The sequence below is a fragment of the Triticum aestivum genome, chromosome 2D (genome assembly GCF_018294505.1).
Source record: "Triticum aestivum cultivar Chinese Spring chromosome 2D, IWGSC CS RefSeq v2.1, whole genome shotgun sequence".
Classification (NCBI taxonomy): Eukaryota; Viridiplantae; Streptophyta; class Magnoliopsida; order Poales; family Poaceae; genus Triticum; species Triticum aestivum.
The window spans coordinates 227,478,147-227,550,235 of record NC_057799.1 but is presented as its reverse complement, the minus strand read 5'-3'; positions in this window follow the sequence as shown (position 1 = coordinate 227,550,235).

Here is a 72,089-nt window from a genome sequence, read left to right as displayed (position 1 = left end):
AGCCAAAAAGGACCAGAAGATATGATGGCAACCATGTAAACATAGCAAGTTTCGTTAACAGGTTTCAGACTTGGCAGAAAACAGAGCATGGCAGAAACAATAATATGAAGGCATCTTGGTGAGCTTGATGCACTCACCACAAAGAAATTCATGACAAAACAAGCATACCTACAGCAAGCTGGCATTTTTATGAAGCTATCCATGGCAAGAGCAAGTTCATAGCATGTATGGAACAACTACAACAAGCCTGGAAAAATTGAATATCATGTAAACAATCTGCCAGAAATATTTTATAGCAAAAGTAGAGCAAGATTGAGTCATGCTATGCCCTCCATAATTGCAAACAAGGGCATGAATGGATCAATTACAACAATATCTACAAAACATCCTTACTTAACATCTCCAAAAGGAGCATAGATCTCTCTGTAACCTCATGGATACATAGCAACAAAATAACAGCAGTCACAGAATAAAACTACCAAGTCCCTGAAATCAGAAACATCACGAAGCCTAGTTTGTATGCTTGTGCTAGTCACCACATAGATCACAAAAATACATGGCATACACCTCTGTAAATATGGCATGGCATACAACAAAACACCTAAAGATCTCATGCTCATTAGATGTACATATCAAGAGCAACAAAAATAACAAATCCTCAAGTTCTGATAAGTAACAGCAGATAACAGCAACTAGCACTCTTGCATAAGAGATTTGGGCATCAAGATGGTCTCAAATGAACATGGTGCAATCTAAAAAAATGAGGAGCATCACGAGACGAACATTCTGATATATTACACACACGAAACGGAGCTATATGTAGAGAGTTATGATGCGATGAACAGGGGCCTATCTTGTAAAAATCACAGGACTTGGAGATTTTTGGGGAGAAGGAGAAGTCAACCTCGGCGTTGACTGGATCGAGATCTGGAGCAGTGGAGTTCGCTGGAGACCGCGGGGAAGACGGCGGGAGGACGCGGCGCGGCTCCGGCGACGCGGGAGGAAGAAGAGGAGGCGACGGCGCCGACGAGGAGGACGGCGGGGCTCGCGGGTGACGGGCGGCGGGCTTTGGTGGGCGCGGCCCGCGGGAACGACGGCAAGGGGCGCCGGCGGCCGGGCGGCGGCGCGGCGAGGACGGCGAGGCGGCGGGGCCGGCCGGCGCGTGGTGGAGGCGCGGGAGCGGCGGAGGGAGGCGGCGGCGGGGCGCGCGGGCTCGGGGACAGGCTCGGGGGGCTGCGGCGGGCTTCCCGGGCTTCGGCGGCGGCCGGCGTATGGCACGCCACGTGGCATGCTGCGATTCACGTGGGGCGGCGGCGGGATCCGTCCGGCAGCGACCGGACGTGTCCGGCGGCGACGGGGGGAGTTTGTTTAGGGTTTGGACTGCGAATGTATTTCGGGAGGGATGCATATATATAGGTAGAGGGAGCTAGGAGGCTCCAAATTGAGCATGGTTTTCGCCCACACAATCGTGGTCGAACGACCTAGAGCATGGAGGTGAGTTTGCTGGGTTTTGGGCTGGTTTTGAGGGGGGTTTTGCTGCAACACACAAACGGACTTTGCGGTTATCCGGTTAACCGTTGGAGTACCAAACGACCTCCAAATGGAACGAAACTTGACCGGTGGTCTACCGGTGGTATACCAATGCCACATGACAAGCGTTGGTCCATTCCGAGAACGTTCAACACCTGCTCACGAAAAGAAACAAGAGGGGTGCGCCGGAGGAGATGGGAGTGCCGGATTGCAAAACGGACAACGGGGAAAATGCTCGGATGCATGAGACGAACACGTATGCAAATGCAATGCACATGATGACATGATAAGAGATGCATGACGAAAACAAAATGCAAAACTAAAGACAAAACCCGACCACGGAGGGAATATCATAATACATAGCCGAAAATGGCAAGAGTTGGAGTTACAAATTTGGAAAGTTACATCCGGGGTATTACACCTTCATCCCTTGGACCTATATATACTCCCCTTCCGCCTCCATTTAGACTTAGCTAAGAATAGACACAAATCATGCATAGAGCTTAGCTCATGTATCTCCCCTTGTGGGATTCCTCTTGAGAGAGAAGACTCCAATGGAGTACAAGACCTCCATTGGAGAAGATCCCTAGGGATTCAAGACCCCCTTGAGGGAAGGATCTACCTAGATCACCAAGGCCTCATCTCCTTCATAGGATTTGGGATGAACTCTACCATGTATCTTGTTTCACTTTAATTGTTCATGTACCTTGTGGATCTTGTGTGTTTGTTGGTTTATTGGATGTGTGATTGGACTTGTTCTTGTGTGTTCCTCTTGTGTTTTCCACTTTGTGTTCTTCTTGTTCTTGAGGGTTTCCCCTACAAATCGTAAAAGATCCATCTTAGGGTTCCACCCTACAACACTTACCCTCCCTTTTGGTCACTTACTGGCGGGCCCCATGCTTGCTAGGCCTCCCATGTCAGTTACTCAATGGGTTTGGCCACGTCAGGGGATCCTCATCCGTAGTATACTCCCTCTGGTTTTATTTACTCCGCATAAAATGGGGGGAGTGGTAGTATAACTGACGCGGACATGGGAGGGGAGGGACGTCGGTTTGCTCTCAACTGTGGTCCTACAAGCGAGCGAAAACGCAAGACGAAGCGCGTTCCATTCGGCGAGCGACGGGGAGGGTCCAGCGTGTCGGGGTGCAACACGAACGCGACAAGAGCGATGTACAGTCAAAACCGATTGACCGGTCATCACCAGAACCACTATTCACATCAGAACCTTCGCTGCTCGGCCTACGCCAGCCACTTGCCCAAAACCACACCTCCTCTCCAGCCCATTCCCCCACCTTCCAATCTCCTAGCCCACATCAAGCATCCCGTAGTTTGCCGGAAAGCCATGGTGCGTCGCAAGATCACGTACTACAAGATGCTGACGCCGGAGCGCCGCGCAGAAATCGCGGCGGCGGTCGGCACCACAAACCTCCGTTCCCAAGCTCGCTTTGCGGCAGGCCAATCCCCGAGTTATTTGGAGCCAAGCTACGAGGAGGAGGAAGCCGGTCCAATGTTCATGGTGGAGGTCGCGGTGCAGAAGGCCCCCGATGTGTATGAGACGATGGCCCTCGACTTCGTGCCGGCGTCCGGGTCCCCCATGGTGCAGGCAGACCAGCGGTCAACCAGGCGATACTAAAGGAGGAACGGGAGGTAGATGCTCAACTCGACATGGAGCGAGCGCATGCCGCTGCCATCGAGGCTCTCCTGCAGGCGGAATCGGATGTCGTGGATGTGAACCGGGCGGCGGAGGCTCAACTTGAGGCGCAGCACGCGGATGCCGCTGCCATAGAGGCCCTCCTATAGGCGAACCGGACGTCCTGGACTTGAACCGGGCGGCGGAGGCTCAACTCGACGCAGAGCGTGCAGATGCCACTGCCATGGAGGCCCTCCTGCATGCGGAACTGGATGTCCTGGACTTGAACCGGGCGGCAGAGGCTCAACTCGACGCGGAGCGCGTGGATGCCACTGCCATCGGGGCCCTCCTGCAGGCGGAGCCGGACGTCATGGACTTGAACCGGGCGGTGCTCTCGTCCGTGCAGAGCGCCTGCACGCTCCGCGTGAAAGAGTAGCTGGAGGCCGAGGACAACCATGATGCGGAGACAAACATCGGTAGCTACGGCTAGTTCGCACCGGCAGCCAAACACGACGAGGCCATCTCATTCCGCGAGTAGTGATATTTTTCTTTATGTTGTTGTTTTTAGGGATATTTTGCTGTGTAAAAACATATATTTATGAAAGTCGCCTGACTTTCATCATTTGGGTCAGTCGACCATTTTAGGCGGTTGGATGAATATCCTACATCTCCTAACCCTTCTTCCTCACCTCTTCTTCTTCCCCAACAGACCACGGCATGGGCCGTACGGACCTTCCCCAACATCACTACAAAAAAAGACACATCTGTGACATTTTGGGCCGAACGAAAAAAATTCTGTCATACTTATGCCACTTCTATGATGATAATTGTGACAAAACCCGGTATCATTATAGATGTGGTGGGCTCCTACTTCTATGACAAAAAATCATGACAGAAAATGGGCTTTTCATCTTGGGCGGGCCGGAGACGCAGCTGCATGACATTCTTTGGGTCATCCATGACAAAAAAAACCGTGGTAGAAGCGAGGGCGAGGAAAATATCAGGGTGTTCCCGGTTACGGTGGGTGGTCGGGGCCGAGCGATGCGCGTTTCTCTCGTACACGTACGCGCTTGTGTGCGAGGCGTTGGGCTCTAACTGAACCCGAGCGAGGCGTTCGCCTACTGAACCCGAGCGATTGCACTGCAGGCTATGCGTTACTGAACCCGAGCGATCGATCAATGGCTGTTAACTGAACCCGATCGAGCGATTCCTTCGCTACTGCTGCTAACTGAAGCCAATCGATGCTGCCTCTGGATGAACAGTGAGCATTGCTGGGGGGTTTGGATGAACAGTTCCCGGTGGGCATGGATGAACAGGACCCCGTGGTGTTGCCTCTGGATGAACAGGACCCCGATGGATCGAGCCGGTTAGGGCTGGATGAACAGGACCCCGTGGAGGGCTGGATGAATAGGACCACCCCGTTGTGGGATGGATGAACAGTAGACGGTGGAGGGTTGGATGAACAGTAGCCCGTCGAGGGGTGGTTGAACAGGAGCCCGTCGAGAGGGCTGGTACAGTAGCCGATGGAGTAGCGCGCGGTGGAGGCTGGATGAACAGGAGCATGTGGATGAACAGTCGCAGGTGGAGGCTGGAGGAGGTCGATGGTGGATGAACAGTAGCCCGTGGAGGCTGGAGGGGGTCGACGGTGGAGATAAACAATATCCCGTGGAGGCCCGTTTTGCGGTACGCCACACCCCTCCCGATGAACAGGACCCCTGTTTCGACCGTAGCGCTCCAACACAAGTCCGTTTCCTTCGTTTTGCGGTACGCCACACCCCTCCCGATCAACAGGACCCCGTTTCGACCATAGGAGGTCAAACACAAGTCCGTTTCCACCGTTTTGCGGTACGACATACCCCTCCTGATGAATAGGATCCCATTTCCAACGCGGCCAGTCGAACACAAGGTCGTTTCCTCCGTTCTACGGTACGCCAGGCCTCGTTTCCATCAACTGTTCTGTCCAAGCCGGTTGGCTCCCACGTGTTCTGTTGCCTCCTGATGAACACGACGCATTCCGTTGCCTCCCCATGAACACGACGACGACGCAGTTTCTCCGTTCTGACTCAGCCATGTACACGAGCCCTGGCCGTACGTATGCGTGTGTAGGCGTTCGAGACCCCGCCCGTATCCACATTTTCTTTCTTGCACACTGGCCGTTGTACGTTCGTGTACATGCTACGTGCGTGCCTCTAGTACGACACATGCGCGCCTCTACATCGACCAGTATGTACGTACACGTTTGCGACTAGAATGACAACGCTACATATGCTTCGACCAGGTGGGTCCCGACTCTCAGGCACTTCCTTCCGTGCGAAGATCTAGCTAGTGGGTCCCAGCAGTCTAGGGGCGAATCGTTTTTTTTGCCCGGACGCACTTCCTTGCGTGCGAAGATGTAGCTGGTGGGTCCCAGCAATCAGGGGGGAAACGTTTTTTCATGAAATACGGTGGCCCGTCCGGTGGGTCCCCGCTGTCAGGTGCAGGAATAATTATTTTGTGCGTAATAAGGAGGTGCTTCCTTGCGGCTGTCGTGGACCCAGCTGTCAGCCTATCCACGTACAGTACTCTTCCGATGGAAGTCGGTCGTTGACCACATTGACCACGCCGCGCCGAGCACGAAGGCGGTGGACGACGGTGAGGCCTAGGAAGGGGACGACGTGGAGCCAGGGAAGACGCGGCAGTGGATGCCCACGCGGAGATGAGTACGAGGGTTCACTGGTTCGGCTGCGGTGTGAGGCTGCTGTCGCCGCAGAATAACAAGGGGTGTGAGTGAGTAGAGGGATGGCCTGGCCAGCGGTGGGAGTCGTAGGGGCGGTGAGGCCTCCGCGTCATAACAGCAGGCCATGGGAGGCAGGAGCAAATGGCACGACTGGCGCTGCTTTGAGCGGCTGGAGCAAGAAGAGCTGAGGTTGAAGAAGCACTACGGCCGTTGGATGGACATCGTACGGTCACTGGAGCTAGAATCGTTCATATATTGACTAAGTTGACAAAGCCCTCCGTCCCCGTCAACTTAGTAGGCCCACAAGTCAGCCTCCCACTATGGTGGGTCCCAGCTGGCAGGGGGGTATTCATATTTTTGTGCGCAATAAGGAGGCACTTCCTTGCGTGCGAAGATATAGTTGGTGGGTCCGACCAGTCAGCGGAGGGAACGGTTTTTTTGAAATACAGAGGCCCTTTCGGCGGGTCCCAGATGTCAGGTGGAGGAATCATTATTTTGTGCGTAATAAGGAGGCATTTCCTTGTGTGCGGCCGTGGACCCAGCTGTCAGCCTCTCCACGTACAGTCCACTTCCGATGGATGTCGTTCATTGACCACGTTGACCACGCCGCGCCGAGAGCACCAGCGCGGTGGACGACGGTGAGGCCTACGAAGGGAACGACACAGAGCCGGGGAAGACACGGCAGTGGCTGCCCACGCGGTGGAGAGTATGAGAGTTGACTGGTTCGGCTGCTGTCACCGGAAAATAACAGGAGGTGTGGGTGAGTAGAGGGATAGACAAGCCATGGATGCGAGTATATGATGGGGCCGTGAGGCCTGCCCGGCAGCATAGCCGGCCACGGGAGTCGGGAGCAGGAGGTTCCGACGGCGCTAGTTTGGGCGGCTAGGGCAGGAAGATCAGAGACTGAAGAAGCACGATTGCCGTTAGATTGACATCTAACGGTCTGACGCTGGTGAGTTAGGATGCACTTGATCCCAGAAAGGTATCTATCCTTCAAACCAGAGGAGTGCTTCAAACTAACAATAGTACATAATATCCAACAAAAGAGGGTCGTGCTATAGCAGCAGAATACATGGCTCAGTCTAGATATTAGTACGAATCAAGTTGTGCATATTTTTTGTTGGCATGAACCACATCGCTGCATGTCGGGTTTGCAAAAGCCATCCATCGCATGGAAGCTTGATGCCTTTCACACACTGAAGATTATCTGGCAACAAGCTGTGTCGACAAATCTCTAGATATGGTGATTCATGAAACCCATGGTATGATGTGTAAACACAGTCCCCCTGGTGAATGGAAGTTGCCTAGCATGGTAATCATTGCCAGTGATATGATCGATGATTGGTTGGATGATCGAAAAATTGAGCCCGAGAAACATGGAGTGGTTACCGAGGCTATAAACTCGCCTCCAGTTGAATACGCCTGGCCCAACGGAGCTGGGATCTTTCTCGAACACGAAGCAACCATAGCCATCAATGTCACGAATGCCCCAGGCATTGTACTGCATGTGGTTTGATGTAATGGTTTCGTTAATTTGGTACGTGCGAATGAGCATCAAATGACCGTCGTCAGCTGAACGAACGATAAACCACCACCCATCGGCTGGTATGATTCCAGGTCCTGGAATCATGAAGGCCAGTGCGTTTGCGTCTGCTGCAACAATTCAAATTGGAGAACAAAAGTCAAAAATAAACCATCATGTTCAGAGTATGTGTGGAATTAAGATTATTATAACAGTGACACATATCATAGATAGAGAATTGCAATGCCGTGGTCATAATCATACCCCAAGTTAAAAAAATAAGTCAATGGCTTTCATATTCTAGCAATATGTCATGGTTCAAACATCATGTAACAATGAGAGGAAAACAGCTATGACAGAGCCTACTCATATTCTACCATAGCACTTACTACTACTGTTCTCATATCAACTCTAAGCAATAACATGCGTGGTTATAAAAATCTTGGAAATGAGAGTAACATAGAGCAATCATGATCTTATGCTCATAATATCTATTCTAAAAATCATTAGATTCCAATTATTCTCATATCAACTCTAACAATAACATGTGTGGTCATAAAAATCTAGGAATTGAGAGGAACATATAGCAATGATGTGGTTATAGACATACTATATATTCTAAATTTGTAACAATGAACAGGCAGTCGTATTCATAAGGTAAAAATGAGATGAGATAGAACAATTACACGACGATAGATTCCACCAGTATAGGCAGCCAATCTGTGCGTCGACCGCGTAAATGATGCCATCAAGCACTATAGCATCAGACAGAAATGTTGCCTCAACAGGATTGACGATGAGCCATAACCATGTATGGCGACCGGATTCCAGATAGACTAATCCCATGTTGAACAAGGCAATGAGCTTGTAATCCATGTAGTCTTCTGATGGTGTGGGCACTTCAAAGATTACAACTTTCAGCAAACAGAGGTCGAGCCAAAAGCTTGACGCGTCTCGTGCATAGTAGGTAGGAGTGTCCGGCAGGCCGCGAGGCTCGATAGTGGCAGTGTCCAACGTTGGAAGGGTGATCTATCGCTGGGTGTAGATATACATGAGACACCATGGACTACCGGATTGGTGGATGAGGACAATCCAGTTGGCCTTCATGCCCGCCCAGTAGTGGCCGCGCATGAAGGACAAGTGGACGGGTAGTGGTAGCATGTCGAGGGGCACCACGGCAACCTCCATAGGATCGTCAAGTCGGTGTCTGGGCCACCTGCGAGGATCAGGCATCAGCAAGCAGGGTGTCTTGAAAAGAGCCGGCCGGTTGCAGACGAGTAGACGGTAAAAGACACCAAGCATGCGGCCAGAGGGACGGTGCTGAGTAGGTCCATACGATTAAAGATCTGCTCAAAGAGAACATCGGGGAGGGAATTCCAATCGCGGCTCTGCGTGTCAGTCGGTTCTACCATTGGGGTTTTCGGTGCCTACGAGCCAGCGGGGAAGTGGATTCGGGTGGGCGAGCGAAGAAGCTTCTCCTCATGTGGCCGAACAGTGAGCGGGGGAATATGGTACGCGCGAGCTACCAAGGAAGATAGCACGGGCGGGCGAGCAGTGAGCGAGGGGAAATGGTGTGCGGCCGACGATGGGGAAGAGAGGCGGAAGAAGAGTGGAAGACGGGGAAGAAAGTGCATTAAATCTCAATTCTACTAGTACTAGTACCAGGATATACCGTCCTTCGGAGTGCAAATAGTTACACGGATGACATGTGGGTTTACTACAAGAGGGCCCATATGTCAGTTAATGGAGGACAGAAGCGTGCTCTACTGGCAAACATGATGGCAACACTGGGTAAGGCTGATTTAGTAACACCAACACGCTGGTTCAGCTTATTAATTAAGTGTCCCATCTGCTGCAGCATGTATTGTCACTTCACTGCGAAGACTAGTTGAATAGTTCTCTCTGGCCGAGATGGGGAATAATGGATCGCGAAGACTTCCTTTCTACATTATCCCTATGCCTCTACACTCACTTCACTCATTTTGCTCCGTACGTAGTCACTTGTTGAAATCTCTAGAAAGACAAATACTCCATATTAGGAACAAAGGGAGGATTTTACTTCGTATTTGGGAACAGAGGGAGTATCACCATATGGAGGGAACAGAGGAAGCTTGAAATATGAACATGTCAATGGGAGGGAGTAAGCCCCATGCATGCAACATGCAACACTCAGACGTACACGTGGACGCACGCAGCACTCACGCACCCATGCGGCACACAGCACACGACGCAACACACGTGCTCACGCTCAGGTGCTCAACCTACTCCCTACGTCCGCGAAAGACTTTACATTTAGAGATTTACACATTGACCAGGGCATAATTAACGCCCAAAAGTAGCAGACTTATGTGTGCATGCGACCATTGAGAGAAGAAGATTAATGAAGGTTGTTGCATGCTGTAATTAAGGATACACATGTAGCCTATACCTAGAGCACAAGTTGGTGCATTAGTCAATCAATATCGATTTAGATTAAAGGCTAAATGCATTGGAAGTGTAGATGTACTACACTCTTTGTTTTTTAGCTGCTTTCTTTGCTCTGCCAACAAACAGGTGGGACCGAGAAACCAGGTGACAATTTAACCAGTCAACAAAGTGCCACATCGACTATGTCGTCGGTCAGTAGGGTACAATACGGTGCTCTACGATGAGCTAGTGATCGTATAATCACCACAAAACTATATATAGTGACCGTAAAGAGCGTATTGTTCATACGTTGACCGCCAGTGTATTTTTCTCGTTTCAAATTAAGCCATATTAATCCGAAAGGACGCAGTATGGACTAGTACTAGTACTGCTTTGATGTGTCCCGTCAACTCACCGAACGAGGAGAAGCTTGCTTACTACGCCTCTCCCTCACCCATGCGCGCGGTGGTTCGCAGGAAGAGGAGAGGGTTTTGACTACAGCGCCCTCTCCCTCTCCCTCTCCCTCGCCCTCGCCCTCGCGGTGGACGTGTAGCAGTTCAATCGGTGTCAGATTGCCAGAATCATAATGTACTGTAGTATCATCATTGTTGGACCTTCCGAAAAGGCGAAGAGCCAACTGCAAGGTTCACACGAGTACGAACTGTTGAACCTCCCGAAGAGGCAAAGAGCCAAGCACAAGGTTTTATAGGAGTTGTCATCCTAGTATCAGTGTACTACAACTGTAGCGAATGATGCTACTGTATGATGCCGCCACGCACGTATATCCAAAGCTGTGCCACCTTTTTTTTCAAAGAGCATGTTGGAGCCCGTGCAACAACCACACAAGTTGCACGTACACATAACACAGTTACTAGTAATAAATTCTAAAGGACAAATGCCAGTATGCCACACAAGTTCATCTCCAATTCATGTGATAAATTTGTGCACGACTAGTCTACATATATTCACAGCGCTACCGTTCACAATTTACCGTACACCACTTACCCGTTATAGATGGGCTACATGTCCTCCTCCAGGTTCCAGTCCCAGGTGTTCTTCATGGATGGCACGATCCATAGCGGTGGGCAACAGGAATCATTGTTGCAGCTTTCTAGTCCGGTTCCACACGATGGAGACTCATCCAACTTGAAGCAGCATAAATCAGGGATAGCGTGTCCCAGCATGCCGTTCATCTGGTGGTGCGCACTGAAGACACAACCATGCTTCATGAACGGCAGGCCTTCCGTTTCGTGCACAGAAGGTGGCATCTGCTTCACAATGGGGTAGCTGTCCCCAATGAAAAGCGAGTACTCTCCAAGAGTGTTCCTCGGCACCCACGTAGCATCACGGGGGTCGAACTCGGCGCCGTTCATCTGCTACACGCGGCATCTCAGATCTGGACATATGGTGACGTACATAGTCAAGGTCCATGCATAATAATGTTGTGCTCAAATATGGCGGTCAGTAATACTGTGCAGCAAATAGTACTACTCCGATATAGAGGAAGTAAAATAATCGGCTTATTATATATAGCCACTCTTGGCTACATGGATGAGATAGTAAGACATGGAAGAACAAAAATGGTGGCAGCTAGTGAGTTCAAGTCTTCAAGGGCCTAGCTAGCTATACCAGTCCTCCAAGGTAAAAAGTACCCCTACTAGTACGTAAGTAGAGTACTAGTACAACAATGAAAGAGAAGGCGAGAGGGTTAAAAAATGGAATACCTAGGTAGATGGTGACGGTCCGATCGTGGTAGATTGTATGACCATGTTGCACATCAGTGGTACCATGGGTAACGACTACTAAGATAGTTGATCCCAATATGCCAAAGTCAGCTACAAGGTTCCAGGTTAGACCGAATCGCGGATGCAAATGCACATCCAGGATCGGCGATCTTATTTTGATCGCGGGATGACTGGTCCCTGCAAAATAATGGAGTACCATTAGGGATGCAAATGATGGTTTGTGCATTCCATTTGTAATCTCCCGTACCACAGGATGGCAACCAGATGAAACAAGTCCCCTGGCTTGTCACTGCGAAGATGCGGCCTAGATGGCGCACGGCGTCTTCGAACGTGTAGGGGTACAAATCTGCCGCCGCTAACATGCGCCCGCCTCTATCGTTACTGCCTCTTGCATTGATGGCAATCGTTATGTCGAACACCACGATGAGATAGTAATCGTCGTAGCCGCGTCGCTTTGTCGGTAGGTCCACAATTGCTATCTTCTTCAATCTCATGTAGGCATCATCATACGTATTCATGCCCAGCCAGTCCGGAAGGCCGATCCCAATGGTGGAGAAGGGGTCTACCAGAACGGCCGCACTGTTGTGGATGTTGTGCAAAATGATGGTGGTATCCGGCCGGAGGTATGCAAGCCAATCTTCGTTGGCACCGACCTAGACCTATATATAAGACGGTGGGCAGCAAAGAAATTACGGGATGGAAATGGAATAACTAAGTACTACATGATCAAACTCCATTACTGACCTGCTCATAGGACAAAATCCGACTACCTCTCAACGTCGGCAACTCTAGCGGAGTCAACGCGCAACCATGGCCAGGGAGCGGTGGACTGTTCGAAGGATTGTCCCATAGAAAAACCTTCTCCTCGAGGATGCATGGAAGACCAACAAGCATGGCCTTTTCCAAAGCCTAAGCACCGTCTTGAAAAAGTTGGTGCAGGAAGCACCGAGTCTTGCGGCGGTGAGGACGTCAGAGCGGCGTGCGATTTCTCCTAGAGGATCGTTGTCCAAGGTCTCCCAGCCCCGAGGAGGAGGAGAACCGCCTGGCAAATCCATGGGAGCAGCGACGAACTGCCTTCTCTTCGGGGGGACTGGCGAGGAGGAGATCAGAGTGTAGTAACCGCAGGGCCTCGTCCCTACCAACTGTAGATCGTTCCTTAGCGAAGGGGTGAGGCTATTATTTACTACTAGTACTAGCATTATGGGACGTTATGGGATTGCATTATACTATAAATAATAGCACTAGTAAGACATTTTTTGCACTAGCTAGTAGTTTTTGGCATGGATTAAGAAATTTTGGGTATGTTTTTGCTATTTTTTGTACACTCCAACTACTGTCAAAAAACGTCTTACATTATGTGATGGAGGAGTACGTACTCGTACTGTAGCAGTACTAGTATTACTTTCTCAAGTAGTAGTGCAATGTATTGTACTTCTAGTATAGTGCACCAGGTTTGAACGCTTGAATCTCAGGGCCAAGGAGCTACAGTTGGAAGTGGAGGGTACTACTGTTCTCTAGAACCATCGATGTACTATCAATGCAGGGAAAGTACACCTACGTAGTGGCCTAGTGGGTACTCTCGGTGCTCTATTCAGCTGCTCCTCTCACGTAGCTGGCCTACTCAGCCGCTCCTCTCACGCACACACTAGCAGTCCGTTTATCCGCGACGGTTACTGCGGGGGCAGAACATTTGAGTTATTTGATGCAGCGAGACTAGGCTTTTCTCTTCCATTTGTGGAGGTCTAATGGATCTCGTCAAACTTTGTTAGTAGTTTCTTCTTTATGAATGAGATGAAGCAAAGTTTTTGCTTCCATTTAAAAAAACACGTCAAGAGGAATTTCTTTTATAGTAGAGCCGATAATGGAGTGAATTCCATGCGTGCAATGCCACAAGCTACAGAGTAGTAGAGCACTTTACGTACAGAGCCGTAGTGCACAATTCCCAATGCCTCGCCAGGCTTTTCTGGCTCCACGGGCTTAATTGGGAGGCGCTAGTTTAAATATGCTACTAGCTGATGAGGAAGCTGCAAGCAAGGTGCGGCTAGGGCCAGCACGCGAGCCACGAGATGCTGGGAAGGAAAACCCATTCACGTGGCTAGGCTATCCAGTGCACCCAGATTGTGGTGCCGCATGTCCGTTTGACTTCAAAACTCAAACTGCCCGTGTAAAATATTGGCTCACAGCGAAGTTACTATTTAAGAAAAAGGCCGCCGTGCGTTCGGCCGGGATCGAACCCACAAAACGAGGTATACACTCCCGCGACCACTAGTAGTACTCGTTGGAGTACAATGCAACCTAGAATCGCCTTTTGTCGCTAGTAGTACATTGTTCCTTACAGAAACCCCTAATAATTCAAGAAACCACTAATAATGCCAAGAAACTACTACCACCTGCATACGTGGCAGACTTAAGATAAGACTACCTTATCAACCATTGTACATGCTCTTACCAACCAGCCCTACCAAGAAACGTTTACTCCACAAAGTGCCGTTATAGGAACGTTTCAACCCATGGCCCTGTTTGGATACATTTGTTGTCAATCTAACCCTGCCATCCAAACACCACTTTGGTTAGAGTTAGTTCAGGGTTAGAATCTAACTCTAACCTCTTACTTAGAGTATCCAAACAGGGCACATGTCTCCCATTAAGTCAACGCCTTCTATTCGACCGGGCATTATGACTTGTGGGACCTACATGCCAGTCTGCACAAAAATCCCGGAGTGACCTCCTACCTCCGGCCCGTCCAACTAGTCATCCTCGTTCATGGGACACAACTACCGCCACCGCCAGAAGGCGAGGTCAAAACCGCCGGTGGTGCGGAGCCCATCTTGCGGCAGCCCGGATGCCAGCTCCGTCCAGCGCTCGCGGCTGCTAGCTAGCCAAGATAGCTCTTTCAGCTGCTTGTCTACAAAGTTTGCTAGCTAGATTGGCACGGCGGCGCGGCGGCTTGCTTGCACGTGCCACGCTAAGGCCGGCCATCTGGCTCAAGCGAAGGCCAGCGCGGCGGCTTGCTCGCTGGTGAGTCACCCTCGGGCCAACCTGCCAACCCATGCGGAGGCCAGCGCGGCGTCCAGCACGTCCGGCGGAGCGGCGGCCAACTTGCTCATCACCGGCACCACCGACGAACACGCATTAGTACTGTTTGAAGTAATGTTCAGGAAAAATAATGATTTGAGGGGGAATAACAGGATACAAGGTCAGATGTGGGTCCCTCGTGTCAACGGTCAAACAAAATGTGTTGGTTTATGCTGCCTCGTCAGCACGGACGTGTGGGCCAACCCTGTCATAAATGGGTTTAAACTAACCTAATCGGTACTCCCTCTGTCCCATAATATAAGATGTTTTTGCAAGCTAAACTAGCTTGCAAAAACGTCTTACATTGTGGGACGGAGGGAGTACTAGGTAGTAGTTTTTGGCGTGGATTAAGAAATTTTGGGTATGTTTTTGCTATTTTTTGTACAATAGATTCTTCCTAGGGCTGGTTGAAAGTGGTAGTTTTTTTTAAATACTCTACATATTGTAAGTAGGAGTGAAAGTTAAGCTTTGGAACCCAATAAGCAAGGCTAGTTACATAGTGCATATGTGTACATGATTGAAAGTAAATATCTACCATGAGTGACTAATATCTTGATGGAAAACTCGAAACTATGGAATGCTAGGAAAAAAATGTACATGATTGAAAGTAAATATCTACCATGAGTGACTAATATCTTGATGGAAAACTCGAAACTATGGAATGCTAGGAAAAAAATGTACATGATTGAAAGTAAATATCTACCATGAGTGACTAATATCTTGATGGAAAACTCGAAACTATGGAATGCTAGGAAAAAAATTGCATAGTTGGAAATACTAGCAACGTTCATGTGTGTTGCAACGAATCATAATTAGAATAATACTTATTCACAAACTTGATACAAAACACTCTAATTTTGATGTACATATATCACTAGAGATATATTATGTTTCAATTAGAATATATTCCTTGGGCTGTTTTGGTTAGGTCAGGGAGGGATGTGGTTGGTTTGAAGATACTAATTATGGGTTTTTCTGCAAATTGGTAGACAAGTGGGATGTTGGTGAGAAAAGGCAACAACTTACCTCACAATCGTTAGATGTAGATCTAATGGTCACAAATGACGGATGGCAGACACACCATCATCACCAACTTAATCTTATGTAGGAGTACTAGCAAGATCCGTGCATTGCACAGAACATCACGATGCATTTTTTATAAAACACTTGTTGTGATTGACCCATGTGGGAGTAATCCCATGTGTAAAAACTAATGATATCTCGAGAAATAGGAGATAAGGTGAAGAGGAGTGGGTGTGGTGGTGATTGGTGGTCGGACTGAGTGGAGGCATGGGGATTGACGACGCCGGCAGCGGCCACCAGGCCAGTTTGTTCCAGAGGCTTCCTTTCTTAATTGCTCAACAATGAGGTTGTTGGAGATAAGGATGAACGAGGGAAGGCCTTGTCTGCAAATGTGGAGAGGGGTGCGGGTATATTTTAGTTTAATTTCCATCCGTCATATATAGATCGAACGGTCTATATTGCAAGATAGCATGTGTACCATCATCACCAACTCGGATTTTTATAAGAGAAGAAATATAAGTATGGAGATACAAACGTAATATCGATACTTGTTTCCGTAAACTATTATCTACATTCTATTCAACGCCTCAGCTGTGGCGCCTTAGCACAATGACTTCTTGACTGTGTAAAACAAAGGTTTTCCCGTCGCCGATAAGGAGGGGGTGACGGCGCGCGCTTCTCTAGTCCTAGTAGTCATACTAGGTGGTCTAAGCACGTGTAGATTTATTCTTTTTCACATCTTGTGTTCGCTGTACTGCCACGACTGTTGATGAATAGACGGTAAGTTATTCATGGGGAAACCCTTGTTGAGCGTGTTTGCGAGAGAGAGAGAGAGAGAGACAGTGTGCGTGTGTGATATGTCTAGAGACTGAGGCAATGATAATAGATTCTTTGTGTCTATGTGTGTGGAGGATAGAGAGAGATATGTACATCGGGCTTTGTGTTGTGTAACGTGGAGACACATATACATAATTAGAGAGTGAGTCTATGAGATACACATGGGAACATGGGGAGAGATGAGGATCCAGATTAATGGGTGTTTGTGCGTGTCTATGTGTGTTTGTGCACGCGTTTGTGTGTGAGAGGGAGTGTGTGTATGTGGAGTAGAGAGACGACTAATTATGTAAACCTAGTATAAGGGAAGGGGAATGGTGTGACATGTGTAGTAGCGGGATAGCATGGGTGCGGGCGGGGGGAGCAGACTATTTGGAAGAGACATCGAGTGTGTGTGGGAGAGGGGTGTGAGAGCGAGTGAGAGAGAGAGAGAGAGCTAGCGACGGAGAGATAGAGAGAGAGGAAGAGAGGGGGCGAGAGATGGGGCGTTTGTGTCCATAAATGGTGTATAGATAGGGAGACAATGTTGACGTTGTTTGAAATTGGCCTATGTACGGAGATGCAAGGGAAGCGAGTCATCGTGTGTGTGATAGGGACTTCATGAGAGATCTAGAATAGATGGTGTAGAGAACAATGTGCGAGATCGAGAACGATGATACATTAGGGAGCTATGGAAAGAGTCACGACATATATGTATACAGGGAAGGAGCTGGGGCGGGTCCGCATGTGGGAGAGATAGAAAGAGGAGAGTGGTGCACAAGGAGACAAAGTGTGCTTTCCTTGCAGTGGGGGTGGTGTGTGAGGTGAGTGTGCGAGAACCACATAACTAGGGAGATAGAGATTTGGGGGCGACGTTTTGTGTGTATGGGAAAGATACACTCTACATAGTGTGTGTGCTTGGGAAAGAGAGATGCCGGGATACCTAGCTAGAGAGTGGGGGGAAGAGATGTGTGCATGCCCAAGAGACAAAGTGATAGAGACCTATATTGGGGTCTGGACTTTAGAAGAGAGAGGGGTGTTAATGTGCTCGTGTGTTGGTGTTTCGGGGAGAGAATGACTTCTCTGTGTGTGGGGGGCGGGGGGGGGGGGTTGGCTTCAGATAAAGAGTGAGGTATCTCTATTTGAGGGACTTTAGCGTAATTGAGATATACATGGTCAATAGTGTGTGCACTCATGGTTGATCAATTTGTTTCACAGTTTGGACTATGAGATAACGATACTTTTGAACATGCGTGATATACCTTGACGTACCGGAATTACAAACCTAAGATTAGAATTTTAGAATTCGACTCCATCATTAGCTTTTGTAATTCATTTAAACGGAGGTACATTATTTAAGCCGGGATTTCGTGATTTCAAATTCATATATCAAACCTAGAGATATACACATACGGGCATGTTCAAACTTTATAATCATCACTTTATTCATACAGATACACATTTTTGCTTTTGTCATCATATTTAGGATAAACGCATTTGGAATTTCATTTGAATTGGACCGTATGATGGTATTTGCTTGTAGTAGCTCAATGATCCATATTTGAATTGAATGGACAATCTAAGTTTCGAGTTGGAGACATTGATTTTCAAAACTTGCACTCTTTTTGCATGCAAAACAAACAAATTCTCGGCCATGATATCATAGTCGGCCGTACAAGAGCAGAATATAATTTCAGGCGCCAAAAGCATTCAAACTTCCCGCTCACATTGAAATATCTCGCGCCCGAAAGTTTAGCCCTGCGATATTCCTGTTTTACCCTGCCACATGAACGGAAAAGGGCTGCTTCGGTAACTCCATTGTTTTCCCCTCTTTGCCCCCAACATTCTTCCCCAGAGCCCCTCCCCTTCCCCTCCCCGACCCCCAACCACAGCAAGCCGCCGAATCTAGTCCTCCGCCGCAGCGGTGGACCTCACACCCCGACGGATCTACCTTCCGCACCTTGGAACCCCCAACTGCCAACTCACCACTTCAACGGAGCCACTTCAGCGACTGGCTTGTCCAACGCTCTAGATCTCCTTGACCGCCATCATGGTCCACCGCGCCAGATCTGCTTAACCGACGCCCTCTTCCACCACAGTGTAGGCCCTTCACTGTCTCCCTCGTCCGCACCTTCAAGATTACGAGGCAGTAATACTGTGGACTCTAGCCGACGCACCTTCTCGTGTAAGCAATAGGCGTATTATACACCGACGGTGCTCCAGGATATTTTGTACTGCATCTCACAGGGTTGGTGATAATAAATTGTGTGGGATCTACTTGATTTTCCATCTTGATTTGATTTACATAAAGGGGTCACAGCAGCAATGGACGGTGTTTGAATTGCAAGACCTTTGGGGACGAAATGGGGATGCTTCTGTCCCATGCAAGAAATGGGGATGAATTTCGAACACCACGACACCTTTGGGGACGAAACGACATCCGTTGCCTCTTATTGCTTTCAAAAAATTTCAAGTGTCAGCATAGAACAACAGGAGTGGTGTCTTAAGTTTTGGATCTTTTTGGGGTTCGTTTGGACATTTTTATACATTAACTGGGTTTTCTAGGCATTTGATGTGCATAATTCAAATTTGAAATACATGCACATGCTCCAGTGCATATAAATTGGTTGAAAAATCAAATATGTGTCCTTGGGTGCATGCTTAGGTCCCATCCAAGAAATGGGAATGAATTTCAAACAACAGGGTACTGTTGATTGCCGGCAAAATGTTGAGATACCTAGTTTTTAAATTCTAGTAAATTCAAAACTCGTCCGGAATTCGTGAAACTTGGCATGGTATCATTGAGCGGCATCAACATGTCGTGGTAAAATATTTGTCCCATTTGGGGCAGATTTTGGTATAAGCTTCTCACAAACCAGAGCTTCTCACAACAAGCCTCGTGTTTTCGGTAGGGCACTGCAACCTTTGGGGACAACACGATATTTTTTGCCTCTTATTGCTTTCAAAAAATTTCTAGTGTCAACATTGAACAATAGGAGTGTTGTGTTAAGTTTTGGAATTTTTCGGGGTTCATTTGGACATTTTTATACATTAACTGGGTTTTCTAGGCATTTTATGTGCATAATTCAAATTTGAAATACATGCACATGCTCCAGTGTATATAAATTGGTTGAAAAATCAAATATGTGTCCTTGGGTGCATGCTTAGGTCCCATCCAAGAAATGGGAATGAATTTCAAACAACAGGGTACTATTGATTCCCGACAAAACGTTGAGATACCTAGTTTTTAAATTATAGTAAATTCAAAACGCGTCTGGAATTCATGAAACTTGGCATGGTATCATTGAGCCGCATCAACATGTCGTGGTAAAATATTTGTCCCATTTGGGGCAGATTTTGGTATAAGCTTCTCACAAACCAGAGCTTCTCACAACAAGCCTCGTGTTTTCGGTAGGGCACTGCAACCTTTGGGGACAACACGATATTTTTTGCCTCTTATTGCTTTCAAAAAATTTCTAGTGTCAACATTGAACAATAGGAGTGTTGTGTTAAGTTTTGGAATTTTTCGGGGTTCATTTGGACATTTTTATACATTAACTGGGTTTTCTAGGCATTTTATGTGCATAATTCAAATTTGAAATACATGCACATGCTCAAGTGTATATAAATTGGTTGAAAAATCAAATATGTGTCCTTGGGTGCATGCTTAGGTCCCATCCAAGAAATGGGAATGAATTTCAAACAACAGGGTACTATTGATTCCCGACAAAACGTTGAGATACCTAGTTTTTAAATTATAGTAAATTCAAAACGCGTCTGGAATTCATGAAACTTGGCATGGTATCATTGAGCCGCATCAACATGTCGTGGTAAAATATTTGTCCCATTTGGGGCAGATTTTGGTATAAGCTTCTCACAAACCAGAGCTTCTCACAACAAGCCTCGTGTTTTCGGTAGGGAACTGCAACCTTTGGGGACAACACGATATTTTTTGCCTCTTATTGCTTTCAAAAAATTTCTAGTGTCAACATTGAACAATAGGAGTGTTGTGTTAAGTTTTGGAATTTTTCGGGGTTCATTTGGACATTTTTATACATTAACTGGGTTTTCTAGGCATTTTATGTGCATAATTCAAATTTGAAATACATGCACATGCTCCAGTGTATATAAATTGGTTGAAAAATCAAATATGTGTCCTTGGGTGCATGCTTAGGTCCCATCCAAGAAATGGGAATGAATTTCAAACAACAGGGTACTATTGATTCCCGACAAAACGTTGAGATACCTAGTTTTTAAATTCTAGTAAATTCAAAACGCGTCTGGAATTCATGAAACTTGGCATGGTATCATTGAGCCCCATCAACATGTCGTGGTAAAATATTTGTCCCATTTGGGGCAGATTTTGGTATAAGCTTCTCACAAACCAGAGCTTCTCACAACAAGCCTCGTGTTTTCGGTAGGGAACTACAACCTTTAGGGACAACAAGATATTTGTTGCCTCTTATTGCTTTCAAAAAATTTCTAGTGTCAACATGAACAACAGGAGTGTTGTGTTAAGTTTTGGAATTTTTCGTGGTTCATATGGACATATTTATACATTAACTGGGTTTTCTAGGCATTTTATGTGCATCATTCAAATTTGAAATACATGCACATGCTCCAGTGCATATAAATAGGTTGAAAAATCAAATATGTGTCCTTGGGTGCATGCTGAGGTCCCATCCAAGAAATGGGACTGAATTTCAAACACCATGGCACTGTTGATTCCCGGCAAAACGTTGACATACCTGGTTTCTAAATTCCAGGAAATCCAAAACTCGTCTGAAATTCATGAAAGTTGGCATGGTATCATGGAGAAGCATCAACATGCCGTGGTAAATTTTTTGCCCCATTTGGGGCAGGTTTTGGTATAAGCTTCTCATCAACCAGAGCTTCTCACAACAAGCCTCATGGTTTCGGTAGGGAACGTTCCACCTTTGGGGATGACACGATATCTGTTGCCTCTTGTTGCTTTCAAAAAAATTCTAGTCTTAACATAGAACAACAGGAGTGTTGTGTTAAGTTTGGAATTTTTCGGGTTCGTTAGGATATTTTTATACATTAACCTGGTTTTCTAGGCATTTTATGTGCATCATTCAAATTTGAAATACATGCACGTTCTCCAGCATATAAATTTGTTGAAAAATCAAATATGTGTCCGTGGGTGCATGCTTAGGTCCCATCCAGGAAATGGGAAAGAATTTCAAACACTAGGGCACTGTTCGTTCCCGGCAAAACATTGAGATACCTGGTTTTTAAATTCTAGTAAATCCAAAACTCGTCTGAAATTCATGAAAGTTGGCATGGTATCACGGAGTGGCATCAACATGTCGTGGTAAAATTTTTGTCCCATTTGGGGCACGTTTGGTTATAAGCTTCTCACAAACAAGAGCTTCTCACAACGAGCCTCGTGGTTTCGGTAGGGAACATGTCACCTTGGGGATGAAACGATATATGTTGCCTCTTATTGCTTTCAAAAAATTTCTAGTGTTAACATAGAACAACAGGAGTGTTGTATTAAGTTTTGGAATTTTTCGGGGTTCATTTGGACATTTTTACAGATTAACTGGGTTTTCTAGGCATTTTATTTGCATAATTCAAATTTGAGAAACATGCACATGGTCCAGTGCATATAAATTGGTTGAAAAATCATATATGTGTCCTTGGGTGCATGCTTAGGTCCCATCCAAGAAATGGGAATGAATTTCAAAAAGCAGGGTACTGTTGATTGCCGGCAAAACATTGAGATGCCTGCTTTTTAAATTCTAGTAAATCCAAAACTCGTCTGGAATTCATGAAACTTGGCATGGTCTCATGGAGCGGCATCAACATGCCGCGGTAAAAATTTTGTCCCATTTGGGGCAAGTTTTGGTATAAGCTTCTCACAAACTAGAGCTTCTCACAACAAGCCTCATGGTTTCAGGAGGAAACATGCCACCTTTGGGGACGACACGATATCCGTTGCCTCTTATTGCTTTCAAAAAAATTCTAGTGTCAACATAGAACAACACGAGTGTTGTGTTAAGTTTTGGAATTTTTGGGGTTCGTTTGGACATTTTTAGACATTAACTGGGTTTTCTAGGCATTTCATGTGCATCATTCAAATTTAAAATACATGCACATGATCCAGTGCATATAAATTGGTTAAAAATCAAATATGTGTCTTTGGGTGCATGCTTAATTAGGTCCCATCCAAGAAATGGGAATGAATTTCAAACACCAGGGCACCGTTGAATCCCGGCAAAACATTGAGATACCTGGTTTTTAAATTCTAGTAAATCCGAAACTCGTCTGAAATTCATGAAACTTGGCATGGTATCATGGAGCGGCATCAACATGTCGTGGTCAAATTTTTGTCCCATTTGGGGCAGGTTTTGGTATAAGCTTCTCACAAACCAGAGCTTCTCCCTAAAAGCCTCGTGGTTTCGGTACGGAACGTGTCACCTTGGGGACGAAACGATATATGTCGCCTCTTATTGCTTTCAAAAAATTTCTAGTGTCAACGTAGAACAACAGGAGTGTTGTGTTACGTTTTGGAATTTTTCGGGGTTCATTTGGACATTTTTACAGATTAACTGGGTTTTCTAGGCATTTTATTTTCATAATTCAAATTTGAAATACATGCATATGCTCCAGTGCATATAAATTGGTTGACAAATCAAATATGTGTCCTTGGGTGCATGCTGAGGTCCCATACAAGAAATGGGAATGAATTTCAAAAAGCAGGGTACTGTTGATTGCCGGCAAAACATTGAGATACCTGGTTTTTAAATTGTAGTAAATTCAAAACTCGTCTGGAATTCATGAAACTTGGCATGGTCTCATGGAGCGGCATCAACATGCCGTGGTAAAAAATTTGTCCCATTTGGGGCAGGTTTTGGTGTAAGCTTCTCACAACAAGCCTCGTGGTTTCGGTAGGGAACATGCCACCTTTGGGGACGACACGATATTTGTTGCCTCTTATTGCTTTCAAAAAATTTCTATTGTCAACATAGAACAACAGGAGTGCTGTGTTAAGTTTTGGAATTTTTTCGGGGTTCGTTGGACATTTTTATACATTAACAAGGTTTTCTAGGCATTTTATGTGCAACATTCAAATTTCAAATACATGCACATGCTCCAGTGCATATAAATTAGTTGACAAAACAAATATGTGTCCTTGGGTGCATGCTTAGGAACCATCCCAGAAATGGGAATGTATTTCAAACAATAGGGCACTGTTGATTCCCGGCAAAACGTTGACATACCTGGTTTTTAAATTCTAGTAAATCCAAAACTCGTCTGAAATTCATGAAACTTGGCATTGTATCATGGAGCGGCATCAACATGCCGTGGTAAAAATGTTGTCCCATTTAGGTCATGTTTTGGTATAAGCTTCACACAAACCAGAGCTTCTCACAAGAAGCCTCGTGGTTTCGGTAGGGAACGTGCCACCTTTGGGGACCAAACGATATCCGTTGCCTCTTATTGCTTTCAAAAAATTTCTAGTGTCAACATAGAACAACAGGAGTGTTGTGTTAAGTTTTGGAATTTTTGGGGTTCGTTTGGACATTTTTATACATTAACTGGGTTTTCTAGGCATTTTATGTGCATCATTCAAATTTGAAATGCATGCACATGCTCTAGTGCATATAAATTGGTTGAAAAATCAAATATGTGTCCTTGGGTGCATGCTTAGGTCCGATCCAAGAAATGGGAATGAATTTCAAACACCAGGGCACTGTTGTTTCCCGGCAAAACATTGAGATACCTTGTTTTTAAATTCTAGTAAAACCGAAACTCGTCTGAAATTCATGAAACTTGGCATGGTATCCTGGAGCGGCATCAACATTCCGTCGTAAAAAAATTTGTCCCATTTGGGGCAGGTTTGGGTATAAGCTTCTCACAAACCAGAGCTTCTCACAACAAGCCTCGTGGCTTCGGTAGGCAACGTGCCACCTTTGGGGATGAAACGATATCCGTTGCCTCTTATTGCTTTCAAGAAATTTCTAGTGTCAACATAGAACAACAGGAGTGTTGTGTTAAGTTTTGGAGGTTTTCGGGGTTGGTTTGGACATTTTTATACATTAACTGGGTTTTCTAGGCATTTTATGTGCATAATTCAAATTTGAAATACATGCACATGCTCCAGTGCATATAAGTTGGTTGAAAAATCAAATATGTGTCCTTGGGTGCATGCATAGGTCCCATCCAAGAAATGGGAATTAATTTCAAACAACAGGGTACTGTTGATTGCCGGCAAAACGTTGAGATACCTGGTTTTTATATTCTAGTAAATTCAAAACTCATCTGGAATTCATGAAACTTGGCATGGTATCGTGGAGCGGCATCAACATGTCGTGGTAAAAAATTTGTCCCATTTGGGGCAGTTTTGGTATAAACTTCTCACAAACCAGAGCTTCTCATAGCAAACCTCGTGGTTTCGGTAGGGAACGTGCCACCTTTGGGGACGACACGATCTCTGTTGCCATTTATTGCTTTCAAAAAATTTCTAGTGTCAACATCGAATAACAATAGTGTTCTGTTAAATTTTGGAATTTTTGGGGTTCGTTTGGACATTTTTATACGTTAGCCGGGTTTTCTATGCATTTTATGTGCATCATTCAAATTTGAAATACATGCACATGCTCAACTGCATATAAATTGGTTGAGAAATAAAAATATGTGTCCTTGGGTGCATACTTAGGTCCCATCCAAGAAATGGGAATGAATTTCAAACACCAGGGCACTATTGATTCGCGGCAAAACATTGAGATACCTGGGTTTTAAATTCTAGTTAATCCAAAACTCGTCTGAAATTCATGAAACTTGGCACGGTATCATGGAGCGGCATCAACATGCCATGGTCAAATGTTTGTCCCATTTGGGGCAGGTTATTGTATAAGCTTCTCACAAACTAGAGCTTCTCACAACAAGCCTCGTGGTTTCGGTAGGGAACGTGCCACCTTTGGGGATGACTCGATATCTTTTGCCTCTTATTGCTTTCAAAAAATTTCTAGTGTCACCATCGAACAACAATAGTGTTGTGTTAAATTTTGGAATTTTTTGGGGTTCGTTTGGACATTTTTATACATTAGCTGGGTTTTCTAGGCATTTTATGTGCATCATTTAAATTTGAAATACATGCACATGGTCCAGTGCATATAAATTGGTTGAAAAATCAAATATGTGTCCTTGGGTGCATGCTTAGGTCCCATCCAAGAAATGGAAATGAATTTCAAACACCAGGGCACTATTGATTCGCGGCAAAACATTGAGATACCTGGGTTTTATATTCTAGTTAATCCAAAACTCGTGTGAAATTCATGAAACTTGGCATGGTATCATGGAGCCGCATCAACATGCCGTGGTCAAATTATTGTCCCATTTGGGGCAGGTTTTGGTATAAGCTTCTCACAAACCAGAGCTTCTCACAACAAGCCTCGTGGTTTCGGTAGGGAACGTGCCACCTTTGGGGACGCCACGATATCCGTTGCCTCTTATTGATTTCAAAAAATTTCTAGTGTCAACATAGAACAACCGGAGTGTTGTGTTAAGTTTTGAAAATTTTCGGGGTTCGTTCGGACATTTTTATAGACTAACTAGGTTTTATTGGCATTTTATGTGCATAATTCAAATTTGAAATACATGCACATGCTCCAGCGCATATAAATTGGTTGAAAAATCAAATATGTGTCCTTGGGTGCTGTCGGGGAAACGACACCTATGGGATCACTGGAATCCCTTCTATGGTTGGCGGGCGCGAGGTTATGAGAAGAGAAAGTCTGATAGGAAGCACACGGAGCGTTTACCCAGGTTCGGGCCGCGAAGATGCGTAATACCCTAGTCCTGCTTTGGTGGATGTATTGAGCGTTCTTGTGTTCTTGAGCTAGCTACTGGGTGTAACTTGCCCAAAAGAGCCGAATCCCTCTCTTGGTCGCCTCGGGCCTCGTTTTATAGGCGAAAGGGGTCGCCACAGTGGCACACAGGAGGTGGAAAGGTCTACAGTGCGCGAGCTTATCGCCCGGCGTTACAGGACAAAGCACATTAAATATGCTACTTAGGTGTCCATTAGCTTTATCTGGGGCGGGAACGAGGCCCGTCCGGTCCGTCGCCGCCCCGCCTCGCATCGACACGCGCCCGGGCCAGCGAATCGTGCGGTGCCATGTAGGCAGGCAGGCTGCTGAGGTGGCGCGGTGGGGGAGCCTTCACGAAGATCTGCATGCCACCACGTAGGTGCTTGCTGAGTCGGTGTAGAGGCCGCCCGTTGCCACGCAGGTGCCTGCCCAGCTGGTTGAGCTAGCAGCTGCTTGGGAACGACGGTGGAGTCTTGGCTGGTGTGGGCCTGGCTGTTGCCCTGCTGATGCCCTCGGCAAGGGACTTCCCGGGGGGCTCAGCAAAGGTCTTGCCATGGCGCTGCCATCGTCCCCAACAAGGCTCTTGCCAGGAGTCTCACGGGTTTCCTCGGCTAGAATCCCGCCGAGGATCATCGTCTTTTGGTCCTCATCTGATCTCATGTATCTATGATCTAGACAAAGATCTGCATGCCACCACAGAGGTGCCTCCCGAGCCCTGGGTCCAATGTAGTTGTTTGTGACATTTGGAACCCTTGGGCTCAAGTGTGGCTCGCTCTGCCAGTGTTGGGAAATTTGCCCCGGCAAGCACCTTGCCGGGGCCGCAGAGGCCGCCCCGGCAAGGGTCTTGCCGAGGGAGTCCACCTCGCCCCCTTGCTCTATTATGCTTCTGGTCTTGGCTTTGCTTTGTTTGTCTTTCGCTTTGGTTTCTGTAACACCCAAAAAATTTTGGCCTTGTTTTATTTATTAAAATGTTGCCAGGAAATAAAACTTTTCCAATTGTCAAGATTTACCTTTTGTGATTTTGGATTTTTGCCTCTAGTGGTAAAACTCTCAACAGGAATTGTTGGACTTGATTACTCTCTAAAATAAAAACAATTATTTATCAGTGGATCCAAATGTTGCTAGATTTATTTTCCTCAAAGCTTTATTCCTTTAAAATGATTTCTTTTGCATTTGGAGCCTGTTTTGCACTGCAACCTTTTGACAAATGCATTCTAAATTTCCACCAAAATTTGGGGATGTCATGTGATGTTCCCACATCACTTTTATGCAAAAATACCTCTTGGCCATTGGAGATTTTGAGCTCTACACCAACTTTTCCAATCTGGTCCAGTAGGCACTTTTGCACTGCAACCCGTTTAAATATTTCTTTAAAAATTCTTCCAAGTGTTTGAAGATGTCAATGGATGCATACAATTCATCTTCAAGCAAAAACCCAGTGATGTTCCTTGGAAGATTTGAGTGGATCAGCCTCTTTTGCATTCTGGTCCAATTTGGTGATTTGTACTGCAACCATATTTTTCCTTGCTCTAGTGACCCTGAGCTTTTTCCTACTTGTAGCCCTCCCTACCAAACTCTTAAGTCCAGGAGATTGGGCTCATTGGAGGTTTTGAAGTGCGTGCTCTAAACCCTTCTGTTTTCTGTCCAAAAATGGTGTTTTGCAAAACTTGCACTAACAAGTTTCTGGTTTTGCCCAAAGTGACCTTACCACCATCTCCTGCATCTAAAGAGACCCTGATCTGGAAATTTGGCCACTCCAAGAGTTGCCTAAGTGCACTTGACATTCTGTCGAACACCTGGTGTGCACAGTCAGTTTTGGCAAGCTCTCTGGTTTGCATTGTGGACTTGAACCCCTGACCTACCCACCTTGTCCACTGAGTGCCTTATTACCCCTACCTCCATCCTGTGCAGTGCCAGCTCCACCCTCGAGCTCTAGAGCACGCTGGCATTTCGTCGAACAGGTGCCGTGCGTGCTCTGGGCGCGCCCAGAGCGCACGTTTTGCACGCGCGCGCACTACGCCGCCGCACTGCCGCCCTCGTCGCGTCCCATCTCTGACCCCTGCTCGCCTGCCGAACCCCGCCAGGCACTCGCCCTCTCTCCAGTACCCTCCAAGCTCTCCCTGGCACCCTGCAGCGCCGCCTTGGCAGCACGCCGGCGTTGGCAGCGGATTCTGCCGCGGACGGCGCCGCCCAAACCACCAGCGCACGCCAGCTGCCCCAGAGCACAGGCCGTGCTTATCCTCCCGCTCGTCGGCACGCTTTCGTCGCCGCCACGATGCCCTGCAACTACAGGAAAGTGGTCGCCGGCGATCTTATCTTCTGCCGCCACAGAGCCAGCCTCGCCACGCTATATAAAGGAACCCCGAGCCCCTCCGAGCACTCAGGCGACACCAGACACTCCCCGTAGAGCTTCCCACGCAGTAGATCGACCCATAGTGGCCGTCTTCCTCAACTCCGGCCAGCTCAGCCGCCGCTATGCTCCGGTGTGATTCGTCGCAGCCGGCCACCCTTTCGCCAATCCAGCGCCACCAAGAACCTCCCCGTAGTCTTGCGGAGCTGCCCAGCTACCCAACTTCGGTCGGAGACCACCGGAGCACCAAAGTCACTTCACCACCGTGGCTTTTCTCCGCCACGGAGCTCGCCGCCGGCGATTCCTTCCACCTCCGACGACCCATCAACCACCCCGAGGACCGCCTCGGTCTTGCCGTTCCATCCCCGCCCTTGGATGCCCGTGAGGCGCTGCCGTTCGTCGACGGCGATCGCCGGAGCCCCGGTCCCGTCGGGCAGAAGAGAGGAGAAGGAGGGAAGAAACGGTCAAACCTGACCAGTGGGCTCTCTGGACCCGCTGTCAGTGACCCGCACGTCCGCCCTCTCTCTGTTTAAGTGAAGGCGCAAACTCCCGAGTGCGTTTCTCTGCTGCGTAAGCGTATTTCCCTCGAAGCGTTTTCCTTTTTCTGATTTTAATAAAAACAAGAGTTTGACCAAACTTTTGATCAATAGCTTCCTTCTTTGTCGGTACCACCACTTGTCCCTGCAGGGGACAGGGTATGGTTCAGTAGGTTGTCAACCCCTTTCCAAAGCACACACCGTACAGAGAGGCCGTGATGAGGGTCCCATGGCCATGGATTAAAGCCAGTCATCCGGTCCGGGGGCATGGGTGTTTCGGTTGTAGCCGAAGGGTATAAATTTTGTGATCCCATGCTACGTCGAGGTTGTAGCCTCCCCACTTAGAGTTTTGCTTGGCAGGTGTCGTGGGTGATTCCAGACACTGGTGAGTTAAGCTGGTGTGTGTAGGTCAGGCGTGTTTTCAATTAAAAGACCATAGAAGGAATTAGTCCCGAGGGACTAAGTAAACCCGTTACTCGTGGAAAATGGTATTCCCTCTGCAGAGGATACATCCTGTTGGATAGTCTTGTTTTTGAGTAAAAACCACAGTCTGAGTTGACTCTCTGTAACGGTATTCGGATGGAGGACGATTAATCTAGAACTCTGTAACGGTATTCGGATGCAGACACGGTTAACTGGATCGTAGTAACGGTATTCGGATGGAGATATAGCTTGACTAAATTATCGGTTTTCGGATGGAGAAACGACTGTACTAAATATTACTTATGATTGTGGCACGTATGGATTGTGATCTTTATTATTCTGGGCTAACCTTTTATTTTATGTACATGATTGAGTATCCCTGGGATGGTCCTACCTCCTGGATGTTCGCTGTGATTATTTTTCTTATAAGCCCTTTCTGTGGTGTCGCTCAGACGCCTGGCTGCGGCATTACTATTCCGCATTTTCCGCTCGAGGAGTCTTTCAGACAGTCGTTTGGCACCTGTATTATTATTCCGCATTTTCCGCTCTAGGAGTCATTCAGACACTCGCTTGGCACCTGTATTATTATTCCGCATTTTCCGCTCGAGGAGTCATTCAGACACTCGCTTGGCACCCAGTATTTTATTTTGGTACATTTTTAACCATACATGTGCATCTTGGTTTTTCGTATATATTTCGTGACAGACGTGTGACCATCTAATTGATCCGGAGCATGTTTGATATATTATACCCGTGTTCTTAATGTTTGCGAGTACATTCAAACGTACTCACTGGCTTGTGCCTGGCTATTGTCTTGGCCAGATTCCTTGCGTGGAGATATGCATCGCGGTGACAACCTCGGAACCCGCGTATTGACGTGTGCAACCTCGCGAAGATAGGAGTTATCCTGGTCAGCTGTTCTTGTGGGAAATGGAGTCCAATAGACGCAGATGAACCACAGACCGCTTCCGCCATCAACCACTAGCAAACCTAATGTTGTACTCCTAGGCCTAAATGGTCTTGTACTACATATTTTTTTTGTACTTGCTTGGAATTCTTGTATCAAGTTGGTACCTCATCAGCTAACAGTAATCCTGGGGCTGATGAGCGCACAGGCCATTTTTCTGGGAATTTGTATCCCAAAATCCGGTCGTGACAGTTTCCCTCCGGGTTCCCTCCTCTGCCCCGCTATGTGCGGCCGCGGCGCGTGGCTCTGACTGCCCGCGCACAAGTAAAGGGGTCAAAAGGAGAGCCTGTACTTTTGTACACCGACAGGAGCCCCTGGGCCTGGGCCACACATAAGCGCGACACGTTGTTGGGGCAGGCCCAGAACGGTGCGCGGGCAGTTGGGGCGGGATTTTTACTGCAGTAACTTTTCGTCCGTTGTGCTTCCCCATGACCTGCGTTGAACGCGCGACGTGGAGGGTCGTGTGTGACGTGGGGATCATGCATGGGGCGGATTCCGCACGCATGCGTCACATCGTGGTAAAGAGGCGGCTCGCTCCTTCCCCAAAAAGACGGAAGCGCAGAGGCGCGGCTCATTTACTCGGGCGAACTCGGGTCGTGTCCTTCAAGGCGTCCGTGCCCCATGATCACGGGGTGGGGAACGGTCGCCTCACCCGTCCCCTCAATTCTGCTCGCTCTCCACGTGTCCCCCATGCAGGAGGCAGGCGGTGGAGGCGGGAAACCGGGACATCGCTGATTGGGGCAGCGGGTCGGTCTCAATACCCTGTGCCCCCGATGGCCGGATTGGCCGAGCGGGCTGGCCGAGCCTCGACTCCACGCTTTATAAGAAGGGGGAGGGGGACGGCATCCCACATTCTCCCAGCATCCATCTTCTTCCACTTCCGCTCCTTCCTTCCACCTGTCATGGCGAGAGGGGGCGCAGGCCCTTCAACGGTGGGGGCGAGGGTCGCCGCTCGACAGTGCGTTCCTCCTTCCCACGAGCTCGCAGCGCCGGAGCCGGCCACGAGAGGAAGGGGGAGGGGGCGAGGCCGAGGTCGCCGCGGCGGTCGAGGGAGAGAGGGACGGGGCGGCGCGATGGCCGTGCTTCCGCCAACGATGCCACCCGTGATGGAGGGCCACGTCGGGGACCAGCCTCGGGAGTTCTTCATCAGGCTGGGCCGGCCTGCGTGTCGGCGACTCCGTCTCCCTACTCCATTTGCTCGGGAAATGGAGCTCGATCCGCCCCAGACCCTCAGATTGCACATGAGGGGCTGCGGGAACGGCGGCACACGGGAAGAGTCAACTTCCCTGCTCCTCATGTAATGTACCTCCGTCGCGGATGGAAGACATTTGCTCGCATCCATAGCCTGACGGCGAGGCTCGTCCTCTACTTCAAGTTAATGGAGGGGGGACTGCTCTCCGTCAAGGTCTTCGGAGATCTTGGAACTCGCCTGAAGTGCTGCATGTAGAGCTCCTCCGACGATGAAGATTCCTCCTCAAGCGGGAGTGACGAGGAGGACAGCGACAGCGGCGACGAGGGAGTCGAGCGGTGGGGCGCCGACTCCGACTGACCGCGTCGCCCTTCCCGCAGGCACGCGCCCTGCCAAGGGCCTTCCTCGTCAAGCTCTCCATCGGGGCGCTCCCCGTCGTCTCCTTCGGCGGCTAGCGTAGGAGGGCCGGAGAAGACGAAGAAGGCGGGTGGCGGCCGTCAAGTCAGAGTACATGGGCACCGACGCCTTCGTCGCGTATTGTCGGCCCGCTACCTCATCTTCCAGCTCCTTTCCCGGAACCAAGACGTTCTCTTGGCGCCTTCTGCTCCTCGCACCTCGCCTAGGTGCCCCTTTTGCCCTCCCGCTGTCTTGTTCCACCTTCTGAGGAGAGGGACAAGAAAGGGATTACGGGCACCTTATCTCTTTTTAGTTTGTAAGCCTGCGGGCACTTGTTAATTTTAAGAGTTGTAATCCCCTTGCTCATGTTTTTAATTCCGTATGAACTATACCTGTATGGGATGTTTTTAATGAAAAAGGTTCTTGCCGTGTTTCTTTGTGTGTGAGCGAGGCCCATGCCAAGGGACGAACCCTTGTTATTTTTAAGATAAACATTGTCGCCCGGCAACAGGCCTTGCCGTCCCCCCGCTTCAGTCAACCATTCCCACGCTTTTGGCGGAGGTAGGGGTGAGGTAGAGTTGGGCCCCTCATTCATTTTCTTGCCACCGCGACTACGACCAAGTTCCGATCCAGGGGATAGCTCTTGGGTACAGGAAAAGGGGAGCACGGTGGTTTAAGAATATAAACGTGGTTTCATATGTCCCAGTTCCATACGAAAATGCATAACAGGGGATGAAAGACTTATCTGAATCCACAGCCCCCAGCAACCTTGGCTTGCCGTGGTTGGATCCTTGTGTCTATAGCCCCCGGTAGTCTTGGCTTGCCGGGGCCGGAGCACCGGTTCGTCCCCTTTCTCTCATGCGGCTCAGTGGAAGTGTCCATGTGTCCTACGAACCAAAGAGGGTAGAAAAGACGCAAACTCGACCTCTAGGCTAGGGCTTAGTCGCCGCTAAGCACTATCAACCCTAACCGAGGGAGGGATTTAACCTAGCAAGCATGCTATAACTTAGGGCGCCAGTGCTTCATTTATTTATGCTCAGGGTCTGCGCCTGGCTTTGTACAAAGGGTTACATGCATTGTCGGCAAGGCTTGCACAAAAGGGTGGCTTGCCGGGGGCCGGGCAACCGCGCCTTATGGGTAAAACTTGCGAAGATGTTCGATGTTCCAGGAGTTGCTCACTCGAATACCATCTTCGGTCTCCAGGCGGACTGCGCTAGGCATGGTGACTCGTATTACCCGATTAGGGCCTTCCCACTTTGACGTCAACTTGTTGGAATTCTTGGCCGACTGAACGCGCCGAAGAACAAGGTCGCCTTCCTCAAAGCTTCGGGCATGAACCTTGCGGCTATGGTAGCGGCGCAAGGCTTGCTGGTAGCGTGCTGCTCTCACAGCCGCCCGAAGACGATCTTCCTCAAAGAGCGTTGCGTCATCTTGCTGCAACTGCTCTTGCTCAAGCTCGTCGTAAGCGAGCACCCGAGGTGACCCGTATATGAGTTCTGTGGGGAGAACTGCCTCTGCCCCGTATACCAGGGAAAAGGGTGTCTGGCCGGTGGCTTGATTTGGCGTCGTCCCGATCGACCAAGGAACCGCCGGCAACTCATCAATCCAGCGCCTTCCGCTCTTGTGCAGCCTGTCAAAAGTCTTTGTCCTCAAGCCTCACAACACTTCAGCATTTGCCCTCTCTGCCTGGCCGTTGCTCCGTGGGTGTGCCACGGAAGCGAAATAGACCTTGTTGCCGAGGTCTTGGATGTATTGCATGAAGGTGTGACTCGTGAACTGCGTGCTGTTATCGGTGATGACTCTGCTTGGCACACCAGAACGGCACACTAGCCCCTTGAAGAGCTTGACGGCTGACTGTGCTGTCACCTTCCTCACTGCTTCCACCTCCGGCCACTTTGTGAACTTGTCGATCGCAACGTACAAGTACTCAAAGCCACCGACAACGCGGGGAAAGGGCCCAGTATGTCGAGCCCCCAGACTGAGAATGGCCAGGAGAGAGGAATTGTCTGAAGGGCTTGAGCTAGTTGATGAAGCTTCTTCGAATGGAACTGACACGCTTCGCACTTGATTACTAGTGCGGTTGCTTCTTGGAGGGTAGTGGGCCAAAAGAAACCCTGCCGGAACGCCTTGCCGGCAAGGGCCCTCGACCCTATCTGGGAGCCACATATGCCTCCGTGTATCTCCGCCAACAGCTCTAGTCCTTCCTCCTGGGGAATGCACTTCAATTTCACACCGTTCAGTCTCCTCCTGTACAGGACGTCATCGACGAACTGATACATTGCACACCGACGGGCTACTTTCTCTGCTTCTTCCTGCTCCTCAGGAAGCTCCCCTGTTTGGAGGAATCGGACAGTATGCTATGCCCATGCCGGAGCCTGGGCCTCGACGGCAAGGACCAAAGGCATTTCTACCGCCATGGGAGCGGCCGTCTCTACGGCCAGGGCTTGACGGCCTACCGGAGTCGGTCGGTCCTCGGCAGGCTCAGAGTCCACGACAACACCCTTGCCAGTGGCCCCTGGGGGCTCAGCCGGAAAGTACTTGCCAGGGCCTGATTTCCTCCGCTTGTTCTGCTCCGTTGATGGTTCGACGGATAGTTGAGTTAACTGAAGCAAAAAGTTACCTGGCTCCACAGGTAGCTTGAATGCAGCGCGCTTCGACACGTAATCGGCAATGTCGTTCTCCACTCGGGGAACGTGCTCCGCTAGTATACCGTCAAAGCGCTCCTCCAGCTTCCTCACCTCATCTACGTAGGCCTCCATCAACGGGCTTTGATAATCTTTGTTGACTTGTCTGACGACAAGCTGCGAATCACCCCCGACAATGAGCTTTTTAACTCCAAGGTTTGCCGCGATCCTGAGACCGGCAAGCAACCCCTCGTACTCAGCAATGTTGTTGGTGGACATCTCCCTGGGAAAGTGCATCTGGATTACATACTTGAGGTGCTCTCCGGTGGGTGCGATGAGCAGCACACCAGCACCGGCGCCTTGCAGCGAGAAAGCCCCGTCAAAGTACATAATCCAGTCACGAGTTGTTTCCTTGCCAGGGAGAGTGGTCTCCTGGATCTCTTCATCAAGCATTGAGGTCCATTATGCAATGAACCCCGCCAGGACTCTACTCTGGATTATTGAAGTACTTTCAAACTTCAACCCAAAGCTTGATAACTCCAAGGCCCACTCCACAATCCTTCCGGTTAGGTCTGGGTTGTGCAGTATCCGTTGCAATGGGAGGCGGGTGACGACAGTGATCCCGTGAGCTTGGAAGTAATGACGGAGCTTCCTCGAGGCCATAAGGAGGCCGAAGAGCAATTTGTGCACACCGGAGTACCTTAACCTAGCCCCCTGCAAGAGGGAGCTGACAAAGTAAACCGGGTGCTGCATCATCTTCTTCTGCACCACTTCATTGGGCTGCGCGGGCCTTGTCCCGACGGCGTCAAACTCCGCCGGGGGCCTTGCCTTGCCGGCACCAGGCCCTTGGTGCGGTGGATCTTGCAGTATTGCTTGTCGGAGCCCCTTGGCTTGTCGGCAGCCGCCAAGGCCCAGTAGGCGTCGCACCCGGCTATTTCCTTGCCAGTGTCGTCTGCCTTGGCCTTCTTGGCAGCCCCGGTGTCCTCGGATCCTTTGACAGAAAGCACGGTCTTATCCTTGCGTTTCCTGTTGCGGCGCCGACCCTTCTTTGTCGGGGCGGCGGTGTCTTCGTCTGTAGAGTCGGTTTCCGCGCCGGCGTCCTCGCCGGGGTACTTCCTTCCCTCTTCGGCCCGGGCGCATCTGTCAGCCAGAACATAAAGTTTGGTCACATCCTTGACCTTGTTCATCGCCAGCTCTTCACGCATCTTGCGGTTGTGCACATTTTGATGGAACGCGCTGATCACGGCAGCAGGATGAACATCGGGATGTTGTATTGCACCCGGCTGAACCTTTGTATGTACTTGCGCAGGTTTTCACCTTCCTTCTGAGGAATGATATGCAAATCACTCGCCTGCCCATGAGCTTGGTGGCCTCCGGTGAAGGCACCAACGAACTCATGACACAGATCCGACCAAGAAGAAATGGAATTCGCTGACAAGTGCCTCAACCAAGACATGACATTGGCTTTCAGGGCCAACGGGAAGTAATTGGCAGGCACCTTGTCGTCGCGAGCCCCAGCGGCTTGGATCGCGATGGTGTAGATGATGAGGAACTCCGAAGGGTGGGTCTTGCCGTTGTACTTCTCGCTGACGTCGGGCTTGAACGTGCGGTTGGACGGCCACTGGAACTGCCGCAGCTCACGGGTAAAGGTCGGGCAACCCACCTTGAAAGGTAGGCCACCGGATCCTCCCGGTGCTGGGTGGTCCATCGCGGGCCCCACCCGCCTATTTGATTGGTGGCGTGTATCGCACCGGCGCTCGATGGTGGTTTGAGCATCTTCATGGGCTCGCTCCCAAGGACTTGGCGCTGGTCGCGGTGGGCCCGTGGGTCGGACGACGCTACAGAGATATTATCACAAGCGTCGTCACGACGGACCGACACCCGTGGTGGCTGGTGAGGAGCAGGAGAGTGCACCGTGGCCGCAGCACCTCCGGCCCTTCCACCGCTGGCATGCAGTGGTTCGATGGAGCGCCGGCCTGAGGGCCCCGCTGGCCGTGGCTCGTCTTGGTTGGCGACGCCGGCAAGGCTCCGGATGGTGGCCCTCCACTCATCGAGCTTTTCCGCAGTAGGAGGGAAGTCGAGGAGTAGCTGCGCGCGCGCCAAAGCTTCTGCTGGCGTGGGGGGCATGGCACGCTTCGACTTCTAACCACGTTAGAAGGAGCTCTATCACGGTCCTGCGGCCGTGTGCCATTTTCGCCAGCACTTCGGCGGCCATGCTGGCCTCCTTCGTCCCGTAGATGATGCACAGGACTCTTCCCACGGCGGCGTCCGGGGTCTCCAGCGTGGTGGTGATGCTCGTCACGCACACCTTGGGAAGAGCGCGCTGCGGGCGCCGGCGTTGGCGTCCTGGAGGTTGCTGCGCCGCACGCAGGGGGCACAGTGACACCCCTGGAGGGCCCCGCGCTGCCTGCGGGGGGCCCAGCCCCGTCTTTGGATCTGGCAATGCGTGGCCCGTCGTCTGGCGCACGAACAACACCGCTCGCGAGGCTCTGACTGCCAGAGCGGTGCTGGTGCTCGCGGGCCGCGACTCGAGTTCTGTCCGTGACCGGCCCGCTACTCGTCCGCACTGGCACGGGCCGTTCGGCTCCCAACGAGCCGATCGCCGTGATCGTCTTCTTCTTGGGAGCCATGGCAATGAAGAACCGCTAGGCTAACTGCTAGATCAGATTCTCATGACTGCGCCCCTACCTGGCGCGCCAAAGATGTCGGGGAAACGACACCTATGGGATCACTGGAATCCCTTCTACGGTTGGTGGGCATGGGGTTGTGAGAAGAGCAGGTCCGACAGGAAGCACACGGATCGTTACCCAGGTTCGGGCCGCGAAGATGCGTAATACCCTAGTCCTGCTTTGGTGGATGTATTGAGCGTTCTTGTGCTATTGAGCTAGCTACGGGGTGTAACTTGCCCAAAAGAGCCGAATCCCTCTCCTGGTCGCCTCAGGCCTCCTTTTATAGGCGAAAGGGGTCGCCACAGTGGCACACAGGAGGTGGAAAGGTCTACAGTGCGCGAGTTATCGCCCGGCGTTACAGGACAAAGCGCATTAAATGCGCTACTTAGGTGTCCATTAGCTTTATCGGGGGCGGGAACAAGGCCCGTCCCGTCCGCCGCCGCCCCGCCTCGCATCGACATACGCCCGGGCCAGCGAAGTGTGCGGTGCCATGTAGGCAGGCAGGCTTCTGAGGTGGTGTAGAGGCCGCCCGTTGCCACGCATGTGCCTGCCCAGCTGGTTGAGCTAGCAGCTGCTTGGAATGGCGGTGGAGTCTTGGCTGGTGCGGGCCTGGCTACAGCCCTTCTGATGCCCTTGGCAAGGGTCTTGTCGGGGGCCCGGCAAGGGTCTTGCCACGGCGTTGCGGTCGTCCCCGGCAAGGCTCTTGCCGGGGATCTCGTGGGTTTCCTCTGCTAGAATCCCGCCGAGGATCGTCGTCTTCTGGTCCTCATCTGATCTCATGTATCTATGATCATGACAAGAGCTGCATGCCACCACAGAGGTGCCTCCCAAGCCCTGGGTCTGATGTAGTTGTTGGTGACGTTTGGAACCCTTGGGCTCAAGGGTGGCTCGTTCTGCCGGTGCCGGGCAATTTGCCCCGGCAAGCGTCTTGTCGGGGCCGCGGAGCCCGCCCCGGCAAGGTTCTTGCCAGGGGAGTCCACCTCGCCCCTTGCTCTTTTATGCTTTTGGTCTTGGCGTTGATTTGTATGTCTTGCGCTTTGGTTTCCCTCCGGCTTCTCTCCTCTGCCACGCTATGTGTGGCCGCGGCGCGCGGCTCTGACTGCCCGTGCACAAGTAAAGGGGTCAAAAGGAGAGCCCCTACTTTGTACACCGACAAGTGCATGCTTAGGTCCCTTCCCGGAAATGGGAATGACTTTCAAACACCAGGGCACTATTGATTGCCAGCAAAACGTTGACATATCTGGTTTTTAAATTCTAGTAAATCCAAAACTTGTTTGAAATTCATGAAACTTGGCATGGTATCATGGAGCGGCATCAACATGCTGTGGTAAAAAAATGTGTCCCATTTGGGGCAGGTTTGGGTATAAGCTTCTCACAAACCAGAGCTTCTCACTAGAAGCCTCGTGGTTTCGGTAGGGAATGTGCCACCTTTGGGGACAAAACGATATCCGTTGCCTCTTATTACTTTCAAAAAAATTCTAGTGTCAACATAGAACAACAGGACTGTTGTGTTAAGTTTTGGAATTTTTCGGGGTTCGTTTGGACATTTTTATACATTAACTGGGTTTTCTAGGCATATTATGTTCATAATTCAAATTTGAAATACATGCACATGCTCCAGTTCATATAAATTGGTTGAAAAATCAAATATGTTTCCTTGGGTGCATGCTTAATTAGGTCCCACGCAAGAAATGGGAATGAATTTCAAACACCATGGTACTGTTGATTGTGGGCAAAACGTTGAGATACCTAGTTTTTAAATTCTAGTAAATCCAAAAGTCGTCTCGTGTGCAGGTTCACCGAGAAGCGTGCGAGCTGTTCAACGCAGGATTTGTGCATCTCTTCAACGCAACCAGTTCAGTTAAGCAGTAAAGCGGCAGAAAGTAAACCAAAAAGAGACAGCTTTTGACAGCAGCCTGCCTCTCTCCAACTGGTCTGTATTAATTGCATGCCCGAACCGCCGCCATAACAGGCGGCCGCACCCCCGGTCCACAGTGGTCACCAACGTCTGGACTCTGGAGTGTATGATGATGCCGCCGAAGCACACAATCGGAGGGAGTGCCAACGCTGGGGCTGGTGAAGCGCCCGCGCAATGCGTGAAGCTGGCCACAGAGGTTTCCGTCTCTGCTGACGAGGTCTCGCGCGGGCAGCAGCATGACCTTGACTTCATTGGCGCCGTCGTGCCCCCTCCCAGCCAGAGCCGGAGGTCAACAGCAACTCCGGCAACGACTGTGACTCCGACGGAAAACCGGTTAGTCATCTATATACACATTTGTGCGGCAAACATATCATGTGTTTTCTCTGGTTAATCCCTCCCCCCACACCCCGCCCCTCTATAATTGTTCAGGAATACAAATCCTGTGGTTATGTTATTTCAGTCCATGAAATCAGAGTAATTAAGATCCATTAGATGCACGTAGTGTATTGATTGTTTGAATGTTATCCGTATAGAGTTAGTGATTAATTGTTTGTTCTGTACAAATGATTTTTGCTAATAATCCGACTAGGGTTAGCTTCCGTGCTACTTATTCGTGGCCTGATCTTGAGAATTGATTTTGAATGTCCTACATATATGTTTGTGCCTTTTTTCTTCCTGATCTTGAGAATTGATTTCGAATGTCCTACATGTTATGCCATTTTTTCTTTCTGATTGGTATGTGATACGTCTCCAACGTATCTATAATTTATGAAGTATTCATGCCATGTTTACAAAAAATTTATATGGTTTTGGTATGATTTGCATGGAAGTAACGCGGACTGACGTTGTTTTCAGCAGAACTACCATGGTATTGTTTTTTGTGCAGAAAAGAAAGTTCTCCAAATGAGCTGAAACTTTTTGACGTTTTTTTGGAACAAAAGAGACCCTTAAAGCTTTGTGGGAGGGCCAGAAGAGCCACGAGGAGGGCACAACCCACTAGGGCGCGCCTGGCTTGCCCCGGTGGGTTGTGCTCAACTCGAGGCCCATCTTAGCATGAAACGAACGCCAAAAAATCCTATAAATAGAGAAATCATTAGGGGTTAACCTAGATCATAAGTTCCGCCGCTGCAAGGCTCTGTAGCCACCGAAAACGAATCTAGAACCCGTTCCGGCACCCTGCCGGAGGGGGAATCATCTTCGGTGGCCATCTTCATCATCCCGGCGGCCACCATGATGAGGATGGAGTAATCCACCCTCGGGGCTGAGGGTTTGTACCAGTAGCTATTTGTTTAATCTCTTTGTCTCGTGTTCTTGCGATTAAATGATCTTGATGTATCACGGGCTTTGCTAATATAGTCGGATCATATGGTATTTTCCCCTCTCTATCTTGTTGTTATCGGATTGAACACTTTTATGGATTTGAGAGCACTTGATATATGTCTTGCATATGAATACTTGTGGTGACAATGGGGTATCATATTGATTCACTTGATATGTGTTTTGGCATTCAACTTGCGGATTCCCGCGGTGACATTGGGGTCCTCTTTTCATAGGGGTTGATGCACATTCTCGTCTTTTGTTTCTCCAGTAGAAATCTTCGGGCAGTCTTTGAGGTTCTTTGTGTTGGATTGAGTATTATGAATCTGAAATTATTTGCTGTTATTTTAGTACGAACTCTTCGATAGATCGATCGAAAAGAATAGCTTCGAGGTGGTTTCATACCCTACAAATGATTTCTTCTTATGCTCTCCGCTAGATAGGTACTTTGGAGTGATTCTTCGTTGCACGTTGAGGGATGGTTATATGATCCAATTATATTAGCATTGTTGAGAGATTGCACTAGTGAAAGTTCGGACCCTAGGCCTCATTTTTAAGCATTGCAATACGGTTTTTGTGCCCGTTTACTATTTGCTACCTTGCTTTTTTATTTATTCAGATTATAAAAATATATTTCTACCATCCATATTACACTTTTATCACCATCTCTTCGCCGAACTAGTGCACTTATACAATTTTCCATTGTATTGGGTGTGTTGGGAACACAAGAGATTTCTTGTATTTCATTGCAGGGTTGTTTGAGAGAGACCATCTTCATCCTACGCCTCCCTCGGATTGATAAACCTTAGGTCATCCACTTGAGGGAAAATTGCTACTGTCCTACAAAATTCTGCACTTGGAGGGCCAACACGTGTCTACAAGAATAAAGTTGCGTAGTAGACATCAAGCTCTTTTCTGGCGCCATTGCCAGGGAAGTGAGTGCTTGAAGGTATATGTTTAGATCTTGCAATGGAATCTTTTAGTTTCTTGTTTTATCACTAGTTTGGTTTATAAAAGAAAACTAAAAATGGAATTGATGTTGCATCATATTATTGATCATCTTTATAATATCTTTCTTGAAAATGATGTATCGGAAAATTGTGCTCAATTGGTAGAAGAAGAAGTCAATAAAATGTTTGGCACAATATATTTAAATGGTGATCATCATTGCAATGTTGTTAGTATGAATTCTTTGAATATCCTTGATGCTAATGATATGCAAAGTTACAAGCTTGGGGATGCTATATTTGATGAATATGATATTTTTACTCCCCCAAGTTTTGATGAGAATTTTTTTATGATGAAAGCATGCCTCCTATTTATGATGATTATATTGATGAAAGTGCGTTTGGAAGACTGTCAACTCTAGGTACTAATGATCCCACTATTTTTGAGGGTGTTGAATCTTATTGTAATAATTATGAAAGTGGATTTGGAGAGTTCATGACTTTATTTAGTGATGAACCCACTATTTCAGAAGAGGTTTGAATTGATTATTATGAGAACAAGGTTGCTATCTATGATGATTATGGTGATGACATGTATGCTATAAAGAATAATGATAACCATGAAACTTGTCATCAAGATTTTAATTTTCACTCTCATGATAGTTATTTTGTTGAGTTTGCTCCCACTACTATTGATGAGAAGAAATTTGCTTATGTGAAGAGTATCAAAATCTCTATGCTTGTGCATCATTAAAAGAATGCTTTATGTGATAGCTATATTGTTGAACTCATTCATGATGCTACTGACAATTATTATGAGGGAGGAACATATGCTTGTAGGAATTGCAATAATATCAAGTTTCCTCTCTATGTGCTGAAAGTTTTGAAGTTATGCTTGTTTTGCCTTCCTATGCTAGTTGATTCTTGTTCCCATAAGTTGTTTTTCTCACAAAATCCCTATGCATAGGAAGTGGGTTAGACTTAAATGTGCTAGTCATATGCTTCATGATGCTCTCCTTGTGTTTCAATTCTTATCTTTTATGTGAACATCATTGAAATCATCATGCCTAGCTTAAAAGGCATTAAATAAAAGCGCTTGTTGGGAGACAACCCAAAACTTTTACCTACTGTTTTGTGTGTTCACATTATTAGGCTATGGTAGTAATCATGTTTTATAGCTTTTGTTTCAATAAAGTGCCAAGTGAAGCCTTTGGGATCATGTTGGGTGATAGTTGATTTGATCTTGCTGAAAAATAAAAAAATTTGCACTCATGAAAATAATTCTCATTTTTAACATAAGAGTAGCTTTGAGTTTATTCTTTTTGCAGAAGATTAATATACAAATTTCTCATGTTGTCCTGATTTTTTCATAATTTTTGGAGTAGCAAAAGTATGGTTGGAGTACAGATTACTACAGACTGTTCTATTTTCAATGCATAGTTTGCTTGTTTCCTAGATTCTATGGCTTCTATTGCTCAATATAAATTGTGGAAATGATATGTTATAGTAGGCATTGTGTGATAACAATTATGAATCTTGTCTTTGACCGTACCAAAAGTGAAATGGTGTGCTCTTTATCATACTAACCTATCTCACAAAGTTCTGTTAAGTTTTGTGTGATTGAAGTTTTCATGTTTTGGTGAGATGTCGATATGAGGAGAATAAGGAGTGACAAGACCCTAAGCTTGGGGATTCCCAAGGCACCCCAAGGTAATATTAAAGGAAGATCCAAGCAACTCAGCTTAGGGATGCCCTGGAAGGCATCCCCTCTTTCGTCTCCAACATTATCGGTAACCTCACTTGGAGCTATATTTTTATTCGTCACATGATATGTGTTTTGCTTGGAGCGTCAATTTATTTTGTTAGGATTTGCTTGATGTTATTTATAATAATGTTTTCATATTTTATTTCAATGAAAGTGGCAATGATAGCCTTTACTATGTTTATTTTGCAAGTCTACATGTTGCTGTTTAAAAACAGAAAGTTTATCGATGTTGCAAAAATTCCCTAGAAAAGTCAGAATGCGATAAAATGCTGAAACTTTTTGCAAAAGAAGCTCTGATAACTTTTATAAAGTGTGTAATTTTTTAAGTATTTTTGGAGTTAGGGAAGTATGATGAATATTGCATTCTTTACAGACTGTACTATTTTGGCAGATTGCTACTATGTTTGCATTGCTTGCATATGTTTGCTTGTTTAATGATTCTATTTGAGGATAGGAGAATTAAATATGCAGAGGCATTTAGTATGCAATGTTGAATAATAATTTTAGTGATTTGCTACAGTAGAGAATGATAAGGTTTTTGCATTGGTTTATACTAACGTATCTCACGAGTTCTTGGTGAGTTTTGTGTGGATGAAGCTTTCGAGTATTAGGTAAACCATGATATGAGAGGAATTAAGGAGACACAAAAGCTCAAGCTTGGGGATGCGCAAGGCATCCCAAGTTAATATTCCAAGAATTCTCAAGCATCTAAGCTTGGGGATGCCCCGGTAGGCATCCCACCTTTCTTCTTCAACAATTATCGGTTAGTATCGGTTGAGCCTAAGTTTTTGCTTCTTCACATGATGTGTGCCATTCTTGGATTGTAATTTTGTTTTGTTTTGCTTGCTTTTTTAATAAAATACTTAGATCTGAAAGTTTTTAAATAAAATAGAGTCCCAATAGTTGCCAGGGAGGCTATGTAAGCGGCACTCACATCCCGTCAACGAAGCTCTTTCTATGGAATTTCTCTAGTGCTTCACTTATATCTTTTTTAGCACGGTTTGCTTTAGTATTTTGGAAGAAATTCTCTCTTGATTCACTGAAATTAATTTCATAGAAAGAAATATTATGCTCATGATCTTCACTTATATTTGTTTGAGCTTATCAAAAGCAACACATCGAAATTAGTCCCAAAGTGATAGATATCCAAGATGGATATAATAAAAACTTTCATGAAGATCATTGGACGAAATAAACTTGATTGCTTGTAATAGTTTTGAGATATGATGATGTGATACATGAGTCATGTTGATGAGTAATTATGCTTTGGTAAGAATATTGGTGTTAAGGTTTGTGATTCCCTATGCAAGCACGAAAGTCAATAGTTATGCAATGAAATTATATCCTACTTGTGGTGCATTACTCAGTGTTAATTATGCTCAATGCTCGCTTATGGGATTATTCATTTCTTGGTTGGTCGCTTCTTAATTTTTTGCTAGCCTTCATTTTGCACTAAGTATGATCAATACTTGTGCATTCAAATTCCTTTAAACCAGTTTTGCCACATGAGTCCACTATACCTACCTATATGCGGTATTCTTTTGCCGTTCTAAGCAAATTTGTATGTGCCATCTCTAATTTTCAAAATAAATTTCTCTTTTGTGTGCTTGTACCACTAACAAGGCGGTGAGGGGTGGCTAATATTTTCCATTCTAGATGTGTTATTCTCACGAAAAGTGTTTATTCACTTGTCATTGCACGAGAGTAAGGCAAAGGTATTCGGGATGACCAGTCCTGAAATGAAAAATGGATTTACTTTATGTTGTCAAATAATAAATTCCTTGGAAAGTGTTGGTATGGAGGGCACCCATGGATGCGGTTAGCCATGGAAAGTGAAAGTATGGTGGAAAAAGGAATGAACTTTATTTTCTATTTGGGAACCTCCTATGATATATCTAGCATGGAAAGTGTTGGGAGCTCTAAGTCGTTTTCGTTGGTGCGAAAAGTATGCCCCTCAAAATGTTTTTATCTCTCAATTTTCGCTTTGAGCTCTGGCACCTCTACAAATCCCTACTTCCCTCTGTGAAGGGCCTTTCTTTTACTTTATGCAATTTTTATTTTTAATTTGAGTCTCCATCTTCCCTTATAAAGCACCAACTAGGAGGCACTATGATCGTACATGAGCATTGGGTGTAGCTAATATGCGAGTGTGTTTCATGGATGGATCAATGATTGAGCATGATGGGCTAGGGATAACTTATTTTAGCGTTGATATTTTGAAAGACATGGTTGCTTGTTGATATGCTTGAGTATTTAACTCTGATGTCAAAACTAGACTATTGCTTTGAACCATATAAAAGTCCAAATGTCCATGCTACAAAAGAAAAGAGTTTATGATGAATATGATAGGTAGCATTCCACAACAAAAATTCCATTTGCAATTGCTACTTTATCATGATAAGTTTTATGAGAAAGAGTTGCTGTTATGATGCAACGAAAAGTGATTGAAATTATCATTGATCAAACTTATGCACTTTGCTAGCGTTCACACTTCATAAATTATTTCTTTTATCATTTACCTACTCAGGGACGACTAGGAGTTCAGCTTGGGGATGCTGATACGTCTCCAACGTATCTATAATTTATGAAGTATTCATGCCATGTTTACAACAATTTTATATGGTTTTGGTATGATTTGCATGGAACTAATCCAGACTGACACTGTTTTCAGCAGAACTACCGTGGTGTTCTTTTTTGCGCAGAAATGAAAGTTCTCCAAATAAGCTGAAACTTTTTGACGATTTTTTTGGAACAAAAGAGACCCCCGAACCTTTATGGGAGGGCCAGAAGAGCCACGAGGAGGGCACAACCCACCAGGGCGCGCCTGGTGGGCCTGGCTTGCCCCGGTGGGTTGTGCTCACATCGAGGCCCATCTTAGCATGAAACCAACGCCAAAAAATCAAATAAATAGAGAAACCATCATGGGTTAACCTAGATCAGAAGTTCCGCCGCTGCAAGGCTCTGTAGCCACCGAAAACCAATCTAGAACCCATTCCGGCACCCTGTGTGGCACCCCGGCTCAGAGCGACCGGTTTACCATGCATTGTCAGCCCAGAGACCATGCCTTCTGGCAACACACAACATCTTGGTACAGAAAACAACCACTTTATTGATGCTAGCGGATCAGAGTTTATATTACAACAAATGTCGAGGCCAAGCAGCACGCCCGGTGCGGCTGAACAATATGTACATTATTTAGTGAAAAGAAAGGGGCCTCGATCATGACAACTACGCGGCAGCGGAACAATGTCATAGTGGAAGCTCCATATCACAGGGACACCGATGTGGACACAATCTAGGCTCGAGCAGCACTCCTTTCCAACGAGACTTTCCTGAAATCTGGCATGACACGCCAGGTCAGTACATTGCATGTACTTGCAAGCTCACAACAGGCATAATCATAATGGCAAACAATATCATGATAATTAATCAATTAATAATAATGCAACACTATATGTCCAACATGCTGTGATCATGCTCGAACGTCCCTCGGGACGGACTTACCAACCGTGATCATTCTTGGATCACAAACAAACCACCATCATGGTCTTGACAAGAGTAACTCGTGATCCTTACGGCGATCACAACCACGACCAATATTTGGTCCCGAACATATCGATTTTTTTACTTTATGCTCAATGCTCGCTTATGAGATTATTCATTTCTTGGTTGGTCGCTTCTCAATTTTTTGCTAGCCTTCATTTTGCACTAAGTATGATCAATACTTGTGCATTCAAATTCCTTTAAACCAGTTTTTCCACATGAGTCCACTATACCTACCTATATGCGGTATTCTTTTGCCGTTCTAAGCAAATTTGTATCTGCCATCTCTAATTTTCAAAATAAATTTCTCTTTTGTGTGCTTGTACCACTAACAAGGTGGTGAGGGGTGGCTAATATTTTCCATTCTAGATGTGTTATTCTCACGACGAGTGTTTATTCACTTGTCATTGCATGAGAGTAAGGCAAAGGTATTCGGGATGCCCAGTCCTGAAATGAAAAATGGATTTACTTTATGTTGTCAAATAATAAATTCCTTGGAAAGTGTTGGTATGGAGGGCACCCGTGGATGCGGTTAGCCATGGAAAGTGAAAGTATGGTGGAAAAAGGAATGAACTTAATTTTCTATTTGGGAACCTCCTATGATATATCTAGCATGGAAAGTGTTGGGAGCTCTAAGTCGTTTTCGTTGGTGCGAAAAGTATGCCCCTCAAAATGTTTTTATCTCTCAATTTTCGCTTTGAGATCTGGCACCTCTACAAATCCCTACTTCCCTCTGTGAAGGGCCTTTCTTTTACTTTATGCAATTTTTATTTTTAATTTGAGTCTCCAGCTTCCCTTATAACGCACCAACTAGGAGGCACTATGATCGTACATTAGCATTGGGTGTAGCTAATATGCGATTGTGTTTCATGAATGGATCAATGATTGAGCATGATGGGCTAGGGATAACTTATTTTAGCGTTGATATTTTGAAAGACATGGTTGGTTGTTGATATGCTTGAGTATTTAACTCTCATGTCAAAACTAGACTATTGCTTTGAACTATATAAAAGTCCAAATGTCCATACTACAAAAGAAAAGAGTTTATGATGAATATGATAGGTAGCATTCCACAACAAAAATTCCATTTTCAATTGCTACTTTATCATGATAAGTTTTATGAGAAAGAGTTGCTGTTATGATGCAAGGAAAAGTGATTGAAATTATCATTGATCAAACTTATGCACTTTGCTAGCGCTCACACTTCATAAATTATTTCTTTTATCATTTACCTACTCAGGGACGAGCAGGAGTTCAGCTTGGGGATGCTGATACGTCTCCAACGTATCTATAATTTATGAAGTATTCATGCCATGTTTACAACAATTTTATATGGTTTTGGTATGATTTGCATGGAACTAATCCAGACTGACACTGTTTTCAGCAGAATTACCGTGGTGTTGTTTTTTGTGCAGAAATGAAAGTTCTCCAAATAAGCTGAAACTTTTTGACGATTTTTTTGGAACAAAAGAGACCCCCGAAGCTTTGTGGGAGGGCCAGAAGAGCCACGAGGAGGGCACAAACCACCAGGGCGCGCCTGGTGGGCCTGGCTTGCCCCGGTGGGTTGTGCTCACATCGAGGCCCATCTTAGCATGAAACCTACGCCAAAAATCCAATAAATAGAGAAACCATCAGGGGTTAACCTAGATCAGAAGTTCCGCTGCTGCAAGGCTCTGTAGCCACCGAAAACCAATCTAGACCCCGTTCCGGCACCCTGTGTGGCACCCCGGCTCAGAGCGACCGGTTTACCATGCATTGTCAGCCAAGAGACCATGTCTTTTGGCAACACACAACATCTTGGTACAGAAAACAACCACTTTATTGATGCTAGCGGATCAAAGTTTATATTACAACAAATGTCGAGGCCAAGCAGCACGCCCAGTGCGGCTGAACAATATGTACATTATTTAGTGAACATAAAGGGGCCTCGATCATGACAACTACGCGGCAGCGGAACAATGTCGTAGTGGAGACTCCATATCACAGGAACACCGATGTGGACACAATCTAGACTCAAGCAGCACTCCATTCCAACGAGAATTTCCTGAAATCTGGCATGACACGCCAGGTCAGTACATTGCATGTACTTGCAAGCTCACAACAGGCATAATCATAATGGCAAACAATATCATGATAATTAATCAATTAATAATAATGCAAGACTATATGTCCAACATGCTGTGATCATGCTCGAACGTCCCTCGGGACGGACTTACCAACCGTGATCATTCTTGGATCACAAACAAACCACCATCATGGTCTTGACAAGAGTAACTCGTGATCCTTACGGCGATCACAACCACGACCAATATTTGGTCCCGAACATCTCAATTTTTTACTTTATGCTCAATGCTCGCTTATGAGATTATTCATTTCTTGGTTGGTCGCTTCTCAATTTTTTGCTAGCCTACATTTTGCACTAAGTATGATCAATACTTGTGCATTCAAATTCCTTTAAACCAGTTTTTCCACATGAGTCCACTATACCTACCTATATGCGGTATTCTTTTGCCGTTCTAACCAAATTTGTATGTGCCATCTCTAATTTTCAAAATAAATTTCTCTTTTGTGTGCTTGTACCACTAACAAGGCGGTGAGGGGTGGCTAATATTTTCCATTCTAGATGTGTTATTCTCATGACGAGTGTTTATTCACTTGTCATTGCACGAGAGTAAGGCAAAGGTATTCGGGATGCCCAGTCCTGAAATGAAAAATGGATTTACTTTATGTTGTCAAATAATAAATTCCTTGGAAAGTGTTGGTATGGAGGGCACCCGTGGATGCGGTTAGCCATGGAAAGTGAAAGTATGGTGGAAAAAGGAATGAAATTTATTTTCTATTTGGGAACCTCCTATGATATATCTAGCATGGAAAGTGTTGGGAGCTCTAAGTCGTTTTCGTTGGTGCGAAAAGTATGCCCCTCAAAATGTTTTTGTCTCTCAATTTTCGCTTTGAGCTCTGGCACCTCTACAAATCCCACCTTCCCTCTGTGAAGGGCCTTTCTTTTAATTTATGCAATTTTTATTTTTAATTTGAGTCTCCATCTTCCCTTATAAAGCACCAACTAGGAGGAACTATGATCGTACATGAGCATTGGGTGTAGCTAATATGCGAGTGTGTTTCATGAATGGATCAATGATTGAGCATGATGGGCTAGGGATAACTTATTTTAGCGTTGCTATTTTGAAAGACATGGTTGCTTGTTGATATGCTTGAGTATTTAACTCTCATGTCAAAACTAGACTATTGCTTTGAACCATATAAAAGTCCAAATGTCCATGCTACAAAAGAAAAGAGTTTATGATGAATATGATAGGTAGCATTCCACAACAAAAATTCCATTTGCAATTGCTACTTTATCATGATAAGTTTTATGAGAAAGAGTTGCTGTTATGATGCAAGGAAAAGTGATTGAAATTATCATTGATCAAACTTATGCACTTTGCTAGCGTTCAAACTTCATAAATTATTTATTTTATCATTTACCTACTCAGGGACGACTAGGAGTTCAGCTTGGGGATGCTGATACGTCTCCAACGTATCTATAATTTATGAAGTATTCATGCCATGTTTACAACAATTTTATATGGTTTTGGTATGATTTGCATGGAACTAATCCAGACTGACACTGTTTTCAGCAGAACTACCGTGGTGTTCTTTTTTGCGCAGAAATGAAAGTTCTCCAAATAAGCTGAAACTTTTTGACGATTTTTTTGGAACAAAAGAGACCCCCGAACCTTTGTGGGAGGGCCAGAAGAGCCACGAGGAGGGCACAACCCACCAGGGCGTGCCTGGTGGGCCTGGCTTGCCCCGGTGTGTTGTGCTCACATCGAGGCCCATCTTAGCATGAAACCAACGCCAAAAAATCAAATAAATAGAGAAACCATCATGGGTTAACCTAGATCAGAAGTTCCGCCGCTGCAAGGCTCTGTAGCCACCGAAAACCAATCTAGAACCCATTCCGGCACCCTGTGTGGCACCCCGGCTCAGAGCGACCGGTTTACCATGCATTGTCAGCCCAGAGACCATGCCTTCTGGCAACACACAACATCTTGGTACAGAAAACAACCACTTTATTGATGCTAGCGGATCAGAGTTTATATTACAACAAATGTCGAGGCCAAGCAGCACGCCCGGTGCGGCTGAACAATATGTACATTATTTAGTGAAAAGAAAGGGGCCTCGATCATGACAACTACGCGGCAGCGGAACAATGTCATAGTGGAAGCTCCATATCACAGGGACACCGATGTGGACACAATCTAGGCTCGAGCAGCACTCCTTTCCAACGAGACTTTCCTGAAATCTGGCATGACACGCCAGGTCAGTACATTGCATGTACTTGCAAGCTCACAACAGGCATAATCATAATGGCAAACAATATCATGATAATTAATCAATTAATAATAATGTAACACTATATGTCCAACATGCTGTGATCATGCTCGAACGTCCCTCGGGACGGACTTACCAACCGTGATCATTCTTGGATCACAAACAAACCACCATCATGATCTTGACAAGAGTAACTCGTGATCCTTACGGCGATCACAACCACGACCAATATTTGGTCCCGAACATATTGATTTTTTACTTTATGCTCAATGCTTGCTTATGAGACTATTCATTTCTTGGTTGGTCGCTTCTCAATTTTTTGCTAGCCTTCATTTTGCACTAAGTATGATCAATACTTGTGCATTCAAATTCCTTTAAACCAGTTTTTCCACATGAGTCCACTATACCTACCTATATGCGGTATTCTTTTGCCGTTCTAAGCAAATTTTTATGTGCCATCTCTAATTTCCAAAATAAATTTCTCTTTTGTGTGCTCGTACCGCTAACAAGGCGGTGAGGGGTGGCTAACATTTTCAATTCTAGATGTGTTATTCACACGACGAGTGTTTATTCACTTGTCATTGCACGAGAGTAAGGCAAAGGTATTCGGGATGCCCAGTCCTGAAATGAAAAATGGATTTACTTTATCTGGTGAAGTAATAAATTCCTTGGAAAGTGTTGGTATGGAGGGCACCCGTGGATGCGGTTAGCCATGGAAAGTGAAAGTATGGTGGAAAAAGGAATAAACTATATTTTCTATTTGGGAACCGCCTATGATATATCTAGCATGGAAAGTGTTGGGAGCTCTAAGTCGTTTTCGTTGGTGGGAAAAGTATGCGCCTCAAAATGTTTTTATCTCCCAATTTTCGCCTTGAGCTCTGGCACCTCTACAAATCCCTACTTCCCTCTGCGAAGGGCCTTTCTTTTACTTTATGCAATTTTTTTTAATTTGAGTCTCCATCTTCTCTTATAAAGCACCAACTAGGAGGCACTATGATCGTACATGAGCATTGGGTGTAGCTAATATGCGAGTGTGTTTCATGAATGGATCAATGATTGAGCATGATGGGCTAGGGATAACTTATTTTAGCATTGATATTTTGAAAGGCATGGTTGCTTGTTGATATGCTTGAGTATTTAACTCTCATGTCAAAAATAGACTATTGCTTTGAACCATATAGAAGTCCAAATGTCCATGCTACAAAAGAAAAGAGTTTATGATGAATATGATAGGTAGCATTCCACAACAAAAATTCCATTTTCAATTGCTACTTTATCATGATAAGTTTTATGAGAAAGAGTTGCTGTTATGATGCAAGGAAAAGTGATTGAAATTATCATTGATCAAACTTATGCACTTTGCTAGCGTTCACACTTCATAAATTATTTCTTTTATCATTTACCTACTCAGGTACGACTAGGAGTTCAGCTTGGGGATGCTGATACGTCTCAACGTATCTATAATTTATGAAGTATTCATGCCATGTTTACAACAATTTTATATGGTTTTGGTATGATTTGCATGGAACTAATCCAGACTGACACTGCTTTCAGCAGAACTACCGTGGTGTTGTTTTTTGTGCAGAAATGAAAGTTCTCCAAATAAGCTGAAACTTTTTGATGATTTTTTTGGAACAAAAGAGACCCCCGAAGCTTTGTGGGAGGGACAGAAGAGCCACGAGGAGGGCACAACCCACCAGGGCGCGCCTGGTGGGCCTGGCTAGCCCCGGTGGGTTGTGCTCACATCGAGGTCCATCTTAGCATGAAACCAACGCCAAAAAATCAAATAAATAGAGAAACCATCAGGGGTTAACCTAGATCAGAAGTTCTGCCGCTGCGAGGCTCTGTAGCCACCGAAAACCAATCTAGACCCTGTTCCGGCACCCTGTGTGGCACCCCGGCTCAGAGCGATCGGTTTACCATGCATTGTCAGCCCAGAGACCATGCCTTCTGGCAACACACAACATCTTGGTACAGAAAACAACCGCTTTATTGATGCTAGCGGATCAGAGTTTATATTACAACAAATGTCGAGGCCAAGCAGCACGCCCGGTGCGGCTGAACAATATGTACATTATTTAGTGAACATAAAGGGGCCTCGATCATGACAACGACGCGACAGCGGAACAATGTCATGGTGGAAGCTCCATATCACAGGGACACCGATGTGGACACGATCTAGGCTCGAGCAGCACTCCTTTCCAATGAGACATTCCTGAAATCTGGCATGACACGCCAGGTCAGTACATCGAATGTACTTGCCAGCTCACAACAGGCATAATCATAATGGCAAAAAATATCATGATAATTAATCAATTAATAATAATGCAACACTATATGTCCAACATGCTGTGATCATGCTCGAACGTCCCTCGGGACGGACTTACCAACCATGATCATTCTTGGATCACAAACAAACCACCATCATGGTCTTGACAAGAGTAACTCGTGATCCTTACGGCGATCACAACCACGACCAATATTTGGTCCCGAACATCTCAATTTTTTTACTTTATGCTCAATGCTCGCTTATGAGATTATTCATTTCTTGGTTGGTCGCTTCTCAATTTTTTGCTAGCCTTCATTTTGCACTAAGTATGATCAATACTTGTGCATTCAAATTCCTTTAAACCAGTTTTGCCACATGAGTCCACTATACCTACCTATATGCGGTATTCTTTTGTCGTTCTAAGCAAATTTGTATGTGCCATCTCTAATTTTCAAAATAAATTTCTCTTTTGTGTGCTCGTACCGCTAACAAGGCGGTGAGGGGTGGCTAACATTTTCAATTCTAGATGTGTTATTCTCACGACGAGTGTTTATTCACTTGTCATTGCACGAGAGTAAGGCAAAGGTACTCGGGATGCCCAGTCCTGAAATGAAAAATGGATTTACTTTATGTTGTCAAATAATAAATTCCTTGGAAAGTGTTGGTATGGAGGGCACCCGTGGATACGGATAGCCATGGAAAGTGAAAGTATGGTGTAAAAAGGAATAAACTTTATTTTCTATTTGGGAACAGCCTATGATATATCTAGCATGGAAAGTGTTGGGAGCTCTAAGTCGTTTTCGTTGGTGGGAAAAGTATGCCCCTCAAAATGTTTTTTGTCTCTCAATTTTTGCCGTGAGCTCTGGCACCTCTACAAATCCCTACTTCCCTCTGCGAAGAGCCTTTCTTTTACTTTATGCAATTTTTATTTTTAATTTGAGTCTCCATCTTCTCTTATAAAGCACCAACTAGGAGGCACTATGATCGTACATGAGCATTGGGTGTAGCTAATATGCGAGTGTGTTTCATGAATGGATCAATGATTGAGCATGATGGGCGAGGGATAACTTATTTTAGCATTGATATTTTGAAAGACATGGTTGCTTGTTGATATGCTTGAGTATTTAACTCTCATGTCAAAACTAGACTATTGCTTTGAACCATATAGAAGTCCAAATGTCCATGCTACAAAAGGAAAGAGTTTATGATGAATATGATAGGTAGCATTCCACAACAAAAATTCCATTTTCAATTGCTACTTTATCATGATAAGTTTTATGAGAAAGAGTTGCTGTTATGATGCAAGGAAAAGTCATTGAAATTATCATTGATCAAACTTATGCACTTTGCTAGCATTCACACTTCATAAATTATTTCTTTTATCATTTACTTACTCAGGTACGACTAGGAGTTCAGCTTGGGGATGCTGATACGTCTCAACGTATCTATAATTTATGAAGTATTCATGCCATGTTTACAACAATTTTATATGGTTTTGGTATGATTTGCATGGAACTAATCCAGACTGACACTGTTTTCAGCAGAACTACCGTGGTGTTGTTTTTTGTGCAGAAATGAAAGTTCTCTAAATGAGCTGAAACTTTTTGACGATTTTTTTGGAACAAAAGAGACCCCCGAAGCTTTGTGGGAGGGCCAGAAGAGCCACGAGGAGGGCACAACCCACCAGGGCGCGCCTGGTGGGCCTGGCTTGCCCCGGTGGGTTGTGCTCACATCGAGGCCCATCTTAGCGTGAAACCAATGCCAAAAAATCCAATAAATAGAGAAACCATCAGGGGTTAACCTAGATCAGAAGTTCCGCTGCTGCAAGGCTCTGTAGCCACCGAAAACCAATCTAGACCCCGTTCCGGCACCCTGTGTGGCACCCCGGCTCAGAGCGACCGGTTTATCATGCATTGTCAGCCCAGAGACCATGTCTTCTGGCAACACACAACATCTTGGTACAGAAAACAACCGCTTTATTGATGCTAGCGGATCAGGATTTATATTACAACAAATGTTGAGGCCAAGCAGCACGCCCGGTGCGGCTAAACAATATGTACATTATTTAGTGAACATAAAGGGGCCTCGATCATGACAACTACTTGGCAGAGGAACAATGTCGTAGTGGAAGCTCCATATCATAGGGTCACCAATGTGGACATGATCTAGACTCGAGCAGCACTCCTTTACAACGAGACTTTCCTGAAATCTGGCTTGACACGCCAGGTCAGTACATTGAATGTACTTGCAAGCTCACATCAGGCATAATCATAATGGAAAACAATATCATGATAATTAATCAATTAATAATAATGCAACACTATATGTCCAACATGTTGTGATCATGCTCGAACGTCCCTCGGGACGGACTTACCAACCGTGATCATTCTTGGATCACAAACAAACCACCATCGTGGTCTTGACAAGAGTAACTCGTGATCCTTTCAGCCATCCACAACATTGCAAAGTTCATGACTTAGTGTGCAAACTTTATTAAACGTTGACTCATGGTGGGACCTACTACGAGGTGTCCGTGACCATGGACTCGGCTATCGATAGATTATACACTCTGCAGAGGTAGCACACTATACCCACACCACGGAACCCATGGCCTCGCACTCCCATTCGGGTGGACCAACGGCATTCCGACGAAACCCTTCCATTGCCATGACACTCTCCTAGCCACTTCGACCCAATCCCCAACGAGCTAGTCCTAGGTGGCCACGTGTCTACCAAAGGCACAACGACCACCGTCGTGGCCAAACGATCCCACTCGGGGACCCGGTACCATAATCTCAACAACGGGCACACAAGGTTATGCCTGCTTACCGGGCTAGGGTACGCATGACATAATCTTCCCTAGTTGGAGGCACCGACCAGTGGCAATGTCAATGGACCGAATCAAGGCCTTCCCACAAAGGCAAATGTGGTTGCACTGGGAAAAACTCGATTCAGCGGCACCATGACCCAGTAAACGATATATTCAAGTTGAGTTATTTTCAGGTTCAACTTAAAAGGAAAATGACCGGTGTCATAGCATGCCATGAAATGCAAAACTACACATGCATCACATATTAACGAAAATGACTGATGTCAACCATATTCACACTAAGCATAAACATCAACAACTTATATTGTTTTCCTGGTCAGGGTAACTCACATTTTAACCAAAATATTTTACAGCAAGTTTTATTATTTTCTCATGCAAGAAATTAACTTCGATAAATTTCTCATATGCATAGCAAAGATTATACCACAAACGAATCCTATTATCTTTACCAACCAAGTTAGGTTCAAACATTCTGTAAGTCAAGTAAAATAGCTAAACAAGTACTTAACAGAATATTTTCTAGCAAATTCTTCTATTTTATTTATGCAAGAACATAACTTTAAGTAATCACTAACATGCATAACAAAATTATTTCTAGCATCACCACAAATAGATCTTAGCTTTGCTTTACCAACTAAGCTAGTTTCAACATTCTGTAAATCAAGCATAATCACCAACAAACACTTAACAGAATATAAATAACATAATGGTTATTTAAATGCATGGATTAATCATTTCATTCAAGTAAGAAAATCATAAATATTGAAATGACACCATAAAAATGTTGTTGTGGCTTGCCTTAGTGCAGATGAGGTTCACAAGCCTTCTGGTGATCCTCAAGACAAGCCTCACCCTCTGAAAATAATTTTAAGCACAAAAAGAAAATATCAAGAACACTTCTGAAAATCACAAGAAATTCTAAACATCTCAGAAAAATCTCATCTTTGGTGAGCTGCTAGATTTCTTTGCAAAGAACAACATGCAAAAAGAATCAATTCATTTGGACTTATGGTTGAAGACTTATGGTTGTTTGAAGTGTTCTGTAAATTCAAATGAATTTGAATAAAAATAAACAGACTGGGGGTGACGTCGAAGGCGTAAAGCCCAGGGGCGCCACCACTCATACCGCTTCGCACGTGTACAGAGTGGCTGACTAGCGGGCCCTGCTAGTCAGGTGAGGAGAAGGAGGAGAAGGAAACAGAGGGAGCCGCGGCTTTGCCGGAGCTCTTGCCGGCGACGAGGTCTCCTTGGCCAAAACGAGAGGGAGGGATGGCGAGAGGGGATGGAGGCGCACCTTCCCATACCCGTAGCGTAGCTAGGGGTGGTCGGACGGCGTCGGAATCAACCTCGCAAGCGGAGGCAGAACCCGGTGGTCGCCGGAGATGAGGAAGACGGCGAGCAGAGGCAACTCCAGGGGCTCCAGGGGGACGGGATGGCTTCACCAGAGAGAGGCGAAGGCCCTGGAAGGGTTGCCCTGGCCTGGGAGGGGCTGGAGCTACCACGGCGACCAGAGGGGATTGCCGGCGAGCTCGAGCTCGAGGACGGCGGCCCGCGGCCTGCCCGGCCAGGCTACGGCTTCCTACTCGCTTGTGGGGTGTGTGGGAGTGGTGGCTGGTGCTCGAGGAGGCTGGGGGCGGCTCCATTTATAGGCGAGCGGAGAGGGGGGTTCGGGCTCCGCCGGTGGACACCTGTCCACAGCGCTCGGCGATGAGCGGCGTCAGTGAGAGAGGGAGAAGGTGACGCAGCTCACGCGCCAACTGTTGGGGAATGGGGACGAGCACTGGAACAAGGAGAAGGCGACGAGCACAGTGCGCACCGCACTGTGGGGTTGGCCGGACCATGCCCGTGCTCGCTGCGGCGAGCTCCAGTGTCGGCAAGCGCCAGGGGGGAGTTAATGGCGTTGAGACGAGGATGGTGGCGAGGTTTGGCACGCTCGGGCAGACGAGGGAAGCAAGCACGCGTGAACAGAGCGCTCGGCGATACTCAGAGCGCGTCGACACGCAGGCATCACACGATGGACACGCGTGGTCACCGCGCGAACTCTTCCCTCAGGCCAGCCTACGTCCAAAAATCATGTCTGGCATGTTGTTCGTGGTGGTTTTGAAGTTTACCACGCTTTTGTTTGGATCCAGGTGCAGTAGAGAAGTTTTTACATGCCAAGTAAGTTTCTGGTCAGTAACTTTGAGAGGTTACTGAGGTCAAATGGCTGGGAGTTGGGGGCTGTGCTTTGGAGGTTAGCCATGATCTACTAAGGTGAGAAGGCACAAGAAAACCCAGGCACAATGGACCAAGTAAAATGGTAGTTGCTGTAGAAACCACCATTTCTGTCCAGAACAGAAAATATTTTCTGTAGCAAAAATATTCCAAAAAGTGATGAAATATTTTTGCTCAGGAAGGTGCCCTAGGTTTCAAAGAATATTTGTGAATTATCTCAGATTTTTCTGGGCCATAAAAATTGGGGTTGCTTTGGAGCACATTGAACTAGCTAGGGTTTTTGAGAGAAAAAATGAATATTTTTCATTTAAGAAAAATATTCCAAGGATTATTTTGGGGTGGATCAGAAGGGGAATTATGATTAGGAAGGGAAATGAAGCACTTGGGTGAAAGCCAAGGGTACCCAAGTGTTTAAGTCCATATGAAAAGATTCAAAAACTCCAAATTTCAAATAGCTCCAAATGAAAATCAAGCAAATGAGAGAGGGCAAAAACCAGGCTGTCACACCCTGTCAGAGGGCGGAGTCAACTTCGGTGGCCATCTTCATCATCCCGGCGGCCACCACGATGAGGAGGGAGTAGTCCACCCTCGCGGCTGAGGGTTTGTACCAGTAGCTATGTGTTTAATCTCTCTCTCTCTATTGTTCTTGAGGTTGCACGATCTTGATGTATTGCGGGCTTTGCTAATATAGTCGGATTATATGGTGTTTTCCCCTCTCTATCTTGTTGTGATGAATTGAGTTTTTCCCTTTGAGATTTCGTTGTTATCGGATTGAATACTTTTATGGATTTGAGAGCACTTGATATATGTCTTGCACATGATACTCGTGGTCACAATGGGGTATCATATTGAGTCACTTGATATGTGTTTTGGCATTCAACTTGCGGATTCCCACGGTGACATTAAGGTAATCTTTGCATAGGGGTTGATGCATGTTCTCGTCTTTTGTTTCTCCGATAGAAATCTTGGGGCACTCTTTGAGGTTCTTTGTGTTGGATTGAGTATTATGAATCTGAAATTATTTGGTGGTATTTTAGTACAAAATCTTGGATAGATCGGTCGGAAAGAATAGCTTCGAGGTGGTTTCGCACCCTACAAACGATTTCTTCTTATGCTCTCCGCTATATAGGGACTTTGGAGTGATTCTTAGTTGCACGTTGAGGGGTGGTTATATGATCCAATTATATTAGCATTGTTGAGAGATTGCACTAGTGAAAGTACGGACCCTAGGTCTCATTTTTAAGCATTGCAATACTATTTTTGTGCCCGTTTACTATTTGCTAACTTGTTGTTTTTATTTATTCAGATTATAAAAATATATTTCTACCATCCATATTACACTTTTATCACCATCTCTTCGCCGAACTAGTACACCTATACAATTTGCCATTGTATTGGGTGTGCTGGGAACACAAGAGATTTCTTGTATTTCATTGCAAGGTTGTTTGAGAGAGACCATCTTCATCCTACGTCTCCCATGGATTGATAAACCTTAGGTCATCCACTTGAGGGAAAATTGCTACTGTCCTACAAAACTCTGCGCTTGGAGGCCCAACACGTGTCTACAAGAATAAAGTTGCGTAGTAGACATCAAGTTGACACGTCTCCAACGTATCTACTGTTCCTAACACTTTTCCTCTTATTTTGGACTCTAATTTGCATGATTTGAATGAAACTAACCCCGGACTGACGATGTTTTCAGTAGAACTACCATGGTGTTGTTTTTGTGCAGAAATAAAAGTTCTCAAAATGGAATGAAACTTTGCGAGGAATTTTTATATAATAAATAAGAATTGGGGATGTTGATACGTCTAGGAATTAAGCTTGGGGATTGAGAATTGGGGATGATATGACACTAAGATAACACTTTGCTAGCATTCACACTTCATAAATCATTTCTGGAGCCAAGACCTATCGGAGAGGGGCCCCTGGGTGGGCACAACCCACCAGGGGGCGCCTCCCTCTCCTGGCGCGCCCAGGTGGGTTGTATCCACCTGGTGGCCCTGCAGACCCTGAAACCGACGCGATAAAATCCTATTTTTCCAGAAAAAATCAAGGAGAAAGAATTATTGCGATCCACGAGACGGAGCCACCGTCACCTCCTGTTCTTCATCGGGAGGCCAGATCTGGAGTCTGTTTGGGGCTCTGGGGGGATCTTCATTCTTCATCATCACAAACCCTTCTCCATCTCCAATTCCATGATGCTCCCCACCGGGAGTGAGTAATTCCTTCGTAGGCTCGCTGGTCGGTGACGAGTTGCATGAGATTCATCATGTAATCGATTTATTTTTCTTAGGGCTTGATCCCTAGTATCCACTATGTTCTAAGATTGATGTTGCTATGACTTTGTCATGCTTAATGCTTGTCACTTTGGGCCCAGGTGCCATGAACTCAGGTATGAACTGTTTATGTTATCATCATTATATCCATGTACTAGATCCGATCTTGCAAGTTATAGTTACCTACTACATGTTATGATGCGGCAACCCCGGAGTGACATAAATTTGAGGAGTTCATGTATTCACTATGTGTTAATGCTTTGTTCCGGTTCTCTATTAAAAGGAGGCCTTAATATCCCTTAGTTTCCAATATGGACCCCGCTGCCACGGGATGGTAGGACTAAAGATGTCATGCAAGTTCTTTCCATAAGCATGTATGACTATTTACGGAATACATGCCTACATTATATTGAAGAACTGGAGCTAATGCCGTATCGCCCTAGGTTATAACTGTCTCATGATGAATATCATACAACAAGTCACCGATCCAATGCCTACGAATTTATCTTATATTGTTTCTGTTAAGTTACTACTTCTATCATCACTGTTACACTTGCTACAAAATTACTGCTATCGTTGTTACAGTTACCATTGCTGCTATCACTATTATCAAAACTATCATATTACTTTGCTACTAATCACTTTGTTGCAGGTAATTGATCTCCTGGTGTGGTTGAATTGACAACTCAGCTACTAATACCTTCAAATATTCTTTGGCTCCCCTTGTGTCGAATCTATAAATTTGGGTTGAATACTCTACCCTCGAAAACTGTTGCGACCCCCTATACTAGTGGGTTATCAAGACTTTTTTCTGGCGCCGTTGCCGGGGAGCATAGCTATATTTGTTGAGTCACTTGGGATTATTATAAATTTATAACTATGAAGAATCTGAAGGATGCTAAGACTAAGATTTTTTCCTCAAAGACGAGGGGAGGTAAGGAACTGCCATCCAGTTCTGCTTTAGATTCACCTTCTGTTATAAGTAAACTTGCAACACACCACATGCTATTAATTCTGATATGTCGCAAGTTATTGATGATGCTACTTCTACTATGAATGATGCTTATCATGATGCTAGTTCCTTGCTCGATAATGATGATGTGCCACTTGGTGAATTTCTTGATGAACAAATTGCTAGAGTAATACAACATGATGTTGTTGAATCTGATGATGAGCTTGAAACTGAAACTCCTGAAACAACTACTAGATCTAGCCATCGTAGATATGAATTGCCTAAGGTTCCAGAAGGTTATGTTATGAATGAGGAGACAACTAGAGATATTCTTGCTTGCAAGGATAGAGATGATCTAGAGAAATTATTATGCAAGTATAAAGAAAAATCTCTGAATGCTAGAGTGAAATATGATCCTAAGTTTGCTACTTCACCTATCTTTGTTGATGATAAGGATTATGAATTCTCTATCGACCCAGAGTTAATTACTTTAGTTGAATCTGATCCTTTCCATGGTTATGAAACTGAAACTATTGTGGCACATCTTACTAAGTTGAATGATTTAGCCACCCTTTTTACTCATGATGAGAAAACTCGCTATTACTTTATTCTCAAATTATTACCGTTCTCATTAAAGGGTGATGCTAAAGCTTGGTACAACACTCTTGCTCTTGGTTGTGTGCGTAGTCCACAGGATAAGATTTATTACTTCTCTGAAAAATATTTTCCTGCTCATAAGAAACATGTTGCCTTACAGGAAATATTTAACTTTGTTCAAATTGAAGAAGAGTGTCTCCCACAAGCTTGGGGGAGGCTTTGCCAGTTACTTAATGCATTGCCTGATCATCCTCTTAAGAAAAATGAAATATTAGATATCTTCTATAATGGACTAACCGATGCTTCTAGGGACTTCCTAGATAGTTGTGTTGGTTGTGTTTTTCAGGGAATGAACTGTTGGACAAGCTGAAGAATTATTGAATAACATATTCAAAAATTATGATGATTGGACTCTTCCTGAACCACCGGCTAAACCCACTCCGAGGAATATGGGTATATTATATCTCAGTCCTAAAGATATGCAAGAGGCAAAGAAATCTACGAAGGAAAAAGGTATTAAAGCTAAGGATGTTAAAAATTTACCTCCTATTGTAGAAATACATGGGCTTAATACACCACCAATGCCTAAGGTGGTAGAGGTAAATTCTTTAATGAAGTTCAATGATAATGACAATCCTCACAACATGCACCCTAGCCAATGCCTTTATGAGTTTGAAAACTATATTAGAAAACAAGATCACTTCAATGCAAATGTTATGAAACAATTGAAATATAATTCTGATATGATTGCTCACTTCAATGACATGTTTTTTAGAATCTCAAATGATGTTAGAGGTGTTGGAAAGCATGCTTCTATGGTACAAACTCAGTTAGAACAAGTTGCTAAATCTCAGAGAGAATTGCTTGATGAAATGAATAATAATATACATGACTTTGTTGTTAGAGTTGCAACTAGACGAGGTAAAATGACTCAGGAACCACTTTATCCTAAGGGACACCCAAAAAGAATTGAACAAGATTCACAAAGATTTAACACTGATGCACCTAGTCCTTCTAGAAAGAAAAAGAAGAAGAAAAATGATAGGACTTTGCATACTTCTAGTGAACCTGAAATAGAGAAACCTCCTGATAATGATAATGAAACTTCTATCTCTAATGCTAAAACTCAATCTGGTAATGAACATTCACCTAGTGATATGAAAAAGATAATGATGAGGTTCATCAAGACTCTCAACCAAATGAAAAAGAGCCAGATAATGATGTTGATATAGAACCACCTGTTGATCTTGATAACCCACAACCTAAGAATAAAAGATATGATAAAAGAGACTTCATTGCTAGAAAACACGGTAAAGAAGGAGAACCGTGGGTTCAAAAACCTATGCCTTTTCCACCCAAGTAAACTAAAAAGAAAGATGATGAAGAATTTGAACGCTTTGCTGAAATGCTGAGGCCAGTCTTTTTGCGTACTCGCTTGACTGATATCTTGAAAATGCCTCCTTATGCAAAGTATATGAAAGATATTATCACAAATAAGAGAAAAATACCAGAAGCTGAAATCTCCACAATGATTGCTAATTACACTTTTAAAGATGGAATGCCTAAAAAACTTGGAGATCCGGGAATACCAACTATACCTTGCTCCATCAAAAAGAATTATGTGAAAACTGCTTCGTGTGATTTAGGAGCTGGTGTTAGTGCTATGCCTTTCTCTTTATACAAAAGACTTCATTTGAATAAGTTCACACCTGCTGAAATATCTTTGCAAATGGCTGACAAATCAACTGCCATACCTATCGGTATTTGTGAGGATGTGCCCATTGTTGTTGCTAATGTTACTATTTTGACTGACTTTGTTATACTTGAGATGCCCGAGGATGACAACATGTCGATTATCCTTTGTAGACCCTTCTTGAATACTGCAGGGGCTGTTATTGATTGCAATAAAAGCAAAGTCACTTTTCATATCAATGGTAATGAGCATACGGTGCAACGGAAGAAACAATTCCAAGTGAATGGTATTAATGTTATTGAAAAATCTCCGACAATCACTATTGGAAGTTTTCAAATACCTCTACCTACTGTCAAAAAGAAATATGAAATGCATATTGTTGGGGACATTCATATCCCCATTGAGGTAAGTTGGTGATTTAGGACAGTTCTTCGGTTTTATGCTAATCGAAAGTGGTTGTTAATAAAAAATGATCAACCTTATTAATGAATTATTTTTTAGCGGTATGAAGTTGATGAATTTAGTAAGCACTACCTTCTGCCCCTATATTTTGTTTTCTGTTTTTATTAGTTAAATAAAATAAAATACCATGTTTTGTCTGTTTTCTGAATTTTCCATGCAATAAAAAATGACCCAAAAATAAAAGTTCTCAGAATGACCTGAAAATTTAATACGATTTTTTGAATATTTCTGAATTTCTGGCACAAATAATATCAGAGGGAGGTGCACCAGGTGGGCACAACCCACCTGGGCGTGCCAGGACCCCCAGGCGCGCCCTGGTGGGTTGTGGTCCCCACGTGGGCCCCCTCATTTACCTCTTCATCCCACATCATCACTTACCTCCAGAAAAACATCTCCATTGCTCTTTCTCCCTTGTTCTTGCTCTCAAACCCGCGGATTTCGATCTCTTTGCTCGAAGCTCCGTTTCTGAAACTGTTTCAGGGGATTGTTGCTTGGTATGTGACTCCACCGTTTGACCAATTAGTTTTTGTTTTAGTTGTTTATATTTTGAATAATTAGCTACTCTTGGTGCTGCTGTAGATGAGCTTGCATGTTGAATTCTTAGAGTTCAAAGTAGTTTGAATGCTTTTTATGGCCTCTATGTACTCCTATGAGTAGTTGCTATCAATTTTGTAAAGTTTTGTTGATAAATTTTTTACACTCAAAATTTTTAAGAAAAATTGTACGCGAACATGATGAACCTTTTTGGAAGGAGTTCTTCGAGGAGGAGATCCTCGGGGGCATCTTCTAGTGACAGTTCCGCTCGCCAGTCTTATGTTGAACCAAGTGAAAGTTCCACACGAGATGCCGCTACAAAAACATGCTTATGGCCTTGCGATGAGTATATGATGCACGTGGGCATTAAGGAGGAATTTGAGCAATAAGTTCACAATGCCGGTCTCGGTCCCTACCTTTCAGATAAGTGCGAACAACGCCACCTTCTCACTGAATCATTTGTCAAAGGATTTAAATTCCTTCCCCGTGAGTCTAGGGTATCGTTTATGCTTTATGATAATCCATTTACCATCTCACTAGAGAATTTTAATTACCGTTGCAAACTCCCATTCTGGGGTTCGCTTGACGAACCGCCAAGGGCTGAGTACCAAACATTCTTAACTAGTCTTTTGCTGCGATGAGACGAGGGGAGTGACACAAGGTAGAATAAAGAGCATTCATTTTCCCGCAATTCAGTACTTTGCATTATTTAATGGGAAATGTATAGTAGGAAAGCAAGACTATAGTACATTATGTGCTCTAGACTTGAGCCTCATTCGCACTGCTCTTACCGGTGAAAGGAATTATAACCTTGGAGCGATTGTTGCACGTAGACTTCAGCACAACGCTAACAGTGGCTATTTCTATGGTGGAATTTATGCCATGCCCTTTGATCCTATCCTACCAACGCAGTATTTTGATTTTGACACCTTAAAAGCTCATAAGATTCTTAAGGGAAAGGTTGATCATTTCACTTATGATCTATTGTGTAACTAAAAATCTGTTGTGCACACATATTTGCCTGCGCCTGCTCTTTTTGACTATCGCAGCAAAGGAATATATTTTGTTCTTGAGTGCGAGGCCCGAGCTCACAACGCAACAGTGGAGGTACCACACCAACTACTATCCAGGCTACTGATCGACTACCAAGTTAGGCCAAAAGTCTAAGCTTGGGGGAGTATGTGTTCTCACCAGCATTACATTCATGTCCACTTATTTCCATTTGTCGGTGTTCACACTTTTTCATTGTATCATCCATGCTTAGATTTATTTTTCTGCTTTCTTGTTGTGTGTTTCCAAAAACTTTAGAGAAACAAAAAAATTAGTTGTAGTAGTTTACTTTCTATGCATGCTTAGTAGTAGTATTAAAAAGAAAACCCAAAAAGATATCCTTGTTCTTCTTTTGCTTGTTGGGAGCTTTTCGTGTAAATAGTTTTTCTTGTTTTGCTTTTCCATTTTATTTCCTTGTTCAAGAAAACCAAAAACTCTAAAAATATTTCCGTGTGTTTCTCTGAATATTTTTCTTTTTATTTGAGTTGTACCGAGGAGAAGACCACGATGAAAATGTTGAGTGGCTCTCATATGAATAATTGTTGAACTAGTAAAGAGCACATTTGCAGATTCCAGCTTAGTCCACGGCACTCTTGCACTATTATTATTTTCATGTCGTTCGGTCGTGCAAGTGAAAGGCAATAATGACAACATTCGACGAACGGTCGTGGCAGAGAGAAACGGGTATGAACTCGACTTGTTCTGTTTGTGTAAATATGTTTAACCTAGTATCCATGATTCAGCCCATTATGATTAAATATGTTTGCAATGACAATTAGATATTATAGTTTCTCATGCCATGCATAAGTAGCTAGGAGTGGATAATGATTTATCTTGGATATCAACATAGCTTGAAAATGATTGTGATATAGTATGATGATATGGTATCCTCCTCTGAATGTTCGAGTGGCTTGACATGGCAGATGTTCATGCATGTAGTTGAATCAAAACCAACATAGCCTCTATGATATTTATGTTCATGGTGTTCATATCCTACTCATGGTAGTGTCCAATGTTACTTATGCATAATGCATGTTTATGATCGTTGTTGTTCTCTAGCTGGCCGCTTCTCAATCTAATTGCTAGCCTTCGCCTATACTAAGCAGGAATTCTGCTTGTACATCAAAAACCTTGAACCCAAAAGTTATTCCAGATGAGTCCACCATACCTACCTATATGCGGTATTACCCTGCTGTCCTAAGTAAATTTGCATGTGCCACCTCTAAAAACTTCTAAATAAATATCCTTTTGTGTGCCTGGATCGTTCATCGAACGACAGGAGGTGGTCGATATCTTCCATGCTAAGCGGGTTATTCTCAGGTCGAGTGTTTATTCACTCGCGATCGCACGAGAAAAGGGCGGTAATAGGGATTCCCAGTCCCAAACTCAAAAATGCAAATAATTAAACAAAACTCCCCCGGGGATTATTGTTGGTATGGACGGCACTCGTTGTTTCGGACACGCCGTGGAATGTGATTGTTGGTGGAGGGGGAGTAAACCTTGATGTTTATCGCTTGGGAACCGCCACTAGCATGCTTAGCATGGAAGATATTGATAACTGATGGTCGTGAAGTAAATGAGAAGGGTGCATGTCCCAAAATATCATTTACCTTTGTTTTAAAAACTTAGGCTCTGGCGCCTCTGCAAATCACTGCTTCCCTCTGCGAAGGGACTATCTATTTACTTTTATGTTGTGTCATCACCTTCTAAAACAAGCGCTAGAACCTGAGAGCGCAGTTGTCATGACTTATGCATTGTGTGTAGCTAATGTTGGGTGCATCGTGACTGGATCTTTTCTACCATGAATTACAATGTTTAGTCGATGCTTGAACTTTGGAGGTGATCTGCATTTATGTTTTGCAGTCTCAGAAAGGGCTAGCGAGATACCACTATTGTCATATTATATCATGGTTGTTTTGACAACGTGTTGCCGTTTGAGATACCTTATTATTGCTCGCTAGATAATTATGTCATTGATATGAGTCATTATAATCTTTAATAGTTATTGTCAGCATGGTTAGTTATAATGTTGGCTCAAAACCTGGGTGCAGTTTAAGCTTATTGATGCAAACAAGAGCAAAAGAGTTCGTCGAAGTTTTTCTTTTTCACTTTCGATTTATCAACTGAATTTCTTAAGGACAAGCAAAGGTTTAAGCTTGGGGGAGTTCATACGTCTCCAACGTATGTACTTTTCCTAATACTTTTCCTCTTGTTTTGGACTCTAATTTGCATGATTTGAATGAAACTAACCCCGGTCTGACGCTGTTTTCAGCAGAACTACCATGGTGTTGTTTTTGTGCAGAAATAAAAGTTCTCGGAATGGAACAAAACTTTGCAAGGAATTTTTATGTAATAAGTAAGAATTTCTGGAGCCAAGACCTACCAGAGAGGGCCCCTGGTGGGCACAACCCACCAGGGCGCGCCTCCCTCCCTTGGCGCACCCAGGTAGATTGTCCCCACCTGGTGGCCCCGAAGACCCTAAAACCGATGCTATAAAATCCTATTTTTCCAGAAAAAATTAGGGAGAAAGAATGATCACGATCCACGAGGCGGAGCCGCCGTCATCCTGTTCTTCATCGGGAGGCCAGATCTGGAGTCTATTTGGGGCTTCGGAGAGGGGGATCTTCGTTCTTCATCATCACCAACCCTTGTCCATTGCCAATTCCATGATGCTCCCCACCGAGAGTGAGTAATTCCTTCGTAGGCTCGCTGGTCAGTGAGGAGTTGGATGAGATTCATCATGTAATTGAGTTAGTTTTGTTAGGGCTTGATCCCTAGTATCCACTATGTTCAAAGATTGATGTTGCTATGACTTTGTCATGCTTAATGCTTGTCACTTTGGGCCTTGGTGCCATGAACTCAGATATGAACCGTTTATGTTATCATCATTATATCCATGTTCTAAATCTGATCTTGCAAGTTATAGTGACCTACTACGTGTTATGATCCGGCACCCCGGAGTGACAGAAACCGGGACTTCTCCCGGTGATGACTGTAGTTTGAGGAGTTCATGTATTCACTATGTGTTAATGCTTTGTTCCGGTTCTCTATTAAAAGGAGGCCTTAATATCCCTTAGTTTCCAATATGGACCCCGCTGCCACGGGAGGGTAGGACAAAAGATGTCATGCAAGTTCTTTCCATAAGCACGTATGACTATTTACGGAATACATGCCTACATTATATTGACGAACTGGAGCTAGTGCCGTATCGCCCTAGGTTATAACTGTCTCATGATGAATATCATCCAACAAGTCACCGATCCAATGCCCATGAATTTATCTTATATTGTTTCTGTTAAGTTACTACTGCTATTATCACTGTTAGACTTGCTACAAAATTGTTGCTATCACCGTTACCGTTACCATTGTTGCTATCACTATTATCAAAACTATCATATTACTTAGCTACCGATCACTTTGCTGCAGATAATTAATCTCCAGGTGTGGTTGAATTGACAACTCAGCTGCTAATACCTTCAAATATTCTTTGGCTCCCCTTGTGTCGAATCTATAAATTTCGGTTGAATACTCTACCCTCCAAAACTGTTGTGATCCCCCATACTTGTCGGTTATCAAGATGTTTTTATACACAGATGAGGCTCGGGCCAGCGCCACCGCCAGATGTAGATCTTGGACCCGGCCGTGTGGCCAGAAGTGCCCCCTGGACCCGAGGAACCAGTAGAATCTCCGGCGGATCGCATCAACGATCTCCCGGACGACATCCTTGGGGAGATCATCTTCCTTCTCCCCACCAAGGATGGCTGCCGCACACAAGTCCACGCATCTCGGTGGCGCACTCTGTGGCGCACCGTGCCTCTTAATCTCGATTGTCGTCAGCTATCTCTCGATGATGATTCTGAACACCCCGGAGCCATCATCTCCTCCCACCAGGCCTCCGTTCAACGCATCTGCATCCTGGCATGCTACCTGCTTGACATACCCTGCATGGTGGCCACCTGGCTGACATCCTGTCAATTCAATAAACTCCAGCAGCTTGAGTTCTACCATGACTATGAATGTAACTTACCAAGAACCGATGTATCTGTGCCCTCACCACCGATGTCCATCACGTGGTTTTCCTCCTCTCTCTCCACACCGCCACCTTTGCCCGGTGCCATCTAGCAGACAATCTGGTACAAATGCATCGACTCCCACTGCTAAAAAACTTGCGCTTGTGGTGGTTGATCTATCGGAGGCCACACTGCACAGCATCATCCACTCCAGCTGCCCTGCCCTGGACCACTTGATGCTTGTTTTTGCAATGGAAATTCATATCCGTTGTCTCAAAATAAAGTCGCACCACCTTGTAAGCATTGGAATTTTTTTGCCATGATCTCATCATCAAAGATGCCCCTTCACTTCAACGGTTGCTCCTTGATTCTGGTATAGTGCCTTCGCAAATAACTATAGTCTCTGCGCCTAAACTGGAGACCTTGGGTGCAATTCGTGATCCTTCTAGATGGTTCAAGATGGTGTTTGGCTCCACACCTATTGAGGTACTGTATATTATTCACGTAAACTTTTGTAATATGCCTTTTTGATTTGTGCACATAAGTTAAGTATCATCTTGGAGTACACTTTTGGTACTAATATTATGTTCTATGCTCAATGAAGAGCTTGTCCATCCTATCAGTGGTGGTGGATTCTGTCAAGACCTTACATATCAGTATTTGGTGTTTTAATCTGAACACTATTATTGGCTTGCTGCAATGCTTTCCATGTCTAGAGAATTTGTATATAAAGGTGATGATTTCATGCACATTGAAAGCCCATATATAATGTACTATAATTAATCGTTCAGCTATCATTCTTTCAACATAATATTTTTTAGACATTAACTATTTTCAATCTTCATCTGTATTTAGGCACTAACACATGGAGAAAAAGGTATAACCAATAGATGGTTCAAGAAGCACCAGGATTTTCTCAGATCTCATGACATTCGTTTGAACATAGTAACACTGGAAGGATATGCATCCAACAATGCAAACACTAGCTTTGTCACATTCTTCATGTTGAATGCAAGGGCACTATTGTTTGTGAGGATTAAGTTTTTCGACAAGAAATTTCTTACGGCTGCAAGTGTTGAACAACATAAAAAGAAGTTTCAACTGGACCTAAGGGCTTCTGATCGTGCTCGGCTTCTATTTACAACAGCTTGTCATCATGTACCGGTAGAATTTCTGGCCGAGGATCTTAATTTTATGGATCAAACCGATCCATTCACTACAGGAAACAGCTACTTTGCCGTCTGCCATGGCGGACGGCAAAGGCTCGAAAGGCGGACGGCAAAGACCTTTGCCGTCAGCCGCGGACGGCAAAAGGCTCCGGCAAAGAAGGCTACGGTAAACAGCTGCTTTGCCGTCTGCTTCCTGGCGGCGGACGGCAAAGGCTCTTTGCCGTCTGCGGCGGACGGCAAAGAGGGCGGACGGCAATATTTGCGCTGTCAGTCCGTTAAGTGGCTAACGGCAGACCTTTGCCGTCCGCCGCAGACGGCAAAAAGCCTTTGGTCTTTGCCGTCCGCCTTATGATGTCATCTACACGTCACTAGATGGCAGGTTCTTTGCCGTCTGCCACGGATGGCAAAGTCTTTGCCGTCTGCCACTGTAGGCAAACTGACCAAATGGGTCAGCTCCCAGGAAGCACAGTTGGCTGCCACGTGGCTTCTTTGCCGTCCGCGGCAGACGGCAAAGAGCTCTTTGCCGTCGGTGGCAGACGGCAAAGAGCCTGCATATTGTCTGTTTTTTCTGTTTTTTATTAAATCCCACAATTTGCAGCACATATCACATATATAAGTTTCATATCCAGCACATATCCAACACATATCTAGCACATAAGTTTCATATCACATATCACATCAGTTTCATCCATACACATTGTTCATACATAAGGAAGTTCCATCCATACACATTGTTCCATCCATATATATATTAC